This window comes from Molothrus aeneus, chromosome 3 (assembly GCF_037042795.1).
Source record: "Molothrus aeneus isolate 106 chromosome 3, BPBGC_Maene_1.0, whole genome shotgun sequence".
Taxonomy (NCBI): domain Eukaryota; kingdom Metazoa; phylum Chordata; class Aves; order Passeriformes; family Icteridae; genus Molothrus; species Molothrus aeneus.
Genome location: NC_089648.1, coordinates 49813326 through 49885414, shown reverse-complemented (window position 1 = coordinate 49885414; position 72089 = coordinate 49813326). Strand labels below are relative to the sequence as shown.

Genomic DNA, 72089 nt, shown 5'->3' with positions numbered 1-72089 from the left:
AAAAATACAAGTTTTCAAGCCAGTGTTAAGCAGGGAGAATGTGCAAACAGACTGCCAGCAAACAAATGAATAAACACATTTCAGAAGCTTAATATTAACTTTAAATTGAGCTAATGAAATTATAAAGATGTTTCCTGCCATTTCTCTGAGAGATTTATCCTTTTCTTAAAACACATTCTCCATAAAAGGATATCAGTCTTGCCATGACAGCTTCTTTCAAGCTGACAACTATTCTCAAGAGGGAAAAATAAAAAATAGGACAAAATATTCATCCCTGTCGCCACTCCTAAGACCAGGTACCCATAGTTTGGGTAGGAAGGAACCTTAAAGGACCATCAAGTTCCAATTCCCTGCCATGGGCATGGACACCTTCCACTAGATCAGGCTGTTCACAGCCCCATCCAACCCGGCCTTGAACACTTGCAGGGATGGGGCATCCACAGCTTCTCTGGGTGACCTGTGCCAGTGCCTCACTATCCTTTAAGTGAAGAATTTCTTTTTAACATCTAATCTAAATCTCTCCTCTTTTAGTTTAAAACTCTTCCCCTTGTTCTATCACTATCTGCCTGTGTAAAAATCCATTCTCTATGTTACAAGCCCCCTTTAAGTACTGGAAGGCCACGGTGAGGGCTCCCCAGAGAGTTCTGCAATGCTTCTGGTTAGTAAGTCATTGTTTTTTTCTGTATTGCTAACTTTCAGCGGGGGATAACTGTCAAAATACATTTCTAGATCCTTGCTTTCTGTTTCTGGCTAACTCCTCCCTTCTTTTATGTTTTGCAGTTCATATAAAATGAAACCCTGACAATTTGTAAACTACAAGTCCTTGTGAAAATAAGGACTGTCCCTTGTTCTTCTGAAAATAAATTCATTCTGCTCAACTTTCCCTACATTATACACATTCTGAGATGACAGATTACTTCGCTGTGAAGCCTCTGGGTCTAGTCAGCTGCATGGCAGTGAAAAGAGTGTGTGGATTACAGGTGGTAAAAAATCAAAGTGACAATAAAGAAATGGTTAAAACTACATTAAAGCACATGTGTGTATATCAAGAGAGAAAAAGCTCAATGCATTTTGGAGAATGATACAGTGCACCTGTGAATTTCCTAGGCTTGCTGTGTACATTGCAGACCCTTGAAATTAGCTGATGTGAAAAATGTTCTTGTGGTTTCATTTCCTCTGCAGGGTTTTGGGTCAGGGTTTTGTCTTGTGGTTTTGCCTTTTGAGGGTGTTTGTTGTTTTTTCTCTCTTTAAGCAATGAAAAATGCAAGGGAAAGAAATTTACCCATTCCAGCCCTCTAAGAGCATACACATACACATTCGCATACACATTCTCACCCTGTGTTTGTCACCATTTCCTAGCTCTGTCTATTACTGCACAAATCAATCTGCTTCATCATTCTCCTCTGAGAGCATGGTGCACAGTCTGGAATCTGTTTTAGAATATTTTTAAGTATTATATACACATTTATGTTTTGTCAGTTTATTTTTTAAAAAGCAAGTTCAGGGATTTTTTAGTGGTAAAATTCACGGCAGTCTTTAGATCTAATAGATCCACCTTCTACAGTTCTGGGCTACAGAGAAGGAAAGCTCTGTCACTCATTAACTTAGTGCTTGATGTCCTAAATGACAATGGGAGGCAGAAGTGCCTGCAAGTGTTGCTCTCAATGTAAAGCATTCCATTCTTCAAGGACCAAATGATGTGCAGCACTTTTTCCAGACAAGGGACTCAGGGAAGAAAATGAATGCCCAGATGCTCCAGCTCAGACTGTAATGAAGTTTCACCTTTCTCCTTCTCATGTGTGAAGTAGGGAGAGTAGGGAGCTTTATAATATGTTCTTACATGCATGTTTTCCCTGGTATTCAGATGTCCCCAGTATTCCTTTGGACCTTTTAGGAATCCTTACATCAAAAGATGTGTAGTGGTTGAGACTGATGACACTGGAAAATGTGGGAGGGCTCCTTGGGACCTTGATCATCTCCAGCCTGCAGCACAGGAAACTTAGGTGACTTTCCTAGATCTCAGGGAGATTACTTTGAAACTGCATGAAAAAAATCATTCCACAAAATAATTTCCACAGTCAAAAGTAGGTGATATTAGTCTATAAATCAAACTTGTATTGCATTCAGTCCCTCCACTCCACTTTTCTCCTTGAAGACATGTAAGCAAACCCAGGTTTCCTTACTCCAAACAGTAAATACCAGCCATTGACTTCTAAATTAATTTGAGATGTCTGTTTGGTTGCAGTTGTACCAGGGGATGAAAGTGAAGTTGTTGTGATCATCAGATCCTTCGAATCTGAAAGTACAGTCAAGTCAAATATTTAGATTTGCTTCTGGTAAGCACTAATGTTTTCGAGAAGTCCCACAGATAGGCTTGGCAGTCTTCCTTTCACTCCAGAAAGGATTCTGTGTCATCAGTTACACCCTAAAGTACAGAGGCTCATAGGAGCAATGCAAACTGACCTTTGCAATAATATTGTTGATGTAAGGCAGCAGTACATATAGATTTATATAATGTCATGACCAAATCTATAAAGTATGACTATAGTCTCAGCTTTTCAACTGTAGATTAAGACAGTAATAACAAAAATAATTAAGTTCATAAAACACTACAGTATGTTCTTAGCAAGATTTTAACAAAATCGGGTGAAATACCAAAGAGAACTTTTTTTTAGTTTTGGCCAAAGTAGCAGGTTAGGTGGCTTGAATTCACTGTAAGAAAATCTTGTCTTCCTAATTATCTAACCAGGCCTTCCTCCCAGCATCACTCACTGTAGGGCAGCTTCAGCAAAAGTACCTGCAGTTCCCTGTGCAAACTAGTAGAGACAAGTTCACAGCAGGTTCCTGGACACTGTTTTGTCTAAAGCTACTCGGCCATTCCATGCAGCAAAGCAGCTACTGTCTTAGAACTCCTGCTTTTGCTGTGACCAGAGGAGCTGCACTGCTTTTAGCAGTGGGGAGGGATAGGGACAATTTTCAGGAAAAAAGTAAAAAAAGAAAGAAAAAAATAGGAAAAACCTTTATGAAGGCAAGGGCATGGAAGTGACAGTTCAAACCAAGCAGCTCCAAAGTGCTATAACTAATTTCAGAATCCTCTAAAAGTGTGAATAAAAGCATGAATTCAAATTAATCAATTGTCTTTTAAAGTCGCTGAGGTAGCACTCTGACTATTACCTCTGCTTTTAGAGTGCATCTCAAATGTGTCATTCAGGCTTCTGAAGACAAGAAAGATACGAATGAATCACCTTGTTACAAATTAATCAACCTGGGATTACAGCTAAAAATTTCAAAAGCACCTTAAAATGACTTAGAAATCTAATTCCCATTTTCAGAATTGACTTAGGCAGTTACATCCTGACTCTAGTCAAAAGTCAATGGGATGATAACTCCTAAATCACTCTAATACATCCAGAAATGTTACTCACTTCTATATGTAACACAACACCAAGCACCTCCATAGTCCTGTTTGCCCTTCAGTGGGCATCCGAGGCCTCTGCTTTTTCATCCCTAATTTCAGTCCACATTTACCATATGTTGTGCCTTCATTTTCATTAAACATTTTGAAAAATGGAGGTTTCAAACAGTGAGCTACTCATTCATTCCTCTTTCTACACAGAAATCTAGCCTCAGTAAAACACCAATTTCAGGCATTTTTAACTAATGAGGAAGCAATATTTTTCCTGACGTTGACAGCAAAAATCCATCCACCCATTTGTATGTTTTACAAGATGATTAAGCACGTACTACTGCCACATCTCAGACTGAGCGTGTATTTTGGTCTTCTTCCAGTTACACACCATTTTCATAAGTTAATGGGCAATCATAGGATGCACAAAATTTCTTTTGAGTCTTAAGGCATTAATTGTTGAACTATCTGGATGGTACTGGTCTTTCATTGACAGATTATGGTAAAGTCCCTTTTTATCTTTGGGACACTGGAAATATCTTTTTATTTCTCCATCTCTGTCCCCTTCCACCATTGTCTTGTCCATTGTATCTGCAACATTATGTTGGAAGTGCTTCTATCACAAATGTTTGATTCTGCTATGGCACAAGCTGTAAAAACTAAACTAAGGAATACCCATGTCTAAATTACACCTATTCAGAGGTGTATACAAACATAATATCTTGCTCTCTGGCACAAAAAAGATGAACTTGCCAGTGCTAGTGAATGACCAGTTAGAAAAAAGAATTAAGATAAGGCAGAGAGGCAGTGAACAAAAGCAAAAATCACATTCAGATCTGAAGGAAAATTATATTCACAGTAACCCTGGCTTTCAGCTCTTTTCATGATTTCTCTTCCCTGCCCCCACTTACCTCCCACTTTTTTCACTGCTTAATTTTTAGTTATTTTGCCCAAGACTCTGTATTTTTCACTCTTTTGTCATCTTCCCTAGACAAAAGCACAGGACTTGGGAAAAAGGATCAGGGAAAGGGAAATTCCTATCCTGACATTTATTTCTTCAGTGACCTTGACAAAGTCACCTAATTTATTGTTTCCCTTACTGTAACAAAATGGACAGGACTGAAAATGAAGTCTTTTTCTGACAGTCATGACTGCTTTGTGATCCAACCCTGTCGTCTGAGCCTGCTCTGAAAGCCCAGACTAAGTTAGCTCAGGCTAGAGCTGTAATTGTTATCAGTACTGCCTCTCCCATAAGACACACTTTCTATGGTGGTCAATACCTGTTCAGCAGCCGGTCATGGTGGGAGAATAGCAATCACCAGAATAAATGCTCTGCCCTTTCTCCCAAGCCTGTTGCATCTCAATAAACTTCGCAGTGTCTCCAGCAAAGGGGGAATTCAAAAGGGTGGTCCCAAATCAGGACTCTGAAGGGCTTTGCATTCAGAATAAGACACTGTGGGAGTATCATGATGACAGCTGCACTTACATCACTGAAAATAATTATTCTGATCCATGAACACAAGCTAAGCTGTAAGAATGGTCTTGTAAGCAAGGTCTGTTTTAATAGAAACATAAGTATTATGCATTACAGTCTATTATAAATTGGTTGTAATTTTCTCTTGACACTCTGTGAATTAAACTAGTTAGGATACAAAAAAAAAACAACAAATGCCACAAAGCAGAAAGCAAGCTCAGTGTCTGAAGGTTAATGATTGCTCATGAAAGCTACAGAAATAAATTATCTGCCTAGGGACACTGTCACATGATCGGCACAAAAGCTGCAACAGCCGAAAATGTTTATGTAGAGAAAAAAACACTGTCAGCATCACAGCGCCCTTCCCCCACCGCCGTAGCGGAGTCCCGAGCCAAACAGCTGCTCCCGACTGCTTACATTAAACTAATTTGTGCTGCAACATTGCAGCTGCTTAATTTTTAGACTGAACTTTATCACCAAGAAGTGTTACAATAACAAGTGATCCAGCATCCAGCCCTATCTCTCAAGAAATAGCAAGTTCCTCAACAACAAAGGCAGCTTAAGGTGCCGAAATTCAAGAAAGTAAGAAGACAATGACCAAAACAGTATTTTAAATCTCAATTACCTACTCTTGCTTTTACTAGGAGAGGGCTTAAAAATGGGTTTACTTCTAAATTAATTGGGGGAGTCAGACTGGGGGGGTCAGACTATGTCCCTAAGCAGACAGGGGTTGTCCCATCCCAACATTGGGGAACCAGTGACCGAGAACCATGGCACAGGCTTATGGAGCACCAAGGTGGAAGCAAGGTGAAGTGCTGGGGCTTCAGAGAGTCACCCACCCTTGCCAGCTGGCCTCCCCTGCACCTGGCGTTGTGAGATTGCACTGCACAGCCCCATCATTTACGCCCCCTTCCCTGCAGCCTTGCCCCTTCTTTCCCCCACATTCCCACTGGTTTGGGGCTTGGTGTCCTGTAGCACTTCTTGTCCATGTTTTCGGCCACAGATTCACCGATGTCTCCTTAAAACATTAATGGCACTGAATGTGTAAAAAGAAGAAGTTTAAAAAAAAAAAGGGGGAGGGGGGGAAACCCTATCTCATTCATATCCCAGCAGCTTGAAAGCCCTGACCTCCCCCTCACCCCTCCCGCTGCCTCCCCCCCTCCCCAATCCGAAAAAATGTGTCCTAAGGCACTGGCACTGGAGGAAGTGTTTACAGAGAGTGGTGCGCCTTGGGTAACACAAGTGCTGCTCTTACAAAATGTCACATGTTGTTCCTCCCCTTTTCCTCTGAATTATTTTCCTCTGTTAACATGCAGGGCTTCGTCTTTTGCTGAAACAGACACTGACCTGAACTGGTGGTGATTCCTGCCAAATATGCAGGCACTGTTTTGCTACATTTTGGAATTCGGAGAAGTCCATGTGTCAGGCATTTGCTTGCCTCAGGAAACGCCAGTGCTCAGACCAAAGGCCTCCCCGCCCCCTCCCACCCCCAGTGCTTGGAATGCACAGAAACTTTTCAGTTTTTAATTAGTTTTAATATGATTAATGTTTTTAGCTGCATATCTTGTTACATCCGGTATGCTTGTCAAAAAGAAAAAAAAAAAAAAGGAAAAGGACAATTTAAATGTACTGGTCTTAGTTATTAAGAAAACAAATGGAGATGTGGAGAAGAAAACCCACAACCCACCGAGAGAGCAATTATACAGTTAAACAAAAAGCTGTATTTGCTCGCAGTGGTAACCGGGTTGCAGATAGACTGTTGTTTGCCTGTGTGCCTCTCTGTGCCTGGGGAGGAGCAGAGGCACAGGGAATTGTTAATGCAAAAAAAGGGGTGCCCCAACACTACTCCCCACCTTTCACAGCCTTCCTAACACTAGCCAGAAGGAGGAGATGCTAAATGAAATGATGGCTCCTTTCCGTTTAATTTAAAAGCATAAAATAAATGCAGAATCCCTTGGGGGAAAGGGGTAGGGGTCTTTGGTTTTTATCAAAATAACATTAGTCAGACTTTTACCCAACAGCAGGAGCTGATGGTATCTGGAGCCTGTTTTATTGCACCCCAAATGTTTAAGAATGGGGGTGACTGGATAAACAGGCCCCAGGGGCTTCTGATTTCTATTCATGGAGCAAAGCTGCAAATCGAAAAAATATTTTAAGCAGAAAAAATTGGGGTAAAAGAAAGAAAAGCAAAGTCCCTGCACCCTTACCAGATCTTCCTCTCAAGTTTGGCCTTTAAACCTTTAAAACTTTATGGATATCTTAAAAGAACACCTCTGAAAGGAAAAACCCAGCTACAAAACTGGAACTCATCTGTTCAACACAGAAGAGCCGTGTGAGGGAATAACTGAAACTGAGGTAAAGAAAAAAGAAGGAAAGACAGTTAAGGAGTGTTTGGACCAGGAGTTTTAGGGAAAACAGGGGAATTGGAAAAGGAGGCTACCTCAGGTCCAGAGGATCCACAGCAGAATACAGAAGTATGAGAACACAAAAGGAGGAATCAAAAGGAAACAGCTGCACACTGAGAGGAATATAGGTAGAGATTTACTTATCAAATAGTACTCTCTTAAGTGAAGGAGCTTAAATATGCAGTGGGACTAAAAGCAAATATGGGGACTCAAGGATAGGTTGCAAAAATAAATTGAATTTTCTGTCTCTGAAATTTCAGTCAAGAATATCTTGTAGATTACAAAACAAAACAAAAAAAAAAGGAACAAAACAAATCGAAAGACCCAAACAAAAAAAAAAACAGCATATGAATATGTTAAACGGTCCCATTTATAAAGCCAGCAGGGTGGGGAAAGTTATTACCCCAGGCAGAGGCGAGAGGTCCACCTCCTCCAGCCAGGTGGCCCAGGGGGTAACTCTGCACTCTCTTGCCCATGTCTGTGCCAGGTGCCTCAGGCAGTGCAGTATTCCAGTGAAAACACTGGTGCACCCCTGCCACCCTAATTCCTTCTGAATACCTAAAAATATTGCCAGCCAAATCCAGGTGAAACTATGCATGTGTCTACAAAAAGATTTGGTTTCACTGAATCAACATTTTCCAAATATTCTTCAGGAAAATCCCAGTCCAGCACAATATTCATGAGAATGATGAATACTCAGCCAGCTCTATGCAGCCTGAGCACACACACACATTTGTGTGATTCACTTATGATTATCCTGACTGACCTCTAATTCATTCCTTTACCCTTCTTCCTCCAGATGCATTTGCACACTGACAAACCATTTTCTTTTTAAATCAATCGGGCTGGAGAAATGTTTCTCCATCTGCAGAAATTCCTACACTCACCATCCAATAAATTTACCCAGCTGTCTTTGTAGAGTGACATGGCAAAATAGCACATTCAGTAAAAGCCACATGAGAAATTAACTGTGTAAAAAAAAATACTTTTATCAAAGATCTTTGACCTCTGAACATTAATCCTGCTCTCTGGGACTTATTTTAATATTTTAGGGTAAAAAGAAGTTCCAAAAATCTTTGATTTTTCTACATCCACAAATTACTTCTAAGGACAAAGGTAGACTACATATACATACATACTTACATATATATATATATATATATATATATATATATATACCAGAGAAATTGTATATTAATAAAAATCATAACCTGGAGCCTGAAATTTTTCCAGCCTTGTAAAGTAGTAAAGGTAACTGAAAGGAGAAACCGTTTCTTTCCCAAGAGATCCTTGTGACTGCATTTAGCTCTTAAAACTTCTTGAAATATCAAATTTCAAACTCACAATATTTTAAAGTTGTTTTTTATGGCTGCCTCAAAGGCTTTGGATAGATATACAGGTGGAAAGTACCAGAGTTTACAAGCAAAGAGTAAATTTTTTTTCCAATTTTTTTAATACAACTGCTTTGAAAATATTTTTTCTGTTGGCACAATACATGCATCATATTTCATGTACAAAGTGAAAGGTATAGGGTACTGTTCATAGCAGCAAGAGATTACTCACTATATTTTAATCATTAAGAATGTGGCTGTCCCAAATTCACACTGAAAAAAACCACCTATCATGATATAAAATATTCTCTTTACATACATATACAACAAATTTATAACTGTACTCTTTACTGTCTAATTTTTCCATTTAGATACAGCACAAGGTGTGCCACATTTCTTTTAATTTCTAGCAAGAATATATGGCTTCTTTTTCTAATCATAACATGGGCTTAAGCAGTTAATAAGATATGCATTAATTTCTATTTCAGAGCATTAATGCCCATAGTTACAATACTCACATGTATTTTTATCACAATACATTATTAGTGTGTTATTTTTTTAAAGAGAAAATAAGAATTAATGTATATGAAGCACTTACATTATAAACCTCTTGTTTTATACAGCACTGAATTTCAGCAATAAATTATGTGTTCAAACTACTTCAAAATGCTTAGGGATAAGGAGGTATTAGGATTTTGACCAGTTCTTGGCTTTTGTTCTTTTTCTCTTGAAATAAAAAAGTATTAAGGAATAAAATTCTCAACACCTAACCCTTTGAGACAGATGAAGCCTTTCAGCTACAGCTGTCTCTCTAAAAGGAGCAGATTTGCTTAATAGTTATAGATATTTCCTGAGTCATTTCTGCAACATATGACTTTGCTTGTTCCATCACTACTTCCCAACCTAAGTCAAGTCCATTCCCTGAGGCAGACCATATGGGACAATTGGAGGTCTAGCCAACCCCTTCACATTGCAGTAAGGATGCTTAGGTCCAAATTCTTCCCTCTGCATTTCTGCACTTCATCTAAGTTTATTTGCACAAGTTCCCAAATCACTCAGCTCTTGTATCTGTTGTCTGTAGTCAATGGAGAAAGACAAATTGCTTCAACGTGCAGCCCAGCTCACATAAACCAGTCTTCAAGTCCTTCTAGATTTGCCCATCTCTCTCCCTTGACTGCAGAGAGAATCCAAAAAAAACTAAGCTTCAGTCTTTGGCAACTTAGTTAAGCACCTAAATTTACATAGATCCAATCTCTGCCTCTAGGAAAATTTCATTGGAAAGAAACCTTTGATGAAAAATGGAAATGAACTTTTATGAGAATATTATTATGATTTTGGTCCTTTTATCTAGATTGGCTCTAATTAAAACAAATAACTTCATCTTTAGTGAGAAGCTCTGTGCTTTCAGCAACAGGATGTCATAGGACTTCCTTAAGAACCCACTTCAATAAATCAAGCAGCCATGATAAGCTCTGTTTTGAGAACTCAAGGTATTACTTGTTGGAGGAACATTTCCATGCACCACTCAGAAGGTAAAAAGGTGTTGCAAGGTGAAGATCTGAAATAAATATCAGCAGGAAAAACAAAAATAAGGGGACACATGCCCCAGCAGTTTTCTGACCAGCCAGAACCAGGCAAGGAATCTAACAAGCACTGTCCACCAAGGACCATCACTTCTCCCTTCACCAAACACATAATTTTATGCACATGTTGGAGTGGAGAGATTTCTAAACTGATGCTTAAAATGCTCCTGTAGAAAGTGCACTGAAATACAGCACCCATCAGTGTCCCCCAAGACCATCCAAGAAGATGAAAAAGCACCTCAGGGCAATCATTTTGACATTTGCTTTGTGCTAGGGTGGTTCAGCTGGGTGAAGCATGTAAAGCTATGCCTGAAAGAATCTCTGTTGAACATGCCATTTACCCATACTCCATCAATAACCTCCAGACTGAAAATGAGACATGCTTGGACTGCTGGCAAGATTGTCAGAGGTGTGCCATCGATTCTGGAGCAACCTGAGCCCCACACCATTGCCTCTGCCATTGACAAAATACCTCCTCCTAGCAATCTTTCATAGAGAATTATTAACTGCCCAAGTAATTCAGTGAATCAGCTGAGGCTTTCACCAGTTAGAAAAGATAAAGGTCCAAACTGATGGTACCCCCACCAAATGGTCAAAATGGTCCAAATAAGCCCAGAAACCTCAGAGACAGCAAATGACCAAAACTGAAGGAGTGATGATACTGGATGTGATTTCTGAGATAGTTATATGGTAATTCCCCTTGCCATTCTGAATGTAGTAATTGAAAATTCCTAATTGCAGAGATGAACTGTCAGATATTTTCAAAGGATTTTTTCATCACAGAAGACCATCGTTTCTATAGAAAGACAGACATATGAAAGCCTTAGACATATGAAAATTTTTTTGCTGAAGGGGACCTCTCATTCAAAAGGGAGGGGAAGATTTAAAATGGGGCGAGGGGGTGTTTTAAGAAAGCCAAAGAATATTTCTCATATATATGAGATTTTAATCCCCTAAAATATAATTTCAGAATAATTTCAAGACAGAAAATGTATTAAACCTCCCACATTTTATATTTCTTAAATAAATGGCTACAGTTTTGGGGCCATAATAAGGAGATGGAGCATAAAGAACAAGTTGAAAGTTGAATAAGAAAAACAAGGGATTGCTCTCCTTGTGAATCCAGCAAATTACAATGAATCTTTAAAACAGAGTATGAAAAGAGGAAATTAACTTCAGAACAGTCTCACACTGAATCTAATCACTGTTGCAACTAGTTGTTAAGAAGAAAGGAATCATTAATTGCTTCTTACAATTTTTTCTTCTAACATTTTTGACCAAAAGCTGAAGCTGATGCTCAAAATATTTCTGAGAAGAATCTCTAAAAAATTAAACTTTAAACTTTGAAATGATTCCTTTTTATGCTTTATAATTTAAATTAGAAAGCACCTATATGTTCTAGGACTGTGATAACACAAATCATATATTTAATTATATAATGAATGAAGAATAGAGTGGGTTAGAAGCTACCTGGCAAAATGTCATTTTTTAAAGGAATGTTGACTTATCAAAACTGAAGTTAAACAACTTCAATTTGATTACAAAGAAAAGGAAATTTTGGCAACTCTCCCAACTCAAAGAACCTATAGCAAAAAAAAAAAGAAAGCTTGAAGATCTGATCCCATGTTTTGTTTTATTGTTATAAAACTTTTTATTAGAGTTTTTAATTAGCATATATTACATGAAGTTCTAAAAATTGTACTGTTAAAACTTTCCTGCTATTGATTTTGGCACAAGCTCATTTACATTCAGGTCTGTCTAGTTCAATATAATGTAGATACATGACTTAAAAAGAGAATTGCAAAAAGAGGTCTATGCCTTTAGAAGAAAAAGTTTGCAAAAACAAAATGTAATGAACAGAGCTGACCACAGACTATGTGAGAACCTCAGTAGAATTTAGAGAAAAGTGCTTTTCAACCTGAAAAATTCACCTGAGTCTGAGGTCCCCATTTTCCAGCTCTGTCCGCTCCCTCACCTCCAGGCCCTTTCTTCACCTGTCTTGCTGCATGCTCACACTTCCCCTAAATATGTATCCTGAGGAATGAGTCTGCACACAAGCTGTTACCGCTGAGCAACTGGTATGAGGAACAGGGCATGGGGTCTATCTATGGGGACTTGGAGCCTACATGCGACTCACACCAGCCTTGATTATAAAACTTTGTCAAGCTCCCTCAGAAATCAGGAACACTGGCTATGGAAATGTATTTTAATATGTCAGGCTAGACACTAAGAAAAGCAGGAATAAAAAACTCCCTAGATTTGTAAGCTAAGTATGCTTTGAAAAAAATACTGGTTTACTTTCCTCATTTACTACAATTTCACAACTTTCTAAACAAAATATGAAATATATTCCAAATAAATGTGGAATAAATTATTTTTCCTTTGGGTCATAACTGTTCATAAGCAGCACCTTCATCTAAGAGTAAATTGCTGATATAGTGATGTAACTTAGAAGAAAATATCCTGTTTTGCAAGGGCAGTAGAAACTGGCCTTCACCATGAATTGTCACCATCACTAATGAAAGTGGCTAGCTGGATGGCTAAGGAGACCTCTCATCAGGGAATGTTAATGGAGAGGAATCAACCTTATATGCAATAAGTGAACAATCAGGTAATGGAGTCAAGGAACCATATAGGCAAGGTGGAAAATAAATGCCAGGGACTTGAGAAATCTAATCAATGCCTGATTAAGCTAATTGAAGCCTGGCCACTGAAAATTAATGATTCAGAAAATTGCTCCCAGAACACAAAAAAGCAAAGATTGCTGGATCTCACATAAGAGACAGAAGGTTCAAATGTGAAAGCAGTTATCAGGAGATTAATACACGGTAGCCAGGGTACATAAAAGTTTCCTATCTCACCTTTTGCCACATTAAGTGTATTGCTTCAGTGCTGCTTCCCCCAGCCCAAGCACCCACCAAGACTCTGAAGTCCACTAGTTTGATTTTTTTTTAACTGTAAGAATAAGGGGAACACCAAAGCTGAAAAGAGCAGTAGTGTTCTAATTACTCCAGAATGTCTTCCTTTCCAACTTCAGTGAAAACAAAGGGCTTGTGTTCAACCTGAAAAACATTAAGTAGTGATGCTAAAAATAACTATGGCATGAAATGCAAAAGACACTTTATCACAAGCTTAGGTACAATTGCTCTAATCCTAATTATCAGTGTTTTCAACTAAAGGATCCTTTAGAAACCCCTATTGAACTGGTGGGCTTTTGTTTTTGTTCCTATCATGTGTGTATTCCTGGATATATGTGGGTAATGCTGGGATCTGTAAGAGATCATTAAAAAAATACTTTAAAAAGCAGCCTCATATCAGAACACTTGCACTTATTACACAAAAGCCTTCACCTCTACAAGAAATTTCCCAAGGTACTGGGTTTTGAAACCATTAAGTTGTAAAAATACTTACAATTGTACTTTTCAATATTTAGTGCTTTCTTAGGCCAAGAGATCCCAAACCAAATTCTTGTGGTATCCATGGAGTTCATGGTAAGCCATGAAAACGAGGTTGTAGACTGTCCATAGAAGTATATCAAACAATACTAAAATTCCTCCATTAAAAATCTGATGATAAAAAAGTGTGTGCCTTTACTAGCATTTCTTTAATTCTTGAATTTCTTCTGAATTTTTCTGATTCTTTCATCTGTACCTCATTTGTGATGCTGTCTTCATTGGACTCACATTTTTAAAAGCCATCTATGACAAAACTGAAGGTGTGACAACAGTCCTTTGGCATAAAATGATTTAGGGATCACCACTTTTAAACCAACGCTGATTTTATCCTGCCATTGTGGCAATTTTGCTGCCAGTTTTTCTAGTTCCACCTGAAGCTTGTCCACATTTCTTCAACTTTAATTAAATTAATTTGGAGCATATTTATAATTTAATACATCATTGGTCATTCATTTTCCAAAATATTAATAAATATACCAACTTCCACCCATAGACTGGATTCTGACATACTCCAAAGGTTATTTTTTTCCCCTGAGGAAAATGAACTCCTTTTTTTCTTTCCTTCTGCTTTGTACTCATTTATCCACAGAGGATGCTACTTTCTCAGAGTATTACTCTGCTCAGAATATCAAAGATACTAAAGTGTTACTATGCCTAACTCAGACATGCCCTGATGCTTAATGGCATACTTGCATGCAATTAATATGCAGCTAAAGAGATTCCCAAAGCTGGCTGAATGTGACACCGCTAAGCAGTGAAACAGAGGAAATGGGTGGGGTTTAGGCATCAATTCAGCTGAAGCAGGCATTCTGCCAGGCACTGTAAATCCTATCAGAACAAAGGGAACAAAATATTCACTCCTTGGGATCTCAGAAATCCACAGATTTTAACAGTTATTTTGAATAGAGAGAATGTAAGATCAAATCTATCTTCTGCAGTGATTCACAAGGAATACTTGAATCTCAGACTTCTATCTTCTCTCACCACCTTCCTAGGGAAATTCCATCCTTTTGTTTCCTTAGCTGTCACTTCAAGAAGTATCAGTGATTATGTACAGAAATATACTTTATCAACTGGTTTTTATTCATCTACTGTATCATTTATACATTTAAGGAACTAGTGAGGTCCAATAATCCTTTACAAAATTTGTGTCATTTTTTCCCTACCGTATCATCAAACTCTGTTTCTGAGATTTTTTTATAGCTTCTGTATTTTTAATCATCCTATCAGCTAAGTTGCCAGGAACTGAAGTCTTACTGCTCTGCAATTCTCCAGGTTATTATGCAGGCTTTTTATAAATATAATATTTGCTATCTTCCAATGTAATTGCTGACTTAAGTAAGAGAATGTGTACTTCACTTAGCAGCTATTTCACTCCTAAATTCATTAGCATGTCTATTTATGCTCCATCCAGCTTGATGCTGTCCTTAACCCATTGTTTTGCTGACTTTGGACTTTTCAGCAGACTTTCACCTTCCCAGCTGGATACAAAGAACTTCCAAGTCTCCATTACATTGAAGATGAAATTCCTTGACTTAAGAGTTGTCAAAGCCCCATCTCTTGAAAGGAACTCTTTCCTTCAGAATCTTCCCTATCTTAATCTATCAGCTACCAGTGCTGTCCAGTTTGGATCAATGTTTGTCATGGAAAGAGAATACATACATGGAAATAGAACTCACATATAAAAATAGCATAGTGGACAATCCTCCTCACTTGCAGCAAGTTCTGTCATGTCCCTAACATCTTTTGAACAGAGATTACTGCAGTGAGTCTACACTGAAAACAAAACAGGAGAGAGAACTAAACCAGCCTTCCCTCCACAGTGGGCAAAGTACTGTACTCTGCAGAAGCAGAGCTCAAAGGTTGTTGGAGTAGCTTTGGAAAGGCTCTCTCCTCTGTTTGCACCTGCCTGGTTACATTCATTTCCTCTAAGTTACTGCCCTGAATCAGAGTACCTTGTTAATTACCAGTGCATCAAATTTCTCTTATTTATCTGTCTAACCTTTAATGTTGATTTTTAGGAGGACACCAGGTCAAAAGCCAACTAAACGTACCGTTCCAAAATAATTAAGGAAAGCACTGTATGCTGAGCTGCTATCAACTCCTTTCTCCAGACTGTGCAATCCTCTTTTCCCTTCTGCCAAGTGCTATTGCACAAGAAACTCTTCTGAAAATACTGGCCATATCATGTGAATCAAATAGACTTTGTAACATTCCTATGAAAATCTACCAGCTTTACTTCCTAAGTATGGGAGTCTTCCCATGCTGCTGTAAGACTACTGAATTTTACCATAGAATGCCCTCTTCTAGATCAAGTCATTCATCAGCCAGCTCTTTATAAAGACAAGCATTATTCCGCAATGCCATCACAAGCTTTATTACAAAAGGACCAAGGGAATCTCACCCTGTTACTACCATAATACGCACTTATTTCATAAAATCTTCAGTCTTAAATGTTCTCAGCATCAAGAATCAAGTTCTTAAGTGTTCACAAACAGAAAGCATAAAAGGGCAGCAAACATGATTGAATTAAAATTTCCTATGGAATTCAAGTTTTTGCATATATTTGGTTGTGGGTTTGGGTTTTTTTTTCACAATTCAGTCACCTTTAGCCAGATTTATCATTGATTTAGCGATCTGCAGAAAAGTGCACACATGTACTTGCTGGGTACAGCACAGTAAGATCTTTACATGGAATTTTTAAAAAAAACTTCAAAAACTGGAAAAGGACATACCATATTTTTTTAAAAAGCTGAGCTAATTATTTCTGTTTGCTTCAGTCAAAAATCAAACTGGTTTTGAATTAGATAGTGAATACATACATAAATTCTATGTCATATAACAAAAAAGAAGCATTTGTTTCATTTAAATGAATTTCTTGTAGTCTTTATCCACAACTACTATGATTGAAGTGGACAAGAGTAAGTTGCAGCTGGAGATCAGGTGTTAAAAGACAAACCCACTGAAAAGCATGAATTTATTCTATATCTGCACTTTTATTGCATGCAACAATTGCAAAATGCCACTCAGGAAATGCCATCTCTGAGCTGACTGATAAGATCATTTCCTTATCTCTTTTTTAGCTCTTGTCATTCCTCCTTGCCATACAAGTCACAAAAAATAGGCCAAGAGGGGGTGGGGATAAGTAACATTTAATAAATCTGCTAAAAAAAGGCAAATGTGTGTGTGTGTGTGTGTGTGTGTGTGTGTGTGTGTGTGTGTGTATGCTTCAAGAATATACATCTGACTAATTTTTTACCTATCTGTGCTGACATGTGAAAAAACAATATTCGTATTTATCTGTAAACAAGTGAGTAGTTAAAATGAGTCAGCTTTGCAAGCAGCCTACATGATGCTCCTGATAAGAGTTTCAGGAATCTACTGGTATCTACAGAGGAACTGAAGTATAAATATTAAATATTTACTAAGAATGTATTCCACCTGAGCCAGTAAATGATAACTTTCCAATCTGAATTCATCTTCTTACAACAAAGAAGACTCTCTGATTCTCTTAACAATTTCATGGTGTATCCCAATGCTACCACAAGCCTTGAGAGATAAGGATTTTCCTCTGTTAAGAAAATCAAGTTATTAAATTGGTCAAAGATGACTCTACCAGAAATGTATTCAAATCTTCTTTATTAATTACCATAGGAATTTAGTTTGAGAGTCAGATATAAAATTTTACTCAGCTTTTGCAGATAAAATATATTATGTACAAAAATTCCTGGGATTTTAATTTAGTAAAACCCCAACAGTACTTAACCGAGCAAGTTATTCTCAGTACAGAGAGGAGCTCTGCAGGACTGATTCATTCTTTTACAGTGCATTAGTTTAATCACCTAGGAGATTTCTAACAGACGATGAAATCTAAACAGGAGCAGGAACTTCAGTTATCTTTGGATGAACATATTCAGTTTCACATTCTATCCTAGCACTGAGCTAAACAAAACAATTTAAATACACTGCAGTTTCATCCATGCAATTTATTTGATTTTTGTTGGATTTAAAAAGGCAGAACCAGATATTGTATCTTAATGCTGCAGTTAAGTTCAGGTTCTCCTGTTAATAATTATCTTGAAATAGAAGCCAATGGGATTTTTTTTCTTTTACTATTCTTTGACATACAGTAATTGCAATAACACAGTAAAATTTGTTTAGGACAGACAAGTGAGTCAAACTAATGATTGCAACAAATTATAGAGCAGCCTTCTGTTATGCCCTATACCCTTTTGAAAATAATTTGTTATATTACACAGTCTCCCAATTATCAAGCAATAATCCAAAGAGACTCTCAAGATAGTGACATATTGTTAAGAGCTCAAACACAAGTTTGAGAACTCTAGAACTCTAATAAGCAGCCAAAATCAACAAACAAATGAATAAAATCCTATTTTCTCTATACAAAAATACTCCTTACTGGTAAAAAGATACTGGATCAGGCCCAAACTTGTTTTGTATAAAAACAAAAAACAGCTGATAATAAAATATGATAACCCAAGTTAATAAAGTACATTAAAAAAGAATGAATGTTTAATGCTACCTTAACTATTCCCATTTTTTCAATGTCTCTAGGAGATGTAAATGTATTTTGTTCTATAAGACCCCATATTTTAATAGATGCCAGGGTTTGTACAAAAAATTACTCTTCTAGGTTAATGCTTTTCATTCCCTTATTTTGTGTGTGTGTGTGTTTCTGCTTTGTAATAGAAGAATTGCTCATAACCAAAGATCTCGGTCATTAAAAAATATAACATGCCCTATCTAATTTTAAGACCTGTGTGTAGAAATATGTAACTGGGTGCTAACCTACAGGAGCACACCGAGAGGAGCCAACATGCCACCAAATTCAACTTACAAAAAAAGTTTGCAGTTTAAAGTTCAGACAGTTCTTGACCCATAATGGAAGTTTGTAGCAGTAAGTCTGTATTTCCTACACCTTCCTTCCCATTCTACATGATGCTGATTGTGTCAGAAGAGACACAGTCAAGTGTCCTCCCACCTACTCATCAGATGGCTGTGCCATCGAAGGATCATGGTTTTCACTGGAGAGAGGATCTTCCCTGCACACATGGGAGGTGAGGAAAATGCTTTCCCATCTGGTTGCATGAAGTCACTTGCAAAGGAGATCTGAATCCAGAGAATGTAGAAATTAGGCTAACATGTGGCAGATATTTTGTTGCCTTAATTCCCAGGTCCAGTATATTTTCATTTATCATTCTCTGCAACTTTGTAAATTTGAATCCAATATTGCTTTTAATTGTTGACAAGGAAAGCTTTGCCATCAACTCATTATGCAAATCAACTACCAAGTGTTAGTTATAAGGTTAGATGAGTTCCTTCACCTCATAAAATCAAATGATCTTTGCAAGCAAAATGCAGACAGGTCTTACCTATTCTATCCCTCTTGATCTCTGTGCATTTAAACACAGCTGCACATGGAAAGGTCTGAATTAAGGACACAACAGTAGCAACTAATATAGTAAAGAATCATTACAATATTTATTAAGGTGATCTGTGAGAAAAACAAGAAAGTTAACCTATTCCAGTATAAACAGCTTTCAGAATTGTCTTCCTAGGTCACTGAAAAAGAAAATGTTTGGTATGGAGTAGGTGCAAAACTGAACTTTCACATAGGAATATTACCCTGTAAAAAGGGAAGGATAGAATATACTGCCACACATAATTTTGCAGACACACTTCTAGTAAATAAACCTCCATCTGGAGCTCCACGTTTAGGAACTGGATACTGAACTTTGGAAGAATAAATTGCATTTACTTTTAAATATTTTCACAGACATTTTTCACACTGATATAAGAATTATGTAAACAGCTGCTAAAATAAATCACCAGTATTTAGGTTGCAAGCTGTCTAGAGTACACACTGTCTTTAACTTTATGGTTGAGAGCACCCTGTGCTGTGCACCCTGTCACACGGCCCCTCTCATTACCTGTTTCAAATGCAGCACTCAGTGGAAATGGAGATCTCAGTGCACAGGTCTTTAAAATGCTTACATACATTTTAAGATATTACACCTGCCAGAAGACCTTGTACACTAATTAAGCATAGCAAAGTCCAAGAGAAATCCAGATTCCCATTGTACAGTCAGAGAAATAATGCTCCAGAGGCTAGTTAAATAATTAGGTCAAGGATTCCTTGACCCGTATCACAAAATCATTTATCCAACCATAAATCCAGATAAGCCTTTGTATTGTGATTCTTGGTACAAATTGTGATAGGGAACAGAAGATACACTACCTCAGTGCATCTGTGTACAATTTCTCTTTTAGTTCAAAGTCATATTCAAAGATTACCATCAGGAAAGTAATTCTGGGGCTGACCAGAGTTAGATTTACAAAATACCTGCTTGACTCTTTAGCCGAATATTCAAAGCAGCATTTGAACATTCAGTGCTTAAAATAACCCCTTCTTCCACTGCTAAAGTTAGTGAGGTGCTGTGGAGTAGATGTAAAACCATCTAAATAGTGACCAACCATTCATTACTTGGTCATAAAAGAATTGAAAAAGGCACTGTACTTACATCTCTCTCTCAGGAGTCGGGAAACAGCAGCACATGAAAGAACCATTCTGGGTTCTCCTCTCCTTAATAGCTGTGGCAGTCCTTTCTGCTTCACAGGTTTAATTCAGCTGTTACATGACCATCATTATTTCCAAACAAGGAGATCACATCTCCACCCCTCCTGATGGGATTTTTTCATTTTGTGGAATCTATGTAAATATTTCTGAGTAGAAACTCAAATGCCACATGTCCCATCCCCACAGGTGAAGAAAATCCATTATTGGCCTCCCAGTGTTTGGGCTCTCACTGCAAGCATGACACTGAGGATGAATGAAACGTGACAGTCACAGAGGGATTTATTTAAACAGCTCCATTTACATCCAAGTTCCATGACAGACTCTAAGGAATGACTAAAAGAACTAAAATGCAGGTCAAGGCAGAGAGAAGCCTACAGAGAACCAGCGGGAAATATCAAGCACAGGGACTTTGATGGAATTCACCCTATCCAAAAATGACCCATAGTGTTTCTGTACCACTCAGATTCTTAGAAAGCCTGCCTGTATCACATGAAGAACCCTCAGTAGTTAGCACCTCCAGAGAGGTGTATTGCACTGCACGGATGTGTCAACTCAGGTCCCAAGACAGTGCAATCAAATAAATGTAGAACATGGATCTGCCTTTGTCTGCCCTTCAGCAGACAAATATAATATCATATTAGCAGTGTTACTGTGTGAGCATAAGACATTAATAGGGTTATACAATTTGGCAATCTCCACATTGCATCCCATTCTGAAGTATACATGTGCTAAATCTTACCTGGTGTACTTTTAAAAAAAAATTTTAATCCCCCTGACACTCCAACAAGCACTCCCATCCGACTGCCCACGGAACACTTTAAGAGAAAACACACTTTATTTTAAAGCCTTGGGACCTGACTTCAGGAAATTGTCTCAATCCAAATACACTTTGCTGAGTGTAAATTCAAAGCTTGGAGCAAGGCCCATCGGGTAACAAACCTCAGAGGCTATTAATCCACAACCTACAATTTGTAAATGTGCAGGATACTGACTCAGTAGAAAAAAATAATTTTAAACATCTGTGGTATTCTTTCAATTCCAGATTAATTACACTGCTCAGATTGTAATGTTAGCCAGAAATTTCAAGTCTCTCCACTGCTATGTAGAGAATGCTGCAGTTTCCTTTGTGTTTATCAGTGCTCTGCTACAGTAGGAGGCTTCTTGCCCAACACAAGCTTATGTTCAGTTCTGTGTCCTACATTTATTCCACAGCTCACCTTTCTCTCTTTGTCTGTAGTCCTTCTGAAACTCTTTGTTACACAGCATTAATTATTATTATTACTACTTTTAAGACAAAGGCTGTGTACATACCCCCACATCACTCCATCAAAATGGTGATATAAATTAAAATCCAAACAGGCTGTTTAATCCTTTTGAGAAGCTAATAATTATTTTCAATCAGCAAAGACTATTCTGCCATTCCAAAGAATGATTAATGAGAGCAAATGTGTTTGTAATTTATTAGCAGCAGCTTGGGGTGTGGGGGGAACAACTTAGGAATGGCAGCCATAGCATCAACATCTGATGATGTGAAGGCACTTCTGTTGCATATTATAAAGTCAAACATAAGGCTGCCTCTTTGGTGATTTATACTCTGCACAGTGATACCAAATGCCTGGGTTTTTTTTCATGAATGGCTTTGCAGTTTTTGGGGTTTTTTTTGTAGAACTGTCATGGAATAAAAAGAAATCGACGAGTATGTACCTCTTCCACAACACTCACTCACCCATCAGTATTCGTCAACATATGCTTCTCAAGGAACAGAAGTATATCACAATAAAGCAGGAGGGAAAAGGCAAATAAGCAGAAGGAAAGAAGAGGATTGACTGGACTGAGATAGGAGGAGCATTAAATCCCTCTATCATAGTACCTGGTGAAATAGCTTTATGTCCTGCACACAGTATAGCGTCTGAGAACTGTGTAGACTTGAATACGTAATTTCATTTCCACAACACTCTTGCAAGAGGAGAATATGTCCATGTCAAAAAACTGTCTCAGGAAAAAGAGATGGCAGGGCTGAAAATTCCTTAAACAACATTATGTTCTTATCTGTTCACTTAGTTGCCTAAATACTGCTAAAAACTTACTCTCGAGGTTAGACCCCCACAAGAGGACTTTGATAATTAAGTGTGACTTTATGTGCCTGGACAACCCACCTGACAGTAGCCAGAGTCAGCTTTCATTTTGTTTTGAAAATACCTTGCTTCTCAAGCATGGAGCTTTCCCCTGGTCTAAGCAGCAATGAAATTTAGAAATGAAACTAGAAAGGCAATTCCTATGTCTAAATCACCAAAGCATTGCATTTCTCAAACAAAGTGTACATGCAGTACATCTAAAGGTACAAAAATCCAGCCTGAGGTGTTTCACACACATTCTATTTGTTGTAGGGGCAAGAAGAATGTCTGGAAATGCAGAAAATACTCAAAATTCAAAACAACAACATTTTTGCATGCAAAAAGATCTCTGTGGGAGTATTCAAGTTGATACTAAACCACCTCTGACTGGATAGCATATTCCTCCCAAACAAGTGATAGGACCAAGTTGAACTATCTGAAACCCCTATCTCTTGCCTCCTTCCCAGGAGGGTGTTTCTTTGATAGCTGGGATCAGTAGCAGCACCATCTGCCCCTTCTTTTGAAGTTGTGTCACTATGCAGAAAAAATAAAAGCAAAACTGAAACAACCAGAAGGAGAAATTAAGCACAGCATCACAGCATCTCTTTTCTCCCTTCTATTAGTCCCAAAATCTTGTTTTTCTCCTTTGTCTTTACCTTTGTATTAATGTAGAGGGATAAGAGGGGAAGCAATCATTACCCATTTTATAAATAAGCAATTATTCCTGACAATTTAGTGCTTGAGGGACCCCATCTGGAGCACTGTGTGTTGTTTGAGGTTCCCTAGGACAAAATGAATACTTACAAACAGAAAAGTTCCATCTCTCTGGTGAAGCACGTGACATAGGACAAGAAGCTGAGGAAACTGGATTTGTTCAACCTAGATAAAAGGCATAAGGAGAGTCTAGTTTCTATTTTCAGCTTCCTAAACAGGGTAAAAGAGACAGAGAGAAGTCAGAGACAGCTTCTTCTCAGCAGTGCATAGCAAAAGGCCAGGATGCAATCCTCAAAACTTACATCACGGGAGACGGCAATGACATGTAAAAAGGGAAAAAAACCACAAAATATAAGACGAATAGGCAGAAAAAGGAAAAGGCTCACAAAGAGGTCATGAGACTTCCATCCTTGGTAATATTCAAAGTTTTCCTGGACACGAACCTAAGCAATTTTACCAAATGTTAGCACTGCTTTGAGCAGGGGAGGGTTGACCAGATAACTTCCAAAGATCCCCTCTGTCCTAGCCCATTCCACAACTCTGCACAGACTTTCTTATAATATGATAATTCGGAAGATGCAAGTTTGAAGTGATACAAAAATAAGAAGGATATGACACACAGGATGACCCTTAGTGCCCAACTTTACATCCGCATTTTGAGGAAGCAATGCCTTAGCTGATGAGCTGTTTTCCAACTTACGCAACAGTTCCTGCACAAAGGAGACATGAACGACACATCACAAAGTTTTCTGAGTAATCAGAAAAAAATTAAGATAAATAATTCCAAAGAAATAACCCCCTTGCAAAGTTGGCAGTTTCTGTTCAAGACAGACATAACCCACATAGGCACTGAATGTGGCAGCATTACAGGAATAACACCTTCCTAAGGATGAACTAGTCTTGTAGCCTTTTGCCTGTATGTTAGACACAGATACACTTCCTTCACATCAACTATCAAGTGGCACGTGTGGCTTCTTTTTCCACCTCATTCTTACTTAACCAATGTATTTGCAGTGAACAAGCAAAAACCTCGGGGGAGTTTTTTGTATGGCAAGCTATGAATCATATTTTTTGGCCCTTCTTTTATAATCACAGGGTACTGGCCACAGCTGGAAGCAGAACACAGCTCTCCTCAGATCAACGGTCTGCTCCGATATGACAAATTCTGTGTTTTCATTCCGTTCCCTTTGATGTCTCTCTCTTCTCAAGCCTCATCTTGTTTTCATTCTATACATTGTATTTGGTGAATTAGACTACAAAGCCTTGCAGAAGACATTGGTTTGAACAAGACTTCAAAAAATGGCTTAGTGCATCTGGATACCTCCAGTTGTCTGACACTTTAATATAACTGGATTTTTACAAAATGATGGACACCTGCTCTTTGAAAATCAGACTCCTCTTAAGCTGTATGAAGATAAGCACCACAGAAGTGACGCACCTGAAACTAATAGACACTTCTAAAAAATCCTGTGCCTTTACTGTGATTGATAGAGAACTGTGTGCATTTACAGCATCCTTTTAAGAGAGAGCCACATGTCTGGCTCAAGGGTAACAGCCCCACCAGTTTCAGATGCAGCAACCTATCATAGGGCACCACTATGTTAATCTATTCTGAATAAATGAGAAGAGTGCTAAATTTTTAATGTACAGTGTTTCCACCGGTGTCAAAATAATGAAAGAATGTAAAGCTGTTCTTAGAACTTTACAGACAGCAAGAGTAATTAGATGGTATCACCACCTATAACCTTGGACTGATCACACCATCACATTTTGTGCAGAGAAAGGAATTTTTTTTAATGGATCTATTTTCCTGAAAGAAAATTATTCCTTGATGTTATATTACTCAGGTCTGCAGCATGAGGGAAAATAAAGCTCTGTTCCACAGATCATTCTGTACTCCTACTATAAGAATATAGGATCCTATGGGCAAGGATATAAGAATACTAGGATCCTATGGGCAAGGGACAAAGACCTACAAAACCAGTACGTGGGCTCACACTCACTTCCCACCTCAGAGGAAACCTCAGCCACAAAAGAAAGTGAATGTCCAAGGAATTACCACTTGAAACTCTGCAACTTATAATGTGAAGTTCTGGAATGTTTTTCCTACCTCATTGCTGTTACACTGGCAGGGAGATGACAGGCAGTACAGAGGCAAGAGCTTCATGCCCACCTTGGCAAAAGCAAACCATCCATTAACAAGCCTCTTGTTCTGCCTTATCATTTGAAACAGCTTGTATGCATTATGGATGAAATGGTATCTCTTTTCTAAAAGATAAAGTAGAGCATCCAGTCCATGACAGGACACTTGTATGCTTCTCTCATCAAGTCAAAATGGTGTCAAATTTCTTTTGTCTGTGTTTGAAATGCAGCTTCCTCTCCCAAGAACATTTTCAAGAACACTGAACATGCAACTCACACCAGATTGTGGCACTAGGCTAGTGCAACTTACATTTATGAAGCAGAATGATTGTTCATCGTCCTCCTGCCTAATGAAATCAACTACATGAATAAATCCAATGCTAATTAAGAATACTATTTATCAGAGGATGGATTACAAAAAGACAGTGTTTCCAGTTGACTGAGTTGTGAGAAAGGAACTACCTTGCAGGTCAGCAGGTGGCCTGGGGCTACTTAACTAATCCTGCCAAGCTGCTGTGGATGCTGAAGTTTGAGGACCTGCTGGCATCACCAGCACTGCTCATACAATGTGGCTCTCTGGCTGCTGGACAGACCAGACAGAACTCCAGATGTGAACTAAAAACAAAGGTCTTACTCTACATACTCAAAACACTTAACTGGAAATGCAGTGCAGTATTTCAGTTGTAGAAAAATTATGAGGGGACATACTGAATTTGGTTCTATGTATCACTCAGAACAGGTATGTCCTGGTTGTTAAGAACACAAGAAGGAACACAAATCAGCTTATCAGAGAGGTTAAAATTATATTATAAAAAAAATCACTATAAAAAGTGGGAGAGTACTGAAAATGAGGTGAGAGAGTCAAATGGAGACTGATTTTAGTGAGTTATGTAGGGCATGTATAAGAAGAATCACCAAGAAAAAAATGTGTAAAGGGCATGGCAGTGCAAAATAATATGATGTAGGAATACTGAAAACTGAACTAGCAGAGACCTTGACAGAGGACATAAGAATGTCTGAGGATCTGAAATAGATTTTTACAAAGGCCAGCATTAAAATAAGTAGATAATGAATATGTCCTAAAATATAGTTTCAGTGTACTGGAGAATAAGAGAGAGAAAAATGGTAGTATAGCATCTGCGATCATCAAGGTCAAAAAAAAAGAAAAAAATGCATCTAAATCAATAAGAGCTTGGAGTACTATTGGTCTTCAAGGGTTGATACCTGAAAATATTCAGTGATCATGTAAACAAGTTAGCACAAGTAAGAAACACATGCTATCACATAAGGTGTTTATCAAAGAATGACTCCTATTTTTGCCTTACCTGAAAAAAAAAAAAAAAAAAAAACAAAAAACTCAAGGCAGTACAGGGAGATGAATCTTTGGCTGTTATCAACAGACATTAAAATCTTTTTCATCTTTTTCTCTCTCTTTTTTTTTGCATTACTGCGGTTGTGCAGTGGTTACACACTGATAAAATTCCCTCATGTTTCAGCTGTCAGATTTTAAATATGAAAATTCAAGATAGTCCTAGAGAGAAAAGTTATGCACATGTTTTATTTGATTCAAAATGAAGTACTCTGCACATCAATCAACTGTTCTAATAAATGTGAGATCAGACAAATTATAGACAAGTAATTTCTACATTCAGAAAATCTCCTTTACTCTGACGGCTGCCCTGGGAAAAATTGAATTCAACATATATTTCATAAGGCACTTGACTCTGATCATATGATTCAGGACAACTTGTATTATATAGGACAACTCTTGCAAACTCTCACCTAAAGCAGATGTGCTACCTTAGTGAAAAAGGTGGCACAGTGGTACAGTTTACTCTGAGGGTTAACTGCCTCGCTCAGTGCAGAACTAGAAGTCCCCAGTAAAGATTACAGGCGACTGCAAATGCATCAGTTAAAAATTCATTGTGAAGAGAGCCTAGATAAAACTGTGGAGTCTTCCACAAAAGTGATAGGCAGGTTTATAAATAAAACAAAGACACATTGTTTTACAAAAAAATACTATGCCAACTTGAAGGGGGGGGGGAGGTGGATGGAACTTAGCAGCTACACAAAGAGACTAGTGATGCACATTGCTGTCTTCTTAGAGCTTTTGTCAAACTATATTTTTCCTCAGCTTTAGACAGGACACATTACCTTTGAAACATGCTGAATAGACTGTCTTAAAGAATCATGGGGAGCCTAAGTTCTAACAGGTCAGCATGGGTTAAAGTTGGTTGCACATGCTAACATCACACCTCTAAGTCTTTGTCTAGACAGAGCATTAGAATAGATAACTTGTTTATAGGGTGTAAGTATACAGAATTAGATAACAAACAGTTCCAATAGCAGTAAACAAAAAGTCAGTGTGCTGATAGTGGATTGAAGAAGACGGAAGTAACAAGTTTGGCTCCTTGGGAATGCCTGTTTAGCTCTCTATTGCTTATTAATAACCTTGAAATTAATGTGGCTAAAAATGTGTGGTAACTGTAAATTACAGGAATGCCTCATTTACTTAGTGAATGTGACATAGCATTGAAGCATCTGCATTGACAGAGGTAATGCCATCAATAAATGCATCAGAAGGACTTGTGGGAGCTCATCCCCTTCACCATTAGCTGCTTTGCACATTCTTTTCCACTGCTCAGTGAGAAAGCACAGGCATTTTGCCCAAGCATCTGTGGAAAAGGTAAGGGGATTGTACACTACACTGGAAGGACAGAGACACTGAGTGTAGATGACCTGCAGGGAAGTTGCATTTATAGATTCAGCCTTTCCTCAGCCTTTCTCACCAGACAACTTGTCAATGCATCAAAGGGAATGGATCCCTAAATTAGGTCAACTAGCCTCATCTTGCCAATCTTCCAGTCATCTTGCCATCTTCCAGTCAGGGAAGCCTAGGTTTGAATGTTTACTTTCCTAATAGCTTTATAGGGCAGAGATGTTCTGTGAAAAGCTTTTCTGGGGCAATAACCATAATCTGGCAATATCAAATCAACCAGTGCCAAATTTATACATAAAAGAAACTTTATCCATACAAAAGATACAGAGATGTTTTCAATTGCAAACACCATCACCTTGCTGCTCAAATTTCAAAATGTGTAATGTTTCAATTAAGGCAACACCTAAACTCTGCCACTTATATCTCAGGCACAGAATTGAACTAGCCTGCTATCAGACTGCCATCAGGAAGATCATTTCCCTGTGGTAATAGTTCACCAAAAGCCAAACAATGCTCAGTCCATTTCCTTTGATCTCAGAATTCTTATTTTTCTTTTACTACAACTTTTGAGGGTTACTATTAAATCTCCTGAATCTTTCCCTGTTTCTATTTAACTGACCAGTTTGGGTGCTGAGTAGTTTAACCCACCCAGAACACATCATAACAACATATTCCCCCAGATTTTCAAACCTCAATCTGTGTAATGTACCCAAGTGCCATTGTCATAGCCGTGGCATATCATAGGGTGGTTACCTGTTAGTTCAGTGTCCTTGTGTCCTGCTGAAACAACGTGTGAGAGGAGAGATAAATGAATGGTGGAAGTTGATAATCAGGTTCTCATCTTTTGTCACTGAACAAAAAAAAGTAAAACTAAATATATGTATATGCCTGTTAGAGATGGTTAAGTGCACAGGGACTTTCTCACTGGGTAAAAATAGCCTGTGGGATTCTCTGTGGTTATAAGATGGGCAGGAAGGCCCAGAAGGCTGTTAAAATATAGAGGGAGTTTCCTCAAAATGATCCATGCTTGATAGCTGGCTTATTAATTGCAGCATGTTTTATTTGACTGTACCTCCCTCTGATTCTAAAAATAGGACTGTCAGAAGGCATCACCGTATCAGCCGGTTCCTCTCTGCAAGTTAATCTATTATACAAGAAAAGGACTTTACAAATGGATACATTAAAGACATCTAATGAAGTCAAAGCAGCTGTTTTAAAACATATTCAAACAAAATCTAGTCAATGAGATTTGGCCTCTGAATTTCATGTTGTACTATTAGGTATGTAGAAATTGAGCTTTTCAGGGGAATGAATTCTTTAAATTGAGTGAAAAGTCAGGCTATTTGAGCACCTCATTATACTGTGTATTGAAGATCTTTCTCATCCATATTATCCTATTAAGGATTGCAGTGATACCACAACTGTATTCACTGGTGTAATAAAAGGACACACACAGCACTCAAACCAGTGCTTTTGATACTTCTGTCCTTATTCAAGCTTGGTTCCTCAACAGAAATTTTGTCACAGGATATGGAATTAAGCCATGTGTTTTTAACCCAACAATATATTACATCCTGCAAAAATGTAATTTTCTGGGCCTTACAAAATATCAAAGCTTCAGATCATTATTAATTACTTATGCATGCATATTATTCCTCCTTCCTACAGACAGATCTTCTTTGAAGCAGAATGGGTGCATTTCCTTCAGGCTATTCTGCCTTAAAAGGGTCAGCTTGAAAACCACATTTTTGTTACGCCTATCAAATGTGGTATCCACAACAGTGAAAATAACACTTAAGGCTACTGAAACTGAAAGAAACAACAAAGAAATATATATCTTTATCTCTGACATTTGATTATATGCCCATCCTAAGTAAGCTCATATAGGCATGTTTTCCATGTTCAAACTCTCATTTCTCCCTTCCTCAATGATCTCCTGCATCTTACCAGGAATTAAAACATTTCAGAATATTTTTAATAATACAGAGTATATTATAAAAGTGAATTTTAGCAGAACATGCTATTTCTAACCAAGAAATTTTTAGGAGGGTCCTTTATAGTAGTTCAGAATAAAAAGGCAGGTGGCTGTAGGTAGATTTTACACTAGAGTTTTAGTGACAAAATATGGGCATATATTTTCCATTCTTAGCCATTAAATGGATGCCCATTGCATCTAATAGAAAATTTAATGCTCAAGAAATCAGGGCTTTCATGTAAAAGCACAATTCTACTTTATTATAAGTAAATTTGAAATCCGATATTAATATCAGGGGGAGCAAGTCCAAACTGTTATTTTTTCAGGAACCAGTTTAATTCATTGTGCTTTGGCAAATCTGATTCCAATCCATCACAAACTACAACACTAACTTTGTTAAACTCAGAAAATCAAATAATCAAACAATTATTTCTTTGTGTTGCAGAAGAAGCAATCAATAATTCCTGGAATACCTTCCACAGTAGCACTGTCATGACGTAGGTATATAGATATATGTAATAGTCATTCTTCTAATGATAAGAAATTGCATCAATTAATATGCTTTTCTCTAATTGAGCTCTATAATCTCTTTCCTTCACATTCTGCTTTTTCTCTCATACTCCTCACATTTTCTTTTCTGTCCACTCCCAACCTATCCTCTCTCATCATGATGTTCCCTGTTCCATGTCCCCTCTGTTCTCCCTGTCCTGTCTCCTGCATGTTGAGCATCAACAGTACTACCCTGTACACCAGACATTAAAGCTCATCCTTCAGCCATGGCATCCAGAGCCTTTCCTTCACTGTTGGTTTGCTTCCATAAACTGCAAAGCAGTGTGTGGGTCCATGTGCCAGTTTGGTTGTCTGCATACTAAGCTGGAGAATCTCAAAAACCTGCCACGGAACCTCTTGGAGGAGTAATTTACCCATCACCTTGGGGTGCCTTGGTTTCAGAATTACAGCCACATGGATTGCACATAGGACTGGGAGCCCAGAAACTCCTGAGTGCCAGCAGTAGCTTTAAGTAATGATTTTTTAAATGGATCCGAACAATTCATTAATTCTCTTTGTCTCAGATTATCTGCAAAGGTTGGTATCATAATGCTTTGCTCACCTTCCTCGCAGAATTTTGCAAAAAATATCTTTGAGTTCTATTTATTTCAAGGGGAATTATGCTTTTCTACCTGAAGGCAGAACTCAGCCCTTCTACAGTCAAGACATAAACCTCAAGTTTTATTATAGTCTTTAAGAGACACACACAAAGTCAAAAGTTGAACAGAAGGCTATTATTCCCATTAAGAAGAGATGTGACAGGAAAAAGCAAACAAGGAATGAAGAACAGTGTTCCCTTAAAATTAGGACAAATTTGGGTGCCAGTATAGGAGATGGAGCAAGAAGATTCCTGCTTTCAAGGGAAAGTATGTTAAGTGCTGAACACTGAAGTGTTCATGAACACTTCATGATTACTTAATGACTGATTACTCAGTAATGTTCCCAAGGTCAGCAAAACCTTGGGTATCTGTCATCCAAATGCCACTTCCATGAATTTAAGTGAACAAAATTGCAGTAACTTTTAATATCTGACATTTTTAAAGGCCATATCCCTTTATGATATAGTTTATTTATTTAAGCATAGTCAAAATGTAACAAGAAAAAGAACTATTCATACCAAATATGCTATTCCTAGAATTGCATTTGAGTTACGTGACATTACAATATAAATTATAACACAGAATCAGAGAATCATTTAGTTTGAAAAAGACCTTCCTCACAAGAGTATTAGAAAAATGAGTAATTAAAAATGCCAAATATATACAAGCATGAAATATGTGTTTTTAATGCCAAAACAAAGTTCTTATTATAGAAACCAAATATTAAGCTATTCAACCCTCCAGATTTTATGAACTAAATCTACAAATTAATTGAGTGCCTAACTCCAAGTTTAGGTGCCTCAGGTTAACATTTCAGCAGAACGGCAACCCACAGGTCCTGCTTATGTTTGAGGGCAGAGCAGGAGATAACAGGTAGGCACACGCTAGGCTGTGAAGCTGCTCACAGCCCTACCTCACGCCCACCCTGCTGCAAATGTCACATTCAGCATTTGGTGGTGGAGGTTAGGAGGGTGCAGCAGGGTCAGGGCACACATCTGTCAGGATTAGGCGTATTGGGATATACATTCTGAAGTCTCCTCTCTGCCTGATTCATTGAAAGAACTTGAACCTATTCTCCTCTTTCTCCAGGAATTGGTCAAATGTCAAAGCCATTCAGTGTTTTGAAAAAAATTAGTCTCAATCTGTCCCACTACAGCTGCTTCACTTTGTACATTTCCTGGAACACACGCATGAATCTGAGTCCCCCATATGACCACCTTAACTATCAGGTTAGTTTCACAGGCTCTAATTTCCACTAAGGAAGAATAACGTCAGTTGGAGGTACTTGCTCAAAAATGTGCTGTGGCCTCAGATATTGAAAATGTATGCTCATACATGGCTCCAAATCAGACCAAATGCAAACATGATCTGAATGCTTGCCTGGTATTTTGCATTCTCCAAAATAAAATAATAAAATAAAATAAAATAAAATAAAATAAAATAAAATAAAATAAAATAAAATAAAATTTCTCTATCCTAACATGTGACACACTGGCTTTCAAGGGATTTCATATTGCTTCATGGGAAATTATATACAGAGTGAACTCTACTAAATATTCCGAGGAGAAAGAGTACACCATCCCAGTATTGTGGATCTGGGGTCAAACCAAACCATTCACTGAACCACAGAAGTGACTTCTTGGTCTGAGCACCAAAAAGCAGGGGGGAAGAAAAGGACAAAGAAGCACTGGTCAGACCTTGAGCAAGCTAAGCATGGGCAATTAGTTCTTCACAAAATGGTACAGAAAAAACCTTGCATACAGTGTAACAACCAGTTTGGGAGCCACCTTAGCTATGGGTAAATATTCCCTGAGCACACCAACCCACCTCCAGAATAATCTTACTTCCTACCAGCTCCAGCTCAGGAAACTCCAGTGATTGCAACAAGAGGTTATCTTTGTGGCACACTGAACCATCTCCATCTTTAAAAGCTGCCCACACAAGAACTTGTCAGCAGCCTTCCACTAGCAATAATTTGGTTGTAAACAAGAAAATTTAACCCAAGCTTGGCCTGAGTGACACAAACCATTTAGTGACAAAGGCTTAGGTTCCCTGCACTTAACCTTTTCTTTTCCCTGCACTTACACCTTTGGCCAACACAGCCCAGTGCCAGTTCACAAGTGTCTCCAAACACATGGAAAGCCTCATGCTGCACACACCCGGCAGCAATAGCAAGAGGTGCTTGCCTTCATGATCCATATTCCAGTGTTCATGGGACTGGGGATTGTTAACTGTGGTGTATGAGTGTGTACCTGGTCATAAAAAATTAAATCATTCTCAAATGCCTGTTCTTTCCCTACCAAGAGCATGATAATTCACATGGAAATGACATCTGCTCTGAGGTCACTTTGGTGAAGAACACCATCTTGTGACCACCCTCACCTTCAATTTGGGCTTGTCTACACATGGAGTTGCTCCTGATTAATTGTTCTTGATGATGTCGTGTGTGGCCACTGCATCCACATGCAGCACTGCTCAGAAATAACTCTAAGTGTAAACAAGCCCTCATTCACAGAAGGAGTGCTAACAAGATCAGGAGGAATGGCCCATGCCCAGCACCTCTTGGGACAGACATTTCTTAAGCAGCACAGTGTAAGACATTCATCAGTCAATGGCTCCAGCCACAAGACACCCTCAGATATGCACTTAACAGGATGTAAAGCACAGTCCCCCGTACTTTTTTAAAAGCCAATGATGTAGGTGGATGCTCTCAACTAAACATTCACCATTCTGACAGATATCCCTGCCTTCACAGAACTGGAGGATCTATGGGAGATGGTCCCAAACATGTTCAAGCTTTGCTGATTTTGGCCAAGCAGCAAAGAAAGGGGCTTCAGCTGACTGCCTCAAGCAGACTTCCCTCAATACCAACCCCCAAACTCCTTTATTCCTTGGTAGCCACTGGATCTTGCAGACTCCTTCTTTCTTTGCTGTGGTTTTAAGCTCTCATTCTTGCTTGAATTATTTTCTATCCACATATTTCTGATGCACAGGGACATCCTTCTTTCTCAGCAAGTATTGGTTTGGTTTGGTTTCCCCTCCAAGCTGGGTCAATTATATAGTATATAGGAGAGCCAAACCATTCTTACTACAAGTGCCATAATTCAAAAGTACTTTCTTGAACAATTATTTACTGGTTTTGTTTCTGCTGAGCACCTACACTCAGTTCTGTCATTGAACAGAACTTAAAGAATAATTCCCAGCAGAAGTTATTAAACTAAGGTCACCTAAGCACTTCTGTTTTCTTATTTACAGACACAAAACTAAAGAAGTACTTGTATTTTCTAACCAAGATAAAACATATTTTGATAGAGATCATATCTGCTGAATCTTTATTTTCCAGGTTTTATCTCAAAATATTTCTGGTTTTATAATGATACAAAACCTGAACATTTCATTTTACAGCCTTTAATAATCATAATAACAAACCTGCAAATATAAACCAGCATGATATTACCTATATTTTCTTCCTTTTTTAAAAATCTTACTTGATAAGTTTTGAGTGCTTAGCTTTTCTGGTTTCTAGGGAGGGGTGAGGGCAGATGGGGGTTTAACTGCCTGTTTATTTCATCTGGAAAATGATATGTCTGTTGTTAGATGTGGCTTTGGAATTCTCTTTTAACAGCATATCACTTGTTTTAGACCAGGTGTTGACTGGTCAAATTACAGGAACATGAAGTATAATTTGTACTTGTCACACAGGCAGCCTTTTCTTAAAGGCATTAAGTACTATCTTTTTCACCTGATTCAGTGAAAAGATATCTAAATGTGTGGTGGGCAGTTACACCCTCTCAATGTGCCTCCACCCACATCACCCTGCCGATGGTGCTTTGTTATCTCAGCACTGGAATCATGCTGGACCCAGCTGGAAAAGAGGCAAAGAAAGTGATGTGGGAGGGGCAGAGCTCTTAGAAACCATTCCTGGTTTTGTAAATAGGAAAAAGCAATTTTAATTCAAGATGATGTAGTTTCCAAGTGATTAAGCCAGAGAGAAAGATGATTTATTTTTCCAGTGGAATTGGAAAAGGCATGTAGGGAGTCACTAATGCACTCATGGGTCCAAACTGCCAGACAGGGGCCTAACACTATATTCCTAAAATCTCAGGCTAAGTTGATCATTAGCCACTAATTTGCTGTTATAAGCACAGATAAGTAAATCGAAACTATTGGTATTGAGGCTGCTTTATTTCTAATTCGAGCAGTTTGGGGAAAATTCAGACTAAGTTTAGTCCAATCCCTGAAGTGAGTATGTGTTGCCCCAGGCATTTCCAAGTTGTTCAAGGGCTGCATTACAGGCTTGGACCATCACCAGCTGTCAAAGTGGTTTTGGTGTGCAAGTAGAGCAAAGCTTCTGGTTTAGTTTCTCTAAAAAGAAGCAAAATTTAGTTAGCTCATACCAAAAACACTTTGTAAACTAAACCAGAGCTCTGTAAGTGGAGACAATTGGGGAAATAACTATAAAACTGCATTGCTGTATTCCAACCTGGAATGCCATGCACAGCCTCAGGCACCTGAAAAAAGAATCTTGATTTCCAAAGCAGCCAAGTGCTAAGAGTACCCACTTACTGTTTACTTTACAAAACAAAAACATAACATTAAGGTACATAACAATTTACAATTAATTTTTTTTAAAGGCCCACACAATAGAGATATTGAAGCCTCCTCTATTCTTTCTAATGCCTCATATGATAAATTACTGAATTAGAACTTCTAAGATGTGTTTAGAACAGGGAATGGGAAGCCAAATATTCAGGCCAAAAGCTACAAAGGTCTAAGGCACTAAGCAGCTGTGCAGATGGCCAGCTCACATTGAAATCATTCAAGCACAGTGAGGTGCCTAAATAACATTGTGCCTCCTGTCTCCTTCTCCACCAAATAAACTAGGGCAAATAATCTTTAGATTTCTGGGGTTAGATTAATGGATCTTTGCTCAGACAGTTATATAATAACTTTGTACTTCAAATGCAAAAACAACTGAGAGACTTTCAGACTGTAGATAAACTAATAATACACTGCACTTCTAGTTTGTTATTCAAGGGATGTTACACAAAGGGGGATTGATTTTGCAGCTCTTGCACTTGAGCAGCTCCTATTTGGGGCAATGGGTGTTTGTGTGGGAAGAAATGCTGTGGAAGCAGTCCCCATAATGCACTTATTGACAAGATTAATCCTCAGTTTTCCTTCAAAGGGATTGCAAGCTGCATCACCATTCCAGTGATCTTAGATTATTTGTGTGTTGGTTTTAGCAAGTTTTAAAAAGTTATATGGCAAAAGCTTGATTAAAAAGAAAATAAAATCTCTAAATTGGGTCATATGTAGGAAGGACATTCCTCTTGGTAATCTCTCTGTATTATAGAACAGCCTCACAATTTAAATAGAAGTCAACCCAATTTACAAAATTGGATTGGACAAAACACTAGAGAACATGTCACAGTATAGGGAGTCATCATGCATACACAGTGCAGATGCACTGCTGAATGACCTAACTTGCCCATTTGCATCTCTAATTTCTGTGATATAATCTCCATTCCACACTGCAATTATTAAAGAAAGAAATTAATTTCTTGGTTTCAAGGAAGTTGGTAGAGGAATAGAGGGGTGAAGAGAGGAAATGGAATTTTGCAGAGCCATGATTCCAAAAATAATTCAGAAAGAAAAAATCCTGTAGAAGAAGAGGATAGAAAGTTATGGAAGAGAATTGACATTCAGCATGCTGATAAAACTCTACATTGCTAGAATTGTGGGAACAAAGTCACTCCTTGTTTCTATTGCATTCCAACTGTTTTGTTCTCTTCCACTATTCTTTGCCATTTGTTTTTATATTTACTATTCCATATACCAATTAAGAATTCTTAGCAGGTCTTCCAAGCAGTAGAAATTTAAATTAGATTACAAAAAGACCTCAAAAGCAGAATGAGATTTTAAATGGATCATTGAAACTAACTGCAAAATTCTTTTATCAGAAGGGGGGAAGGTAATACTTTTTAAGAGTGCCTTAAAATTAATCCAAAATGAGTGTCACTTATTTTCAGCGTGTCAGATTTGGAAGGTCTACTCTAAGGTTAATGTGAAAGTGAATGTAAAAATATTTTAAGCTTTTTATTTGCCAAACTAGAATACCATGAAATGAAAACTTCAGGAAACCAAGGTGGTATCAACAGCACCAGCCATAAGGTAAGTACAGTGCCCTAAAGTATATTCCATTGAGTTAAATGAATTGGGGTGCAAGTTGCTCAGGGTAAGAGCTGCTGCTTCTCCTTGTGCCACATGGAATAGTAAAAAAGGTATCCAACTGCATGTTTCTTGAAGGAATCCACAGTTCTGCCACGCAGATACTCTGTGTTGTACAAGCTGGCAAAATAGGTGGTCCAACCTTTGCCCCACACTACCAAACTCACATCTTTGCCTCCTGCCCCATGCTGGCATGATGGTCATATGTTGACCAGAATCAAAGCTCATCTTGACACACTTATGCCTGTTATTTTTCACTAGCAAAGGCCAACAAGTAGTAAGCAAAGCAATCTTCAAAAATTGCAGTGTCTGCTGTTTGGGATGCAGTGGCCTTGTCTGCACCAGTGTTTTCTTCTGGAGTATCTGAGGACTGACAAGGCTGGTCTAACCCCATCAGTATCAGAGATGCTCAGTGCACAGCTGCAGATGGAACTCCCTAGACAGTGACAGTTTCAACTCCATCCACACTGCCAAAGGTTAAACAGAAGCTGTGTCCCACCCATTACCAGTGTTTCACAGCCAGTGAATTTAAAAAAAAAAAAAAAAAAAACAAAAAAAAAACCACCCACATCAAATCCCCTTAAGGAAGAAAGTGTGTCCCTTCCTGTGAAAGGCCTCAATTTCTGCTCTCGGGTGCTGCACCACTTCCCACACACTGTCACAAGTCTCTAGTACTATTTTCTGGCACCAGGTGATCTCAAATCCTTTCTTTTCTCTAAGTAATTTTCCATTCCTCACACCTATGAAGAAGAGTTTTATAAAGGTGATTCACCTAAAGCTAGGTGATCCCTGTGCACAGTTTTGGCTCGTTCCCTGGGCCCAGCCAAGCGACTCACCATGTAGGACCACAACTCTCCTCCAGGTTCATGGTTCCCAGCTCAAGGAGACACCAAGGCAAACCTGCTCCAAATCCCAAAATGTGCTCAGCCACCTGCCCCAACAGACACAGCAAAAGGGGCACTTGGGCAGGTGCTGCTAGCCAAGGTGATGGCCAGGAAGAGGAGGATGATCCACTTGAGGACTGAGGAGTTGTGGAAGCTGTTGTGTGAGGCCTGAGAAGAGGCACCAGGGATGAACACGGCTGGCGTGAGGCAGCTGTGGGGTGCCAAGCAGAGAGGAGCCCTGGAGGGGGAGGGAAGCCCAGGCTCGTGCACCTGATAGACCTGGTGTCTGAGAGAAGCCTCTCCTTCAGGCAAAAAAACCTGAGGAATTTTCCTGAGGGACAAGGTGGCAGCTGCTGATCAGTCAGTACCAAATTTAGCTACATGAGCATGAGATTAGAGGGTTAAAAGTGAACCCTCAGCAAGCCCCAAACTGGGGTGTGTGTATGTGGATGCATCATTACTGAGGAAACTTCATTTCTCTACCTTTTTTTCTTCAGCTCCTGAGTGGCTGAGAGAACTGCTTCTGCAGAGATTGCTACTTGTACAAAACACAACAGCCTGCTGAAATAGATTTAGTTTATAAAGTAGCTCCCCATCACAGCAGCACTGCAGTAGTACAGACCTGAAAGTCACCTGTAGAGAACACTGAAAAAACAACACTCATAGCAACAAAATCTTCTGGGTCAACAAACAAAAGTTTGTGAAAAGAAAGAAGGCTTTGATGTCTTTGGATTTTGAGCAATTTTGTGAAGTGGTAATGGGGAACCAGGGGATGTTACTTAAACAGTGCAAAGGCCTTGAATAAAGGGTGTTCACAAAAGGCTACTAAGGAAAGCCAGTTTCCAGGAAGAGAAGAGTGGGTAACACCCTGCCAGTCATGGATGCAAATCCAGTTAGGGGATAGCACACAGGGGCAGAGCAGGAATAATTGCTTGGTTCTTTTCACAGCATTTAAGTAGTGGGGTGCCTTTAGGATCAATACAAACAGTGGCATTGTTTAATGTACTTATCGAGGTCCTACTAGAAAAGCTGTATCTCTAAGAGCAGTGGGCAAGACAAGGCTGGTGAGGCACCTTGGTAAGCCTTGACAACACCAAGTAACTGAGTAATGCATCAGCAAAGGGAATGCAGTGTAGATGAGTGCACAGTAATGAACCTTGGAAGGTATGATTTAAACTACTCAAATACACAGATGGATTCTGAATTAATTGTAACCTTTCAACAAAAAGATTGAGGCATCACCATGGACAGCTTAATGAAGGTGTCTGCTCAGTGTGCTGCAGTGGTCAAACTCAGAAAATAAGCTGTAATAAAAAAATGGATGACAGAAGATATAATAACGTGATTATATAAAAAATATTCATAGAAAATTTCAGTTATCCAACCTAAGAGGGAGAAAGAGAAAGCTGTCTAGAGAATAAACCAAATGAACTTGTAGAGGTCAATCATACCAAGTGCTGCTTATATCCTGAGTTACTGACTGCAGTGCATCCTAGAATCTCAGCACCCCAAGTGAGCAGATTGATGACTTTTAAAAAAAAGAGTACATGAACATTTGTTCAGTGAAGAATGGAATGGATGTGGCACATGGCATGCTTATGTACCTAGTTCATAATAAGGAATTATGTAAAAGGACATAGTCTTTCAATGCAGCCTGTAACTAATCTGTAGAAAACTGGTCATAAACTGTTACTGTGGTAAATAGCTTTGTTTACCACCAAAGCCAGGAGACTTAAACATACATAAAAAAAGAAAGGAAACACAGCCTCTCTGCTCATGTAAACAGAGTCAGTCCATTAACTGTTGTAATCAGTCGAACTGATTATACAAGCCACGGAGGTACCATTTCATCAGTTGTACAGAAAATAAAAATGACAAGGGCCTTCAATTTCCAGTGTTCAAGAGTTGGCAGGGTTAAGACAGAAATCCCTCAGATTTATGCCTCCACCAGTGATGATATAGCTGGTGAGTTGCTTTATATTAAAGTTTTGTCCTCTCAGTTGTAGCCATGAGGAAATCCTTCCTCAAGTATTGTTGAATGCCAGATGCATTACAAGTTCTCTAGAAGACATTAATGTTGGCATTGCTAGTTAGGCAGATACAGAACTTAGTGTACCAGCAGCTTTTCCTGTGCTATGAATACCTGTCTTCAGGCAAAATACAAGCGACTGAATTTCAGATGTCCTTTTAGCTATTTGTTCTCTCTGAAATCAAGTTCCCTTGTGCTGTGCAAAAAAAAAGAAAAAAATTGAGCACAGGATTGCTAGCCGTAATACATGAGAAGCAATATGACAGTTTAAAATAGCATTAATCAGAGCTATAGACTGAATTTAAGTCAGTATTAGTCACAGAACATTTTGTTTTGTTCTGCAAGATCTAATATAATATTCAAGACCATATAATATTCAAGATAATACTAATACTAATAATATTGAGCAGTCAACTAGCCTGGAGATTTTTTATACATGAAAGACAATAACAAAATGTTCAAAACATTGCAAACTGTCAGGAGTTTTGCCCTTAAATGTGACGACTCGTAGAAAATCTCTAAGTTAAAATACAGAGTGGTGGATATTCCTCAAACTCTTGGAGGAGTAAAAGCAATATGTACATGTCCATTAGTAGTAATAATCCTCTTCCTACCCTGGCATGGGAATGGTGGGGTTGGGAAGGGGATTAGAACTGCAGGCAACCTTACTGAAGTACACGTGTAGGTCAGCCTTCACCCTTGGAGTAAATATTTTTCTTATGATCTTTAAGACAACTTCAGATGGATGCAAGAGCCCTAACACATATTCATGCTATTGCTGAACACCTTCCATACCATGTTTATTGTGTATGGGCATTATAGTGAGGGAAGTTGTTGGATTTAACATTTCCTAAATGTATGGAAATTGGTTATTGGGGTGTCAAGAGTCTGCAGGGAAGAAAGAGGCAGTGGATGTGGTTATGCAAAGTTGTCAAAGAATGTAACTTCAATGTGATTGATTGATAGAATGTTGCTGGACTGCTGCCATTCACCCTGTGAGAGATTTGGTTGGGGGGTGTTGCACGTAGCTGCAGGAAATGGGCTATTTGGAAGGAAAATTGCAGTGATCTTCCTGGACAAGAGCTATGAGGATTGAAAGTTTGCAGGGAAAATTCATCCTGGAGCAGAAAGGAAGCAAGAGCCTCCAAAGAGTCTTGCAGAGGTAATTGGTAAGAGGCACTGGGAGTGGAATATTTAGGACACAGGGAAGGCAGAAAAGAGAGGGGAGAAATTTGTCCTGTTGCTTGGGTGGGACTGAACACAAGGTTATTGGAAGGGTTACCTTTTGGATGAGATTAAAAATGCCAGAGTGGATCCTGCCTACACTGAAGTCAGTAATGGTAAATGACTATTTCTACTGACATTAAGGTGGCTGGAGCCCCACTCATGATCTGAAATAAATGCAGAAAACTAGGATAGCTGTAAAATGCTTTGATGTCAAATATCTGTGGCCACAGTAGTGATTCTTAGGCATTAACCCAAAAAGATCTCTGCTAGGCATTTTCTAGGAGAAAGGTATCAATTTTTTCCACTTTACAGAGAGATAAAGTGAGGTCTATGTAGGACTCTCAGAAGCAGAAAGGAATTCGGGTGCTTAAGTCTGATTTTAATTACACTGCTGGGGCTGGGAGAGAGGAGAGAACAAATACCCTGGCTTCTGGCCTTTTGATGAGACCACTGCACAGCTATTAAAGGACTTGTTTTCCTTTCTGATTACATTTGACCATTTAAATCCATTTAAGCTTCTACTCTAAAAGGAAAAGAGTGCATGCTCAATTCTAGAGTAATTAGGTAATGTTGGTATTATGCTCTGAAGCTGTGAAGTGGTAATTTATGTAAAAGGCGAGTAGTAGTATTATTAGTGCTTGAGTACGATATCATCAGGCTGACGCATAAGAACGGCAAAGTGTGAAAAATTACATACATCTGCTCTGCTTTCCTAAAAACAACTGAAACCAAAAATAATCAATTGGGAAAAAAATTGATGGTGTAGTTTGCAACACTCATAAAGATATGTCTGATAAGAAAACAGGGTGTGTGTTTCCAAATAAGGAGCTACCAAACTTGAGTTTTGAGTAGTTTTAGGAAATAGAAACTATTTTGAATATTTACATTTCTTTGTTTATATTTCATTATTTTTCATGGGTTTGTCAGACTTACTGTACATATTTCAGAGCAAAACTTAAAAAACATACTAGAATTGAGTATGTCATTTCCAAATCCTAGGGCCCACGAAACAGCTACTTACACAAATGGAAACAACATTTGCTGGTGCCAGCCAAAATGAAAGGCTGAAGGAAAGCAGGAAGTAATCCACATAGAAAGTGTGTAACTAATCTTGAGAGGGATAGCAGCAAGGCTCCTCTGCAGCGAGCACTCAGGAAGGGAGAAGCACAGATAGGCATCTTCTACACTGAGAATGGCCTGTCTGAGCAAGATTAACCCTTGCCACAGAAAACAAAGATAACCTATTGGTGTTACAGAGAACAGACAATGTGAAGCACTGGATTGAGATGAGACCAAATTTGGAATATAAAGCCTCAAAATACAGCTTTGCAGTAAAAAGGTTCTCAACTAAAGAAAGGCAGTGAAAATCCACTGATATGACAGGTCAGACTGGAATGATTCCCAGATTCTTCATCCTTGTAAAAAATAAACCACTGGAGAAGGTGTATGGAAAGTAAGTTGCCTAAAATGACAAACTAGATGAGAAGGTTTATTGCTTACAAATTCCCCTGAACCCGCAGCATATTTCTAAAGACCTGGAATAGATAGCGCTGCCATTACCACACAGTACACACATTATAATTATTTAATTTAGGAGAAGAACATAATCAAATCAAAGAAGAAAATGTAACTGAAACTGCAAATGTCTGCTGACAATGTATGACATGTGACACCAACACCATAGCTGCTTGTAACCCTTTATCATCAAGAGGAGGACTAAACTACTTCCCTATTTCTTTAAATAAAAATTTGAAGTGGCAAAGTTGCTGGAGAAGCCTAAATGACCATAGTGGTTATATGAAACAACTACTTTCCTACATACTACATCACCATATTTGCACACACTTGTTTGCTGTGCACAGAAATCATGTAGTCCCACAAAAGTCAGCATTTCTCATGTGATTTAGAGAGATTCTGCTGCATATTATACCATTAGGTCCAATAAGCACATCCAAAGTACGTGCTTATCCATATCTAAATTGGTGTTCAGCATTGCAGCAGAACATTTCTCTTCTATAATAACCATTATGTTAACTTTACTAACATTTTCTTCAAGTCAGAAATATTGAAATTGCAAAGACACAATCTGGACTTAATCAATGGAATAATATAATTATATTTTAATTAGGTATTATTGAATTCCAGGCCAGACACTCACACAGATCAGTGTCTCAAGTGGACTGTTGTGCTATAAAGATGTGATCACCTGAAAATCCAGTCCCAAGTACAGACAGTTGCTGGATATAAGTTGTGTCAATTTGATTAGCTGATGGTCTGACAAGTTAAGATTTTGTCAACCTTAATCATAGTGAGAAGAATCTTACCTCCTGCATAGCCTCACCCACTTAGAATGTTTGTATGCAGATACAAGACAGCAGAGTACCGTGTGAAGTGCTCTGTCCAAAAAACATGACTGTTAATCATGTGTATAAATGTATCTGTACTGAGCCTTATATTTGTAATCATAAATCTTTTTTTATTAGCATTGCAGTTCATTCTAATAATAAATTTCAATTATTCAGTGGACTTCAAATAAATTACTTGTCAACCACCAGTTCAATTAATCACAGAATGTATGCAACAAATGCTTTAGGTGTACTCATCCAGACCTAATACATACTTAGAAGTATGCACACTGCTTTCTAGTAATTTTTAATTAAATAAAGCTTCTCATTCTAAAAAAAAAATTGAAGTCTTTCTTTACCCAAATGAGTAGTATTAGTACATAGCTTGGTCTCCAAATGAAAAAAATATTTGTTCATACAGCCTAGCCCTGGTGACCGCTTTCCACCTCTGTGCTCTAGTTGAAGCTTGTGTTATTCAGTTTACTACAGAAGCTGCCACTGCTTTGTCAAAAGCACCTGAATGTTTCCTTTTGTTATTTCTGGTTCCCACTGATACCAAAACATAAAGAGTAGTGAAAAGGTCTGTGTTGGGGTTCTGTGTGACAAAGTACAAATGGAATGATGCTTGATTCATTATTTGCTTATGTGTGTGTTTATTTTAATATATTTACATCCTCTTGTGCCTCTTCAGAAAATAATGTTCTTAATAAATTTTCCCATTTTTGCAGTTACTTTTTCAAAAAAGACACCTTGCAGTGAAATTACACTTAAGGAATACTCTCAGTCGTGATTACACAAGTTTGAAAGACTGCACAAAAAGGGCATATAAGGGTAAAAAATGGAGCTTGCCAAGACATTCTCACATGAATAAGATCATGGAGATAAAGGGTGCAAAGCCACATTCATTGTTATCAAAGTAAAATATACTGGCACATTAGTATCTTGATCCATCTAACAAAACAAAAAAAAATGTGTGTGGGAAGAGAGTAACACATTTTGCATAGCCTGTGTTCCTTAATTTTGACCACCAATTTTATGTGTACATCTTTGGATCCTGGCATATCTACAAGAGATGCAAATACATGAAACCCTCTAACATATCCCCTAATGCTTCAAGGAAGTTCCTTACCCTGGGTTACTCCTTTCAGAATGATTTACTGCTAATAAAGCACACCTGTAACCCCAATTCTCAGCACTGTAACCACTTGCAACCAGCACAGAGATGGTTTATCCTGTCAAACCTGTCAAAGAAAAAATTAATCACATACAGACTAATTGAGATACCACATTCTATGTCTCCTTCTGCATTTCCACTGACTTTCTCCTACTAGCCACTCTTATGAATACCATACAGATGTGCTTTGACATCACTCCAGTAACTCCTGCTGACACAGGCCACCACTGAAAACAATCCTCAGTGGGTCATCTCATCCATACTTGAGCTGCCCACCTGTATGTCAGGTGCAGCACCACTCTGAACAGTGGCCTTCCCTGGGATAGCAGATTGTTGAAACAGGAGGCTAGATGCTCAGCTCTCGGGAATGCCTGGCTAGTGTCTGGACCAACAGAGGGAAGCAGTGATGGATTTAGGAAACTCTTGTCTGATACTGAACTAAATAAACTGAGTTAATCCTATGTGTTCTGCCATAGTCTGAACCTTGGGGCTGTTCCAAAGGCCAAACTGGCCATGGTAATTCCTTCCCACCTGGATACACAGAGGTTCTCATAACTAGACCCATGGTTAATCTTGTGTCCAATCTTTTCCCTCAATCCCATAAGAATAACAGCTCTCTCAGAAACCCGGAAAACAGAGTTCCCTGATAATCAATACTCCAACAGCAAAAAAACATAACTGCCCTTCTAACAAAGGGAATTCCAGGGGGCAATACAAAGGCATGCTGAGAGACCAAAACAGAATTCTCTGCTTCCTGGGTGCCCATCTGGAACAAACTCATCATTTTTTTCTTGGGGTAGGCAGTGAAACTAGGGACACCCATCCAGCAAAGAGCTGGGGACATCCTGCACCACAGTTCCCTCCTCCATCCCAACTGCCAGGTGCCTCTGAGAAGGGTGGGTAGCTTAGGTGAAGGTAGCTTTGAAGAGGTCAGATGTGAGAGCAGCCAGAAAATCATGGCTTGTCTTCTCAATAGCAGAGTGTCATTTCTACAGAAAGGGCATTTCTTCCAGGATATCATTCTAATATAAAATTTCCTATCAGATAACCCTAGTAGCTGTCCTGACCTGGATTTTCCTGACTGCCTTGTGTCAGCGTGGGAGGGAACACATAGAAACTCACCTCCAGCATCATCTAGGACAGACAAGTTACAGAGAGTTAGGGATTACATTTTCAAAGTTGCAAAAGAAGGGCAACTTGTTGTCCAAAATTTGTTGCCCTGGGTATCTTGTTCCAGGGATATATTACAACACTGAGCAAGTTTAAACATTTCCAGTAGATATCTAAAAACACACCATCTGGGATTCTCCTTTGTGATTTTCCTTTCCTTCCTTTCACCACGATCAGCAGACATTCCACTCTGGAAGGAGTAAGCAGAGCTGCATCTTTCTTTTCCATTGTCATGTTTGATATTTCTCAGTGATTTGTCCTAGATGGGCCCTTCAGTCACATTCTGCTTTCAACTCTACTCCGATTCTTCACTTGAGAAGTCACTCTGAATCCTGCTGGTTTCATTCCCACCCCTGGCCATCTCCAGCTCTCTCCTGATATGCAATGCCCTGCTTTCTTGCTGTCTGACTGAGGAACCAACTCATATGCAAAAGACTTTGAAGAGCATGAGTGAGAAGATTTCTTTAAATAACCATGGCTTAGATCAGGAGTAGCAAACAAATGAAATTCAGAGTTTCCTGAGAGCTCAATGGTGATGGGCTCATGCTCTGTCCGGCATTCCCTTAGCTGCCAGTCGCAACTCTTCCAGCCAATTCCTGGAAAGCAACCAACTGACTGTGTTCCCACTTTGCTGGAGAAAGCACCATCCCACCTAGTTCTTTGTATGTGGGCTGTAAATACTTGAAGATATGTTTTGTATGAGTCAAGTGTCATGGAGGCTGTGACTTCCCTACTATTGCTTCTGGCAGTCTTGCACCAATTGTTCCTAACTCACTTTGGCAAGCTGGCAGCTTCTAGCACCTGAAAGCTGAAAATAGGAAAGGGCGTTTGCAAGGGTAGTGATACGATGTGTGCTTGGCTTTAAAAAGGATCACAAACTTAAAGCAGCGGAGAGCAAAAAGGCATACCAGTATCACCATGGATATGTGACATTAAACAAACCACTTGTCATGATACACAGCTGACTACTTGCCAAATGGAACAGGATCTCCATATTATTCATTGTTTTGTCCTGCTAAACCTGCACACCAATGAGAAGGAAAAAACTCCAGAAAGGTACTGTCATTTTTCTGACCATCTCTGGCTGTGTTGGAGATCCTTGTTCAGTGGCAATTCCTCCATCCATCTACTGACATGCATTTGAAGACCAAAAGGTGAAATCATGGTGGGCACCCTACTTAACTGCTGCAGGAAAGGGAGCTCCAGGATAAGGTAACTTCCTTGAAGTAACTCACACTTTTAAAGCTTTCTGTCCTCCCAGCGCTTTGATTTCACCCCTTTCGTCCCTCACAGCTGAGACATCAGCCAGGTATTTTCCTGGTATCCCATGTCTGCCCAACCACTGCCATCTGCCCATGTGGCTTTGCCAAAGGATTGCACCAGCCACACAGAGACACTCATACATCCCCTCAGTACATCCAGGAGCCCAGCTCTGCCTTGTCTCTCCTTGAGATGGAGGCAGAGCTAACTATCCTTTAGGTTTTGTAAGTCACTGCAGCCAAGTAAGAATCTGGCCCACCCAAAAGGGGGCAAGATGCTGACACATGGAGAGCCTCTTGAAGCATCCCATTTGTCTCACCTATGGCTCCCCAGGGAGGCCCTCCTGCACTGTGCTGCATCCTTGCAAAGCACGTGGAGGAGCAGAAACCCCATCTCAGCCTACACGATGGCCGTCTTGACCTCAATATTCACAAGAATATTCACAATTCTTTGTGCCGGGGGAGTGTCCTGCCTATCACTGTCCTCTCTGTGTGCCCGTAGACGCTTCCAAGAAGAAAAACAAACACGGAAGCAGAAGGCCAGGCAAAGGCACTGTGGAAAAGTGGGCCACCATTCAGCACTTCCCTGTGGCATGCCTCCCCCAGCCCCTCAGCTCTTCCCTGCTACTTGAAGGACAGCATGGCTGCCCTTCAGAAAGGAGCTGGATCTGGAGCAAAAGGCAGGAGCGACGGCCTCGGGGGTGGGGGGGCAGCTTGGGTACGCGTGGTCCTTGCCGGGGCTGTGCAGCGAGGCATGGCTCTGCCGGGCAGGGGGAGCGATAGGGGACCTGCCCAGCCAGGTCGATTGCCCGTGCAAAGCGTGTGCCCACCCGAAGCCCGCATGTTCTGGGGTTTTTTGCCATTCCAATGGAAACAATCGTAAATAACTGTAATAAACCCCACAACACCGGCCAAGGGGAAGAGTGGGTGGGCACTCGCCCTGCACAGCCCGGGTGGCAGCGGGCAAAAAACAGGAGATGAAGGGACGTGGGAAGTGGGGTGCGTGCCGGTATCCCCACATACACCTCCCGCATACAGCTCCCGTATTTGTGGAAAAAGGTGGATTTCGGATCTCGGCTCCGGGGGACGGGCCGGCCCCATGGACGCCCACGCGGGATCTGGGGCCTCACTCCGGCGGATCCGGGCACCTGCACCACGGCGCCGCCGGAGGGACGGACCTCGCCCTGCCCGGAGCGCTCAGTCCCACGCGTGTCGGCGGCCGCGGCGCTGCAGCGGCACGACCGGACGGGGCGCAAAGGGCAGCGGCGATGCCCGGGCGCGGGGCCGGACGGGGCCGTGGGCGGCGGGAGAGCGGCTGCGGGGTGCGGGGGGTGCGCCGGGTGCCGCTCCTGCCGCCCCGCCGCGGAGCCCCGCTTTGTTCCCGGGGGAGGCGCTGAGCGCGGGGTGCGCGGTGCCTTCCCGAGCCGCCTGTCCCCTTCCCGCGTGTCTCCGAACACGCGTGTGCCCCGCTGCCTGCGCCCGCGCGCTGGGTGCTGGGTGCTCGGGTTTTTTTTTTTTTCCCTTTTCTTCCCCCCCTTTTCCCTCCCCCCCCCCCCCCCCCCCCGCCCCGCTTGCTCCAGGTTTTACTTCTGGTTGCCTGTAAGGGTTTTGCTCCTCCCTTCTGAAATCCTATATTAGCCGCGGCCAAAGCCGTGTAAGGAACACAGCTCATTGTTGGCAAGTGCCGATGCGCCTCGCGGAGGGGCGAGAACCAGCTCCGGGGCTGCGGCAGCGATCGCGGCGCCGGTCACGTCAGCGCCGGGGAGAGGGAGCCGGAGAAGCCCTCTCTATGCTGGGTGACTCTCGCTGACTGATTCCACCGCCACCTTTGAAGGAGAGGAAGAAAGAAGCCGGGAGGTGAGTGCGGCGGTTCTCGTGGCTGGTGCCGGGTGTCCCTTTTGTGTGCAACAGGAAAAACGCGACTGTATAAACACGCGAGGAAAGGTGCTTTTCAGCTGCTTGGCTTCATGTCCTTATCTGTTCATTACCGTATTTTCACCAAAATAATTGGGACTTAATTCCAAAAGTTGCTGACAGCGGCTAGGTGGGACTTGCCAATTCTTTGCTTGTTCCGCTCAAGTTAGCGAGAGTGCCGTGGGAATCCGCTGCCTTCGAGGGAGAAGCCGGGGGGCTTGGGCGGCTCCAGAGCGTGCGGGGAGGCGGCGGCGGTGGCCGAATGCGACGCTCCCCGCCGATAGGTATGCGCGACTTGGAGTGGGAATGCGTGCTGCCCGCCGGATTAGCGGAGGGGACCGGGATTTTCGTTCCGCGGGCTCTCCTTTTATTTCTCCTTTTGTACTCCATGGTGGAGCCACTGTAGATTTTTTGGAGATTTTTTTTTTAATTATTCCCTCCACCGGGAAGGAGAGAGGACTGCAGGACCAGCGAAGTAATTTCTGCCAGGGCCAGGCAGATGCAGCTGGTCCGGGAGAGGGCGGCTGGATGTCCGAGGAGGGTGTATTTTCCTAATATATTCACACACTAACTTTCCAGGTGAGCCATGGCAGACCACATGATGGCCATGAACCACGGGCGATTCCCCGACGGATCCGGCGGGCTCCACCACCACCCTGCGCATCGGATGGGCTTGGGGCAGTTTCCCACCCCCCATCACCACCACCAGCAACAGCAGCCGCCGCAGCAGCACGCCTTCAGCGCCCTGATGGGCGACCATATACATTACGGAGCTGGGAGTATGAACGCGAGCAGCGGGGTGAGGCACGCCATGGGGCCGGGCAGCGTGAGCGGAGGGCACCCGGCCGGCAGCATGCCGCCCCCCGCCCGCTTCAGCGGCTCCCAGTTCATGGCCCCCCCCGTCGCCAGCCCGGGAGGACAGCTGAGCGCCAGCATGCAGCTCCAGAAGCTGAACAACCAGTACTTCAGCCACCACCCCTACCCCCACAGCCACTACATGCCGGACTTGCACGCCGGTAGCCACCAGCTGAACGGCGGCAGCCAGCAGCATTTCAGGGACTGCAACCCCAAGCACGGCGGCGGCGGCGGCGGCAGCGGCTTGCCGCCCGCCGTCCCCCACGTCCCCGCGGCAATGCTGCCGCCCAATGTCATAGACACGGACTTCATCGACGAGGAGGTCCTCATGTCCTTAGTCATCGAAATGGGGCTGGATCGCATCAAGGAGCTTCCCGAGCTGTGGTTGGGACAGAACGAGTTTGACTTCATGACAGACTTCGTTTGCAAACAGCAGCCCAGCAGGGTGAGCTGCTGATTCATTTAAAACAAACAAAGGACTTTTATCGGTGCGAATGAAAACATTCCCCTAGACACGGTGTCTCACTTTTCAGGGCTTGAAAAGGTGAGAATCTGGAAAGCAGAGTCAACTATGCGCTTGTATAATTTTTTTTTTTTAATCGCTGCCACTTTTTTTTTCTTTCTGTAGCTTTGTCACTCACCTCCCCTCCTGTAGTAATAATATCTAGCGAACTCTGCCTTTTTATGTTGGTTGCCCCCCTCCCGACCTCCCACTCTTAATTTCCTCACAGTAACATGCCCAGAATTCCCACAGTGCCGGACTGTTAGATATTAATCTTGGCAAATTGCTTAATCTTGTGGATTTTGTAAACTATGGTTTCCAGTGACTTGAACTGCATTCAAATTCTGAGTGAACAGGGAAAAAAATTGCATTAGTTGGTTGCATGAACTTTGAAGGGCAGATACTACTGCACAAAAGCTGCCATCTTGCTTAATTTTTAACTATGCATTGCAGTGCAGACTAATTTTTTCTTTTCTTTTCTGAATACGCTAAACTGGAAGCTTAACAGATGTGGGCCAAACCTTTCCAGATCAGGAAAAGTAATACTGTTACTTAAAAAGTCTGCTACCCAGTCCCCCTCCCCCATATGTACAGACAATAATATGGTGTGGATGGAATGTTGACTAGTGGCAAACATTTCACAGATTTTTTTTTTTTTTAATTTTGTTTCTGTCTTCAGCGTTTTGACACTGTGCTAATATAGTTTATTCAGTACATAAAAAGATACTACTGTGTTGAAAGCTTTTCAGGAAATTTTGACAGTATTTTTGTACAAAACATTTTTTTGAGAAAATATTGTTAATTTATTCTATTTTAATTTGCCAATGTCAATAAAAAGTTAAGAAATGCTTTAGTTTTTCTAGAAGTCATTTACCAGTATTTTTCTTCAAAACTCTTCCCCACTGTCCCTGGTAAGTAGAATATAACATCTTATCTGTACAACCGTGTTGGTGTGCAAAAAGACATTCCAAGATAGAAAGTACACTACACCCATATATATGTCATGGTGAACTCGGTAGGTGAGCGGGATTTGAACATACTTACAGCATAAAGCCTCATGCGTTACATTGTAATATGCCTGTCAGTGTGGTTTTCTGAAAAATAAAGTTGCCGAGGGCGCAACTTTTTTTGTGACTTGCCAACATACTTGCTTTAAATGTAGTTGTCCAGAGTTATGATGCATAAAGTATTTATTATATTTATCTATTAAACTTGTAATTTTATAAATCTGCTTTCATTTATATAGTAGATTTTGTTCTTTTGTATATTTGTTATCTCCCCTGGAAGAGCTATGTAAAAAGTGTTTGTAACGTGGGAAGGGTGGGTGGTGGGTGTCACCCTCTGCCTCTCTCTTACCTCACAGGGTAACACAGGATATTGCTGCATCAATCCAGATCTGCGTGACACTGGAACCAGTTTCATTTCATTTCCAGTGACTTAGGAGAAGGGGAATATAGCATTGAAGTATTCCACAGTGGGACATCTCTGACCCCCCTCCCCCAGGAATTGCTGCCAACTGAAGCCACTGACACCAATACAGACAGGTCTACTTAAAATATTTTGGAGAAAAATGCCCATTATTTTAAGGCAGCTGACACTTAGTGCCAACTGTTGCTGCCTTCTGCCCTCCTTTGGCCTTTGGCAAAGCTCCTGCACAAGTTATTAGTTTGGTGAGGGCTGTGGGATCAGGACCCTAATAATACATGTAATCCTGTTTAGCCATGCTTCCCAAGTTTGACAGAGGAGCAATACCACCGAGCCTTCTTTTTGCTTACTTTTTAATCCCTGTCTTCTGAATTAGGAAGAAAAACAGCATGGTGGATGTAGTTAAATTTTAAACCTGGTCACGTAAACAGGAGGATATCACCACACAATGGGAGTGTAAATAGCAGTGTTTTGAATCAAGCTGGGAAATTAAAGTGATTACTATTTCTAAGATTGCCCCAGCTGGTGAGAAAAGTGATACTTCTCCTTTGCCTTACAGACACGAAACAGCTAACATGTTTATGGACCAAAAAAAAAGGTAAATAATAAAGTATTAGGTAAAAGGTAAAAAGAAGGAAGTGTACGCTTTTGGGAAAAACTGAGATGACAAAAACGCACTCTGCAGGCAGTGACAGTCCATTCCTAGAAAACTCAATACCAAGAATTTAAAAAAAGCAGCCTTCTGGTTTCAGCCAGTGATTGCTAATGTTTTGTGACAGTAAATTTTACATCAAATGACAGTAAATCTTAACTTACCAACTCACCAATAACGTAAAAGAGTGTTTAGAAGAATGCAGCAGTAGTTTTAAGAGCCATTGCCCAATTTGCCAGTATATAAATCCTTTTTCCATTTTAAGGGTGTTTGATCTGTGCACATTTCATTGCCCTCTTCTGCGGGAGTTAGGGAGGGTGATTTTTCTGATTCTAATCAACTTCTTGTAAAACAGACTATCAAATTATGTGCATACCAAATTGCATAGATGTTTAAAGCCTCAATGATCTTCTAAAACCAAAGGGAATACTCTCACTTTAATGATAGGCACTTTTGCTTCATAAAGTTGGTTAAACAACAGATTCTTCACAGTTGAAACATCACTACTTAAGTCTGTCAACATTAAATCCTTCCATGCAAGATTTTCCAAGAGTAGGCAGTTCCATGGGCATACTGGTAGAGTCTATTTGTGTAAAACTCCATGTAAAACTAAGAGCTGCTGCCTCTGAGTAACAGCAGCTACAGAAAGCACTGGCTTTGGGCAAGGCATCACTAAGGGGTTTTATGATTTCTTAAAAGTAGACCCTGGGGAAATTTGCCAAACAATCATATTGTCTGCCTTGTCCCTTAATTTTTAATGAAGAGTCAGATCCCAGTGGATACCACAAGTGTGTATTTTTTTTATTCATTATATCATCTACTGAGCAATATTGGGGGCCTGACCCTCATCTTGCCGACATGAACCCCTTGGCAATGCTCCCACTGGCTCTCATGGCTAAGGCAGTTACAGGCTTTCAAGTAGATCCTCTCTCTTTCCTCCACGCTGCTTCCAAATAGACTAAAGTAATTTATAATTGGAACCCAGCGATTAGCGAAGGATGCACAGTGACCCAGTTCTCCAGCTCCTCACGAAGGACACTGCTGTCTCGCATCCCGCTAAGTTGCTGTCAGTAGAGGAAACTTGACCTCTGTACGTTGGCTGTTTTTCAAGAACTTCCAACATGGTACATGAGATCTGCTCCTCTTTAAGCCACGGCCATAAATAGACGCGCTGCTTTATTTGGACGCCAGATCAGCCCTAAGCCGGCCCGCCACGCAACGCGCGCTCGGTGGGAAATTAGGCACAGACTGACGCCGTCCTCGTCCTTGTTCCCCGGAGTCAAGAATTCACGGGTGGGCGCTGGGCTGGAGGCCGCAGGAGGGGCAGCTGCCCGCTCACCGAAGGGCTGGGGCGCTGCCCGCCAGGGCCGTGGGCGCCGCGGCAGCCCCGGCCCGGCCCGGCCCGGCGCGGCCCCTCAGCCACCTGCGCGGGGCGGCCGCGGCGCCAGCGCGCCCCCCGGCGGCGGCAGCGCGCTCTGCGCCGGCCCGCTGAGGGCGGGGGGCCGAGAGCCGCCCCCGAGCCGGGAATCTCCGTCCGAGCCGCGGGCAGGGGCTGTGCGGGGCCAGCGGCCCGCAACAAGGCCTGCCGGGACACAGGAGGGGCCCGGCTCTCAGCCAGGGCAGCCGGCCCAGTGCTCGTCACTGCCCTGCCCGAGGGACCCCCGGAGAGCCGACGGGGGTCCCTCCCCAGCACCCGGCCCGAGGGGGGTGCGAGGCCTAGCGAAATTTCTCGGTGCGGATTTGGAAAAGAAGCACACAAACCTGGTGAAAACATGCCTGTTGGTCTCAGGTTTATTTTAAAAAAATTAAAAGAAAAAAAAAGTTATATAAACAAGGATTATCCCCTGCTTATCTTGTCTTGCTAGGGGGATTGGAAAATTCCAACATCTGGATTTGCGGAGTTCCTTTCATTTGTTTCATTTTTTAGTCACTCTTTGTTTTTTTGGTTTTTTTTTACTTTTTCCCCAGGGAGATGTTTTCTGCACTCAGTTGGATACAAAGCCCTGTGTATCACTGGTGTTCAGCCAAAGGCTTGTGGCTGTGGAGCCCCACAGAAGTAGTTCATCAGGGCATAGGTGCCTTCTGCATCAACATCTGGCTATAGGAGTCATCCTATTCCGACCTTGTTCCTGCCCTCTTCCTCCTGCCCTCTGCCTCTGTTTCCTCCCTGGTGGCACACCAGGGCTTAACGTGTGAGCTGGTACCCAAGGGGACAGTACACCCTTATAGCAGAAACCTCAGCAAAATCGTGGCTCACAAGCAATGAGCGGAGGGAAATGAAGTCAGAAAAAGCAGTTCTTGTCCCTGACCCTACAGCTGTCCCTTTTGAAGCCTTCATTTCTTCAAAAATACTTTGGCTTTACTGCAGACAGGAATAAGAAATGCCAATGTTACAGATCTGGGCTACACACACCAACCTTAGCCAGATCTATTTCTGTATCATCACTCATAGGGATAGCAGTGTGAACAAGGACTAGGTAACATTGACAGGAGCTGTTTAAATGATAAGACAAAGTATTTTTTAAATAGTCTGGCAGATATATTTGTCAGATAACAGCGCACGTGCAATAAAACTCAGATGAGGAATCAGAGGAATTAGGAACCTGAGGCAGCAGCATTTTCTCAGGATTTCATGTATTCTAAGTGCATCATTTTGTCAGTAAAGAGGAGGTGTTTTACATAGTTTATGAAAATATATTTACACATTTCAATATGGTGTCACTATTGTGCTCACGCACAAGATAAAGCTGAGTCTCAGTAACTGCAACAATAAAGAGATACATCAAGTGACTGAACAGATGAGCTGCTTTTACGGTAGGTTCCCCGTTACTCTCTTTGCCTCATTTTAGAAAAAAATTGCAACACCCGGTTTTTAATAGAGTTGGTTCAGTCCCTTTCCATCTGCTGTGCCTTTCCCCCTCTTAAAAAATTACAGAGGGCCAATTTGATCACAGGCCTGAAACAGATTTTGAAATACTTATTTACCATATTGAAACCAAGCAAAACATTTTCCGCCTTATCGGTCTTCGTGAAATGCTAACCACTTTTCACACCTTTTTCTTTCACTGGACCATTTTGTTATCTCTCTCTATTGGAGTGTTCATTTGGCAACATATTGCCCATTTTATAAGCAGTAAAGTAAAATAAAAGAAACTTTCAGAATTGTGATGTTCCTAAAACTGTGTCTGAAGTTATTAGTGCCAGTACACAGCATTTCCTAAGCTCAAAAGCTAATTATTGAGCAGATGCTCATTGTGAGAAGAGCATAAGATGCTGAGGGCAGTTTTGACCAAGAGTCTCCCAAGAAGTGCCCTATGAGTTTTCTGCTGCAGGCTGCTTTGCTAGCAATAGTGCACTGTGCAGGAGATGGGGACATTTCTGAGAGTATATAAAATGTCTTATCTGCTGCTATTCAAACACAAGTAACACAGAGTATTTCAGATTTCACTCACTCTCTCTTCCAGGATATGTATTTAAAGGCTTGATACTCAAAATCTTTTCTATTTACTTCAAGTTACATTATTTGGTCTAATAAGTGATATTATCTCTGTCTACAAACCTCATACACTTATATGCCCTCCATCAACTTTACATGAAGTAGAGTATGTATTTGAAGACAGAAATGAATTCCTAGGATTTCCCAATGATGGGGAAAGACACCAACCTTTACACACATCTGCTTTGTACAGAAACTAAATAGCTATATTTAGGTTCCTTATAGGATTATAAGGGTTATATAGTTATATTTTGGGTTGTTTATCAGCAGGCGGCACTAAGGCTAGTGTGTGATCCAACGAGGAGATCAAGGGTAATGTTCAAATCCAAAGCCTTTCTAAGTAGAAGGCTGAAAAAAATTAGTGACCACGACACAGAAAGTTTTAGGGAAAAGGTCTGAAGACCAGTAAAGCCTTAACCACATGCTATGAACTGGTGCCTATCAGTGGAGTGGTCAGGACAGGTTGGTTTTGCTCATCATGTCTGATAGGGCATAACACTGTATGCCAGAAAAGTGGAAAATTCGAGAAAACATGAGGTATTGACATGTTAACCTTCTTCACAGACCATTATTTACAAGAAAAACCTGCATTTTCTTAGGGGAATATAAGTGAGCAAAGCTGCTGCTGGATGGAGTCAATGAAGCCCGCAGTTTTGAGCATCAGCTTCTCTGCTCTTGAGGTTGGAGACAGGATGCATGTCCCTGCTGCTGGACTGTGAGCAGGGAGCAGTCCTGTTCCCATCAGCTGTCCCATTCCCATCAGTTGTCACACTGGAAACTGTTGTAGCCAAAGGATGGGCTTGAAGCCTGTGCTCAGTGCTGCTTCTAAAAACCACCTCCTCTCTTCCTAAATCCCATGTAACACACTATCTCAGCTTTGTCTGGTGGGACTCTTTCAGTGGCCAGGAAGCACCACAGGCCTTGTGCTTCCTCATGTCCTCACTCCAGTTTAATCGGGGCAAACGTAACCATTGGAAGTACTTGGGGCGGCAGCGTGTTTGCTTTGGGATGCATGGCCAGCCAGTGTGGTGCATTATTGCAGCAGTGCCCTGGGATGGTGGTGGGGGGACAACTGGTCTGTCACAAGTCACCTTGTGACTTTGCCCTATAAGGAAAAGAGGAACCTCTGACAGGGATCTTGTCCCACCCCTGGCTCCGCAGAGAGGGACCTGCTGCAGGGCAGCCTGCCGTCCCATCGTGTCACTTCTTGGTCTCCGTCTGAGCTGTCACCTTTTGAGACCTTGCCTGACATTTTTAATTAAGCACTTTATGTGAAAGAAGTCAATGCACAGATAATCAGACAGATTTTTACAAGGAGCTGTTTAAATTGTTGATACTTACTTGGAGGTTCTTCGTTTCAGTTCACAGTTTCTGTATTGAACCAGAGTCAGTCATTTACCACGACAGATAAAGCCTCACTGTCAGAGTGCTGCAGAGAGGCTGCAGTACTGGAAGCTTGTAGCTAGGTGTTGCTGAAGCCCTGCCTTTCTTATTGATTAAAGTATTTAAAAGAGCAGTCTTTTAATTTGATTTATCGTATACATTTTGACTGAATGAATGTAGTCAGAATGACTAGTGATGGATGCTTATGGAGCAGAGCCTTTACCTAGTGCAGGAATTGCTTCTTGGCAATCCCACAATGCCTTCACAAAAATTAGATTAATACACACAGCGACTCTACTAGACTGATTCCTTTAGCCAAACCTCTTAGTCCAGGGATCTTTTTGACATTGTTTTACACGTAAATATTGAAAGCAATGAAGTCCTTTATTAGAGGACTGTGTTGTTTTCCCCCAAGCTCTGTTACCAAGGTGTGTCTTTAAAGGGCGAGATTGGCTCCACAGGAACCGGTGAAGCAGAGCACTTCTAAATTCCAAAGCTGAACTCTCAGTATTTTGGCCTGAGGAAGGAACAGAGACTACTTTTTTTCCTTGCCTCTCTTTCAGATGTCTCCAGCTCTTACTGTACATAACAGCTTTGCCCTGAATGGCATTCTCATAACTGTGATTGTAGATAAGGCAAAGTTCAGGAGTTACATTCTATTCTCTCTCTTTTAGGTTTGTTTTTTTGTTTGTTTATTTGTTCGGGTTTGTTTTGTTTTGTTTTGTTTTTTGGGTTTTTGGGGGTTTTTTTGTGTGTGTGTTTTTGTTTGTAGTTGATTTTAGTTTGGGGTTTTTATGCTTAGCTTTCAAAAGACAATGGTCTTGAGTTGTAAAGATTAACAGAACTTAACTTTATTATTCACCTGTGATTTTTTTTCCAGATATACTTTATAATGAAAATGTAGATCAGTGGTCTTTGGGTCCAGTTCTGACCTAGACAACTGCTTGGTCAGTGAAGTCCAAGTCAAAAATCAAGGTCTGACTGATGGCTTATCCAGTATAGCCACAGCCTTGGGATCCTTTTTAGAGAGCAGGCAGTACTTTATGCCAAAACTACATGGCATATTCTTAGTCTCATGCAGTTACTTCAGCTCCCCCAAAGTCACCCCACCAGAATCAGTGAGCCTAAAAGCACTCAGAATACATTATTCATTTTAGGAGGACTATATTTTGCTTGGTCAGGTTATACCATAGTGGTGTAAATTAGTCTTGGGTCTTTTCAGTCCTTGAGAGTCTGGAGTGGTGTTGCTGGAAACACTGCTGGATCAATTAAAATGTGGATTGAGCACAGCACTGCAGATGCAGACAGGAACCATCCTCTCTAACTCCAACACCTCATGTAACAGTGGTAATTTCTGATTGGATTGCATCAGAATTTGCAATCACTATGATGACTGAGAATCTATCTGATATTCTTATTAACTTAATTCAAATATAGGGTCACATATTTGAGTATAACCTTAAAGTGTTGTTTGGGTCACAAATGGATTAGAGAATGTTCTGGTCCATATTTTGCTCTGACATTAACTTACTGGGGTTTATTACTGTTAAAATCATTCTGATAAAGAACTACCGTGACCTTATGATTAGCTTTTTTCTCAGCCTAAAGTGAAAAGACTTGAAAATGTCTTCTTTCTTAGTTTTGATGGTTTTGTATCACCCTGGTAGCAGGTGGTCTTTAACTACTGAGAAGGAAAGGAAAGTAGATGGAAATGTGATTGACTAATATTTTCCTAAATTTTTTTTCCTCCCTCACAAAAATGAGCAGCTCCAAAGTGCTTGTCAGTGGCTTTGGTCAGCCTCTTTCATTGTGAGGAAATTGCATGTTGCTTTTTTAGGAAGCTTAACTACATTCATGAATCACTTTCACGTATGTCACATCTACAGGGTACAGACACTTCTGTTTTTTGGTTGTTCTGCTAAAAAAGTAAAAACATGTGTATATAATATTTAACATCCAAACCAATTCCACTGCCAGTAAAGCATCCATTTTTATCTGGGAGATTTTGTATTTTCCTTTAGAAAGGCAAGTTGCCAGCTTAGGCCTGTTTGTGCCAAGAGTTACCAGATTCATGACTCCTCAGCGTTTGTTGCCTGAGGCAGGTGATCATGCTGAAATGCTGCATGACTTTCTTCTTCCACTTTGTTGATGAAGGTTATGTGGAAGATTGATGATCTGTGGGTATCCTTGACACTTGATGGTCTATGAAGGAACTGGGTCATGGAACAGGATTTAGAAATTGATAGAGCCTCACAAGGACCCAGCTAGTCAAACCTTAGTTGGTAACATAAAAGGAAAGAGAATACAGAGAACATGGGACTCAAAAGAACTGTATTTTCTCCTTGCTCGCTGTTGGCTGGCACACAGGAGGTTTCTGAGGGCCTTAATGACTAGAGTGCCCTCAAAAAGCTTTTCCTCTTTGTGACTGGCAAATAAGTGAGAAAGGATAGGACTAAAGACTGGTTTTACTTTTTTTCTATTTTGTTGTTGGTAAAACAGTCCACAGTCATATGAATTGTGACTATCTTTCTTGCCTGCTCTGCTAGCTGATCTAGAGAGAAGAGATTATGGCACAGAAGCCAACACTGAGAAGCCTGGAGGTGCAACCAGACAGTAGGAGCCTGCTGCACCAGGAAAGCAAAATCATATAATGGAATAGTGGCTCTGGTTATTTACTCGCTGTCTATCTTACAAGACAGGGAAGACAGATGAAAGATCAAATGATGGCGGGAAGGAAAACAAGCCAAAAAAAGGTAATATTTATTAGTCATTAGAATAATGATATTACAGTCCTGTTATTTTATTTGCATTCTCCTGTATGGGTTGTTGTTGTCGCAACCTCTGAAATTTCTCTGAGATCTCACAGATATTTTTTTTAATTTAATGAAAATCAAAATTACTCATTTCCCTGATCATGTGGACTACAATTCCTTTGTACAGGAATAGATTTGATTGGTTAACATTTAGGCCCTGCAGTCCTGTATTTACCTAACAGCCCTCCTTTTTTAAAAGCAATGTGGGTTTTAGACCATCTTTGCTCAAGCCGGCTGGGCAGGTCACATGAATTTTTCAACCTATGTAAACCCTTTGCAGAAAGTGAAGGCACATAAAACACACAAAGACACAGAATATTTTTGTGAGGTGGACTTCCCTTTCACTCTAAGTATGCAACTCTGGTCCTCCTGTATTAAGCAAGCATGCCACAATTAGAGTAGAAAAGAATCTGAGCACATCTTGTTCCCATCTGCATGACCTTGGGTAAGTCCTTATTTATTGTGCATTAACATGTAACGCTTTGTGTCTCAGTTTACCCTTTCAAATAATGAGTGCAATGTGCTTTTTGCAGTTCACTTCTGCTTGATGTTGAAGTTAATATGTTATATTACAATCTTCATGCAAGCTACTACACAACTGGAAAACACTGGAAACCACAGAAGCAAAAAGTAAGTAGTGAGATATCTTGCAATGCTATAGAAGCACAGACAATATTACAGATTGCCTGCTGATGAGTTTCCAGGTGAACTAGAATTGTTCTCTCTGATTCCAGGTGGGGGGCTAAACAGTTAATTTTCTTCCCTTAGTTCAGCAATTCCTACTCCAAATAGTTTGAGAGTCTCAAATTACATAACTGCTCTGAGGCTATTGAAAAGCACTGAGATCTGACCCATCCTCTCCTTTAGCATGCTGTTAGAGGAAAAACAACTCTTTAAATTCATAGTAATGGAGTTTTGGAGACACATCTGAAGATACCTAAGGCTAAATATTATGTATGTATCTCTCTGTATACTCCTATTCAAGTCCAGGATCTAAGTTGGAGACCAAATTGCCTTTCCCAATAAATATGACTTACATAGGCTTTTTATGTACACAGAATGAAGATTTACTGTATTCTAACAAGTTGGGGACATTGATGCTACCTCCTGTATTTCTTTCAGCTTAGTAAAACATGAAGCTCACTCTCACCTGATCTTTTCTTTATTCATCCTTTCATCTCTTGGGTTCTCTTTTCTTCTTTATTATTTTGGACCCACAAATGTTATGTTTAATAAGGTGCTTCTGCATAGCTAGAAAACCCTTATAAAAAATCCAGTTGACACCGTTTCAGTTCTGATCTTCCAGTGCCAATATACCTCTTGCATCCTTTTGCATTCTCCATGTAGTGATTCTCCTTCCATGCATGCCTTAAAATAGGTCATTGGTGTTTACATCAGCAGCAGTTTTAGACATCAGGGTAGTGCTGCCAGTTCTGCTGATCACAGGATCATTCCTTCTGAACTAACAGTTCATTGTCCACCCTGTCATTATCCTATAAAATAAGATCCTCATTAGGACTTATTTCACCATCACTGTCTCTTATTTTCCCACTTCTTTTTACAGATCTTTATCTTTCACTACAAATGTTCCCTGATTTCCAAGCATCATTTATCTCAATCTGTCATTTTCATTGTGTCAGGCCCTAATCTTTCCTCCAGTATTCCTAGACAGGTTAGTCATAACCTCAGTGTTGTTCAGCCCCCTGCCCCCCTCAGTTTCCTTATGATTATCAGCAGAATTTGGACTTTTCCAGAGAAAGATGCTTGGCTCCAATTATGAGATGCTTTCCTGACCATATACAGCTCATACAGCTGAGAGATTCAAGCCTTCAATTTCTAATTTGCTTTATTCTCTCTGCTGCTCACAAGCAGGTGCTGTTTGGGAAATCAATGACAGCTCCACACATGAAGCAGCTGCAGGACTGAGCCTTTAATGAGTCTTTCCCATTTCTAATTTGTATAAGCCAGTTCTAGCAGCAATCTAAAATAAACTATACATATTGATAATGAAACTGATGCAAGTGGAAGGATTTAGAAAAGGGAGGAAAAGACAAAGACAAGTACCTTTTACAAAATAATTGTCTACATTATCATGCCATAATAGATAATTTCTTCTCTATAACTCACCCTTGACCAATATACCACTATCATTTAAAAGACTTCCCAGTTACATTTGATATGTGATTTACAGCATGATCACATCTGATTTGGGCCCAGAGATTTCCCCTGGCAGGCTCAGAAAATGTTTGGGGTTGATGGTTGACTTGGCCCAACTCTGTTCCCATCGTGTGTTGATAGAAGATGGTTTCAAGCTGGAGGAGTATCATTTTAAAATGAAATTACATGACATGAAATTACAAAAATAGATTGTTTCAGGATTCAGTACCTTTTTGAAGTTTCATGCCAGATTTGTGCTCACTTATGATGGTGTAAATCAGCAGTAACTTCACTGCAGTACCAGAATAACTAGAAACAGCTAATACTGCTCTTTCCCTTCCCAATAAATTACTTTTATATATGGAGAAGAGTTATTTTCAAACTGCTAATATGCATTCAGGTGTGACTGCATGCCTCACCTGAGGGTTTTCTTTACCTTTTGTGTGATTTTTCAAGTGGAGCTATTCTTGACTGCCAAATTCTCCAAGTAGCACGTAGCATAATGTATTTATGTAGAGTCTGTCTCCTGGGCAAGCTGAAGCGGTGGAAATTGCCCGGAGAAAATTGAAACCCTGATAATTGATTTTGCTAGCTCTTAAAGTTTCGAAAGACTTGAATCTTTCCAAGAATAAATCAAAAACTCTTCAGTAGCAGACCATGGGGATTCCCTCCAGATTCTTAGAGTGGTTTCCTTGCTACACTGCAGAAATTATATTCTTACTGATGTAGATTAAGAATTAAATTATTTGCTTAAAATAGTTAAGTCTGTTGCCTGTTGGGGTTTTCTGTGTCAGCTAATTTGGCTGCATTATTAAGTGCCATTGGTAGTCAGGATCTTTGAGCTCTGGAAGAAAAAAACGTGGCAAACATTAGGTATATGACAAACTCTTCAGGCCATAAAATCTTATTAGAAAGCAAATCACAACCTTCCAACCTTTTTGAGATTGATGTGGAGCTAGGAAATCTGTAGAAAATTGATACAGTGTGGAATGCAAATATATTATTCCCCCTCCCCTCCTTTTTTCACATTAACAGAGAACTAAACAAGAGAGAAATTATTCCCAAGAGACCACTATAGAAAATGTCCTATCGGTCCTGGTGTTTACAATGTTTCTATCCAAGTAAATTAAACCCAGTGGAGATTGGTCTTAGCAAACTTTTTATTGGAAAATCATAGGACTCTCCCTATACTGGTTTAGTTGTAGGTGCCAATGGCAGAAAAACCTGCCAGACTGAGCAGCCTTCTGACTTCTAGACCATTCTTCTCATGTCACTGTGCTTCTGTGCCTCAAGATCCGTTATGAGGGCTCTTTCTAAATTCAAATTATACGTTTTATGTTTATAGGCATTTCTAAATTCCTCATCAACACTATACTTTCATTTTGTATTTTACATACCTGCTTGTTACTGTATATTATCATGTTATAAGTATATTAAATTATTATGTTATGACACAAGTATATTATGGTCATATTTAAACAGAACAGATCATTGTTATTTCATAGAATCACAGAATCATAGAATCATAGAATGGTTCAGGTCGGAAGGGACCCTCTAGTTCCAACCTCCCTGGCACAGGCAGGGACACCTTCCACTAGACTAGGTTGCTGAAAACCTCATCCAGACTGGCCTTGAACACTTCCAGGAATGGGGCATTTACAGCTTCTCTGGGCAACCTGTTCCAATGCCTCACCAACCTCACGGTAAAGAATTTCTTCCTCATATCTTATCTAAATCTACCATCTCTCAGTTTGAAGTAATTGCCCCTTGTCCTATCACTATCTGTCCGTGTAAAAAGTCGCTCTTTCTCATTTATAAGCTCCCTTTAAGTACTGGAAGGTTGCTATAAGGTTTCCCCAGATCTTCCCTTCTCCAAGCTGAACAACCCCAATTCTCTTAATATTTTTTCATATAAGAGGTCCTCCCACTTTTTGTGGCCCTGCTCTGGACTTGCTCCAACAGGCCTACACCTTTTTTTGTGCTGAGCTGGGCAGGTGGGGTCTCACAAGGGCAGAATAGAGAAGAATAACCTTCCTTGACCTGCTGGCCATGCTGCTTTTGATGCAGCCCAGGATGTGTTTGACCTTGTAATGATGTTTATAAAATAACTGACTGAAATAGTGGTATTACAGCAAGTGGTTCTGTCCCTGCACACTATAATTTGAAAAACCTGTATCTGTCAAAAAATAAACCAAAAACTGTTCAGGAGGAAAGCCATGAAAAACTCATTCAAATTCTTAGAGAAGTTCCTGCACAAGAATAAAAAAGTATACTCTCACTGATACAGAACTGGCACTGAAGTAGCAGACCATGGCAGTCCACTGACATCTGCACCCTGTGTGTGACAGGACTGGAAATGCTAGTCGCCAAATTTCCTTATGCTGCTGGCTAGCAGGGTCATGGAGGAGAGCAGCTACAATTTGCAGAAGGGTGCAGACAGCCCTTTCCTTGCCAGTGCAGAAGGCAGGAGAACCTCTGCAGCCTCTTTGCCTTCTGCCAAAAGACTGGCCTGCAGGACAAATCAGTCTGTATGGCTTCCAGGGGATATTAGGGCTTCTGCAGAAACTAAGTGTTCGTTTAGGTGGTAGAACAACTAAGGCTTGCCATTGCTTGTGGTGAAAAATAAACCCTCAGAACTTTTTCAAGTGGTTATATCCAACACAGTACTGTCTTCAGTGTCGACAGTTCTTAAAGCCTTTGAGCATTTGAGAGAGAGACTCTAAATATGAAGCATCAGTCTTTCACCTGAACTATCCCATGGAACACAAAAGGAACACACAAAACTCTCAAAAGCAATATTAGCGCTGGAGGGAGTGAGGAGAGGAGGGAGCAGGTGAGAGGTGAATGTTGAAGCTGTGGAAAATGGCCTAGGCAAAGAAGGCAAAATGTATGTCAGAGGTAGATAGGAAGGAAACCCAAAAGCTTCAATAACATTGACTTAATGATGAACTTGTCCTTCCATTTTGTAAGGCTGAACACGTTCTCTATTATATAGAGCAAACGACCAATACAGGTAGAAGTTTTTTTCCTCCCCTGGGAAGTCCATCCTTCAATAGATTTATGCTGATGATGATTATGTTTAATCCAGAAATAGACAGTTTGTTTGTGATATTCTCTATGACCTCTGTGTCAATGCCACTATGCAACAAAGAGAGCCTAGGGTTATTGATATGCAATCCAGCTCATAGCTGAACACATCTGTAAAATAAACTCAGTTTTGTTCCTGAAAATTCTCAAGGAGTCATCTAGCTTTAATGTGAGGAAGGTACATTTCTCCTCTTTCTCATGTATTAGGGAATGATTTCTTTCTCTTCCCCAAAACAGGCACATGAAATGCCTAAAACATTGCAAAAGCTGAGACCTCAGACACTGTGCTTCACAGGTCCAAGCTAAAACCTCAGACACTGTGCAGGCTCCACAGAAAGCACTTTCAGTCCACTCTCTCCTGAGCTCACCAGATGTGACCATCCCAGCATGCAGAATCCAAGTGCCAGTCAGTTGTTTGCCCTCAGCATGTGAATTGCCTGCATGGCAGTTTCAACACACTCCTCTAAATTTTTCTCTCTGAGTTTTCCTTTCCATTTCTATGACAGTTCAATTCACAGCTCAAAATCCAGCAGATCCCTTTTAATCTTCTGAAGCTACACCCACATACTCCCCACAAACTTAGTAATACTGATTTTATCTGTGCTTTTCTATTTCCTGACTCTACCACCGACTGCTTTATTTACTTGCATATTTAGGAACAACTCAGAATGTGTGGCTTTTTACTACTTGTAGCTGATTTTTATAATGATGACCCCAACTAATTTCCCATTATCAGCGCACTCTGATGTCTCAGGGACATGACCAAGTTCCCAGTGCCCAGTGAATCCCATAATTTCATTTGAGCTGTGATAAGCGTTCCCATACGTGCTGTGAGGCTGTTGCAAAAACGAGCTGACACGTAATAGCTTTCACGCCAGTAAAAGAGAGCAAAGCTGAACCTGTCTTGCCTTGTGTTTGCCAAGGAGTGAGACTATGCCAGAGTGAGTTTCTACAGCTCAGCTGTTACTTAGCTCCTTGGTAGCTCAGTTGTGCATTTTGATCTCAGAGCTGATTTTTATTTCAACGAAAAATGAACAGGGACTGGAACAGAATTCTTCAGTCAAATCAGGAGGAGCACAAAGAGCCCATACTAACACTCTTATTTTCACTGGTATTCTGATCTATCACACTGCCCTGTCACAAACATCCCCAGAGTTTTATCTTCTCTCAAACTATACCCAGCCAGTTTCCAACCCTCTCCAAAAGATTTTCTACAGAAGCCCCTGACCTTGCAAGCTCACCCCTAAATCAGTGACTTCCTTAGGAATTCTACCAAGCCACCACCAGTGTCTGAAGAAAATTGGAGGAACTGCTTTTCCCTGAAGCCACAATGCCCATGCATCCCTAGATTGTAGGAGTGGCCTTTTCAAAGTAGAGAAGTAAGACTAATGAGAAACCACCTCAAGCATGAACCAGCTTTTGCCCCACCAGCTCCACAAACATAGCAAGACCTTTAGTCCTCTCCAGTAAAAGTCTGAGATGCTGCTAACATACAGACTATTTCTGAACTGGTAGTTCTTGATACTGAGCTGCCCAGTACTGCTTTCTCTGACATCCCCTGTAAATCAGGCACAAAGCATTTCTGGTTCTTTTGTTGCCATGGATCAGTCTGAAGCATACTCCAAATCATTATAGTTTTTGCCACCCTTTGTTCTGAGCCTCTTTGTTTTTAAGTGGAGACCAAGTCCCATTTCTCTTCTCATAGCCCTGGCTGTCACTTCAGTACCAGCCTATCGTTTCTCCATTGTTTGCATATCTGTGCATTAAACTGACCTACATCTCCTTCTAGGGAGTGGGTAGCAGATAGTGCTTAGGTGATATGGCATCTCAAGATGGTGCTTGAGTGGCTTGTGGGTCACAGAAGTGGGAAATGCTGGTTGCTGCATAAGCAGCATGCAGCTGAGTTCCCTGGTGAGCATTTCGCTTGCTTGTATCAACAACTTTGGGCCAACGTGATCCAGCACAGTCACATGCAGAAAGTAGGTCAGGCAGGTTATCTTGGCTACAATATTTGCTTGGAAGCTGCTGGGATTGGGGGCAGCTACACCACTCACTTCTTTTAGTATCACTGCCTTAATGGAAAAGTTGATCAATTCAACTTTTGAGGAGCACCATGGTGGCTGGCACTGGAGCACTTGTCCTGTCAGGAGAGGTTGGATGTTCAGCCTGGGAAAGGGACAGCTTTGGAGGAGATTATCAAGAAGATAGAGACAATCTTTATAGGACTGTATAGCGGGAAGACATGAGGTAATAGGCACAAGCTGGAACAAGGGAAGTTAAGGCTAGGTAGAAAGAGAAACTTTTTCAGTGCCATGACAGCCAAGCCAGATAACAGGCTTCCCAGGGACGTCATGCAGTCTCCATCCATGGAGGTTTTAAAGACCAATTTAAAGCCCTGAGAGACCTAGTCTGAGATCACAGCTGAGCTTCCTTCAAGCAAGAGCTTAAACTAAAGACGTCCTGTGGTCTCTTCTCTTCCAGCTAGTGAGTCTATGATTAAGAATCAGTCTGTTTTTAACAAATCCTGCCCAAATTCCAGGCTGCAAAGGGCAGTCACAGCTGGGAGCTCACATTGTGGAAATCCATCCCAGTCTTTGTGGTAGCACAGAAAAATTCAACCAAGTTCGACCAATCCATTGTTAATACGGACAAATTTCACACAGCACAATGCCTCAAGTCATTGAGGGATTAAGACTTAAATTTGAAAGGTAGCAGCTGTGCACGTATCCTTCCTTTCTTTTCTCTTTCTGAGGGCCCAAGTCTCTAATCTCTCGTGCTATCTCTGTCAGGGCAGGGAATAGCCAACATAGCTGGCTCATGCTGCCAGCCAGCAGGCAGCTTCCCCTGCGCCTATCAGAGACAGTCCCTGCACAGGGCGCGCTCAGTCCCTGCACTGTTTGCTCCTCCTGTGTCACTCTGTCCTTCCCGCCTCACTCTGTCTTCCTCTCTCTTTCCTCAGTGGCAGGACTACAGAACCTGTTGCTGGAGTGCCCTTGTCTGAGTTTCTGCCTGGCTTTTTTCCTCTGCTCAGATCTTCTCTTTGCTGCGGTAAGTCTGATGAACAGCTTCCTTGCTGTCACTGCTTGGTGACATGGCACAAGGGCTTTAATGTAAATACTTCCCTTTGGGAGCGTCAACCTGCATTTTCTAGGAACAGCCCTAGGAAAGTCTGGGCACCATGTGACATCTGAGGAAAACAGGGAGGTATCCAAGGCTGCTAGTGAAAGAGGAAGAAGTAAGAAATTCTTGTCTCAAGAGTGATCAAGAGAAATTTAAGATTACCTTGGTAGTGCTTGTGTTGAATTGAGATTGGGGGCCATGAGTGGTCTGCTACAACAGTGGTCAAGGTTCAGGTGCCACATGAAAGGTGAAGCAGGAGGCTTCAGAAAGCCTCCAAATCTAGTTCTGAGCCTGTATGGAAAACTGCCACGAAACCTCCAAACGTCTGTTCAGTTTTGTACTAGGAAATTGCACATAAACCATAAAGCTATTCAAATGCAGTGGGTAGCTGATACAGCTGGTTTTATCTCTGCTTTCCAAAGTAACACATAGGGCACTGTCTTTCTAGACTCTAAAAAGGTACTTGTATTTTTCTGGAGGGTGATCAGAGCAGGGGCACTTCCAGAGTTTAATGTTTGCTGCTTTGAGGTGTCACTGCAGACCAATCTGGTGTTATATAAAGATAAAAAAATCAGATTTTATCAGCATGTGTTGGCTGCTGCAAATATATATAAAGCTTTGTTTTAGAGAAATGTGTCTGTATGTGAACTTTCAGCATAAAGTGCTAAATACCATCACCCATTTTAGAAGAGCTTAAAATAGCTCCTGGCTGCAGAGCAGGTGCCATGTGTCCTTCTGCTGAATATAGGGGGATGCAAAAACTAAATATAGACCAGTCTGTAAACCCTCTAGAAGTTAAAGCTGCAAGAAGGAAATCAGGAAGCAAATCCCATAAGAAGGAAGGGGAAGCACACTGTTTATAAAAGATAAACAAAACTCTGTGACGGTCTTCAAGGCAGCCGTAAGACAAGCTAAGAAGAAGATGTTTAATTTGTGTTTTGGTCATGCCAGGAGAGTGCCCGGGCAGCAATGCCAGCTCCCAGCAGTGAGAGAGGTGGGCTGGCACACCCCAGCACAGGAACAGTTTTCACAGCAGCAGTGGGATGGCTATTGCAGCTCTGCTAGGTCAGTCATTGGCCCTTGCCTACTGGCCTTTTACTTTGGAAATACTGGCTGTTTTCAAAGCACAGTGAAGGCAAATTGTGCTGTAAATGTGAAATATTGAGGGATATAATTGCAGACAAACAAACTCAGCATGTAACCAGACTGACCTGAGGCATGCACCTTTTGCTGTTGCCTCTGGATGCAGCTGTGGCTAGGCTGTATGCTCAGCTATGCTGAAAGCTCCATTTCTGTCCTGAGTCTTCTCAAGTTCTTAACAGAGGAAGGAGAATGGAGATGAGTCTTCCTTACAGTGGGGAGGCAGCAGCACCCACTGGCTCTTGGGGATGTTCCCCATTGAAGGAGAGGAGAACCACAGTGACTATTTGTAGGCAGCAACCACAAGTGTCAAGTTTCCATCCAAAACACCAGAGCCAAGAAAGGTGCTGATCTCACAGCTGTGGAACAGGTCCAGGATTTGGGAATGCAGGAGAAAAAGAGTAAACAAGATGAAATGCTCAGACTCAGTCAGAGTAGCCAGTCCTCCCCCTTTCCATAAAACAGAATAAGGCTGTGTTGGAAATTCAATGCCTGGAGGCAACAGTAATGCTAGTAGGACTTGCAAAACTGAAAAAGTGGAGAGTCTAAAAAGTCTGAAAAACCAAGGCAATTGGGTTTTTTCAGACTTGGGCAAGCCTGAAAAACCAAGGAATTCCTCTTCTGGACTCTGTCACCTAATTTTTAGGCATTAGTGTGTTTAAGACAGAGTATAATGCAAACACTTTGGGTCTTGCTGAAATTGGCACTGAAAGTCTTTTATGGCCTGATAAGGGAGAATTCCTTGTGTACATCAAGGTTAAGCAGGCTGGGGTACAAGGGAGAACTGGGGCCAGCTGCAGTAAAAACTCCCAGCATCAGAGGCTGTAAGCAGGCAACTCCCTCAACATAAACTGCAGCGCTGGGGAAGCTGTTGTGCAAAACAAGGTACAGAAGTCTTCACAGGCATTGTGTTTGTGCTGGAAAGCAGTTATCAGACCTCTGGTTTAGTCTGAGGAAGAACAAAATAAAACATTAGGATATTTATTGTGTGTGTAAATACAACTGCTAGTATGACCCAGTGGGTGGGCACCTTTGGGTTAGAAGTTCATTGCTGCGTTTTTGTGGGGTTCCTGCCTGCTCACCATTCTGGGCTGGTGGATGGAAACTCAGCAGTTGTGAATTGCCATGGTTTCAGACTGATTATAACTAATCCCTTTCTAGCCAGGAATGTACGTTAGGGAAGATTTCCTGCAAGGCCAGCTTGTAAGCATCTTGTGTCCTTGATTCTAATAATCCAGTTTCTCTTTCTTTCACCCATGTTTTTCTGTTGTTACTGAGACACATCATGCACAGATCAATTGCCACAGTGTATTTAAAGCCTACAGTATTTGGAGACATGCTTTGTGATTCACATAAGAGGAGACCTTTAGCCAGAGAGTGCTACCACATGATTGATGAAGTTGGGAGGCAGCCAAGGGGTCGGAGTACAGAGAGAACATCGGCTTGAGCCTTCTTACAAAGAGGGGGAGATAGAAAAGAAATTAATATTTGGAAATGGAGCATTTTGCAGTCCTGCTCTCCCTCTGTGATGAACATATAACAAAAATAGCTGTTTTGAACTGGGATATACTTTCTTAGTTTTATTCTGCCTAAAAAAGAGTTGGTAGTCCTGGGTTTTCTAGCTGATTGATTGCCCACTGCCAATTAGTTCAAATTAATGATTGCAACAGTAAACACTAGCCTGAACATGTCAGAAATAAACACATATTTTGTGGAGTGTCTAGCTTAGCCTTTACAATACTCTTACTGACCTTGAATTAGTTGGCAGTCAATTAACTCTAGTTTAAAAAGATCACAAACAGGAGGCTAACATTTGTGCTATCTGGAATTATTTACTTGAATTGCACATATAGGGTCTAATTTTTCAATGTCAATTAAACTCAATATGACATCAAATCAGATCACTATAATTTTACAATACTTTGCATTGATATAGTGACTATAGATAAGGAGTGAGGAAACAATGGGACATTGACTGTGTGACAGATTTGTGAGAGCAGGTCCAGATGCATTCCTAAACCAATTCTGCTGGCAAGTTGTATCTACGGGTGGACTGCAGGGGCATGGATTTATAGCTAACAGTTTTCAAGCGCTTCCTGAGCCCACTCAAAGCTTTCAATTATTTGCTTGAGAGATGATAACTCATTTGACTATCTTATCTG

The 72089-nt window shown here is 40.7% G+C and overlaps 1 protein-coding gene across 1 annotated transcript; it reads left to right on the top strand.

Moving 5' to 3' along the window:
* Positions 1–48995: 48995 nt before the first annotated feature.
* Positions 48996–51881, top strand: CITED2 (Cbp/p300 interacting transactivator with Glu/Asp rich carboxy-terminal domain 2). Its single transcript, XM_066545696.1, has 2 exons — positions 48996–49240; positions 49877–51881. Exon 2 carries the CDS (start codon positions 49884–49886, stop codon positions 50607–50609), a length of 726 nt encoding a protein of 241 aa, XP_066401793.1. The 5' UTR covers positions 48996–49240; positions 49877–49883; the 3' UTR covers positions 50610–51881.
* Positions 51882–72089: the final 20208 nt, after the last annotated feature.

Coding starts and splice junctions, on each gene's coding strand:
- CITED2 (XM_066545696.1), top strand. CDS start 49,884: ATGGCAGACCACATGATGGCCATGAACCACGGGCGATTCCCCGACGGA.